Below are 72,089 nucleotides of genomic sequence, written 5' to 3'. Positions count from 1 at the left end.
CCCTAAAAATACTTAGGAAAATAAATTCATTCATAGAGATACAACCCACTCCTAATCTGTTATCATGCTTAAATATTACAATAAACTTCTTAGGCTTTCAAAAATTAAACTAGATACATTGGTTCATATCAACTATCTTAAAATAGCATTTATAATACTCCAATTACCCATAATTGGTCATTAGAAGGTCTAATTATACTGCAAAGTCCTTAATATTTGATACTTAAAATTATGTTTTTTGGCCTAATGCTAATTCAATGAAATTGAATCTTCTCATGGATCCTATGAATATCTAATTACACTATCCAACTTCAATTTTATCAAATTTTGTCAAATATTGTGTAACAAAGTCCAATTCTATCAGGTATTTAATTAGTCGATCCAAAAATGGAAAAATTATCAAACAGCATCCAAAATTCAAAAATTTTATATCAATGAAAAGCTTATGAAAGCCTAATAAGAATCTAAGCTCAACTTCATCCAAAACTTCGCTGGTAGTTGGAAAACACATCAAAAAATTTGGCTAAACTTGATGTTAATAGATCTATCAAACCATGAAGAATTTCAACAAATAGAGGCCAGATTGGAGCTCAGAGGTCCAAAATAGAGAGGAAGGGTATGCGGTCCCAAACAGTCGAAAAATGGCTAGATCATTGGAGAATTTAAAGTGTTTGGTGCTAGCTTCATTGGCCTAATTTGGGCACATTAGGTGACTATTGGTCATGATTTTTAACAGCTAAGGTCTTCGGAGCATAGGCTTTCCTTGAAGCTAGCATGTTTAGTGGATCGATAGCCGAAGAAGTGCTAATTGACAATGGCCCGATTAGGTGTTAAACAATTTGGCTGGTCTTCTAATAGGTATATAGGTCTTATGAGTTTTGGGGACAAATGGTATTCCCTTATTTGTTTTATTAACGCATGGCTCTCCATGTATATATACAAATCCTTGGGTCACTAACATATAAAAATCTGGGATCAATTCAGATATAAATAAAGATACTAATGCTCGAAACTTCTAAGAACCATAACTTTTTAACATAAATCAAAATTAAGCTTGCCATGAGTCTTTGAACTCATAAAAATTAGTTGTATACAAGAGTTGAATAGTCAAAGCTAGAATTCATCTTCAAAAAGAAGTCAAATTGGTCCCATTCAAAAGTCCAATTTGGTTAAACTTAGTCAATCTCAATCAAACCATCCAAAATTTCAAATTCTAGGTATTTTCTTGAGATGGGTCATTACATCTGCTATCAACTGAAAGTACAAAATTGGACCTAGAAAGGAGGGGTTGAATAGGTCGTTCGTAGTTTTAAGTTACTTTTGGGCAAAGTACCTACAATAGCCTACTTGACTTCATAGCAAATCTTTGACACTTTAAACTTCACTTTCACAAAATATCATAAAATTAAGGACTCAAACTTCCTAAACAATTGTAATTGAAAGCAGTAAGAGCAAAAATATAATCACCACTTCTAGTCAAATCGATAAATTAAAAAGTTGTACAAAAACACACACAGCATAGACTTAAAGTGTAGCGAATATAATGACATCACTATCCATTGTCATAATGGGTGATCGAACTCTTTAGCCCTTAGATGCCTCAAACTTTTAATAGCTTCACCATCATAACAATCTTCCTAATAATGGCATAATTCCACTACCTTCATAATGGTCATCATCATAATGTCACTTTGTGGATCAAATTTTGTTCTGGATCTTCATATAATTGAAATGAAATGCGATGACCTAACAAACTAAAAGATGAGATTAGAAACCTTGGCATCTTGTAGTATCAGTCAAACAACTTTCAATGCTTAAGCTAGTTTTAAATTTCATAAATCATTTTAGGAAAAAGTAAAAGGAAGTTTTCTAGGAATTTTGGCCCACCGAGTTTTGTGACATCATATGGTATCCATATTTGTTATGGTTTAGTCAAGTGTCAAAATCCTAAGTTAGGGTGGCGACCTACTTGGACATTTCTTTTTTTGTTGGCCTATAATGATGCAGTTTTATTTGATTTAGAATCTATTTAATTTAGGATCTTCCATTCGAATCATTTGTTATTACCTTTTTTAGTGGATCATATTCTAATTCAAACATCAACTTGGACGTACTTGGCCAAGTTAATTATAAGGTGATTTCAAAGGCATACTGAAATATTTCAATCATCATATTTTCCTTTTTGGTCGATGGCATTCCAACTCTCCTTGAGCAGCCCAAGGAACAAAGTTGAATTGAGTTTAGCCATGATGAGTACAAATATTGGAAATTCACCTAGTCTAGATTACATTTTCTTTCATACAACCCAAAGGGTCTAGTTTTAAGTTCGAGGATGGACATGCCTTTTATTTGGGAATGGATTTTCTTTAGCCAATCCTTGGTTTTCTGGAGTTGAGTCCATATAATCTATCCCCTAGTTTCATTTTCGTTTGATATAGGATGAAAGGGAAACTATATTGCCTTTTGCATGTCGTTTAATGAGATAATTCCTTGTTTAAAAATTATATGGCCTTTTCCATGTAGTTTGATGAGGAAATTCCTAGTTTAATAGGATAGTAGTTTATAGGATGTTTATCCCTAATCAAGGTGCATAAAGCACATTTCATCATTAGTAGGATTTTTGGAGTAATGAGCATTGAGGCTGCCAATGTATAGGATGGAAGATGTCTTTTTGATTTTTTTTATTCCTTGTTCGTCGAATCAACTTTTTATATTTACAATTTAAGCCATTCAGTCATGTGCATAAAATTGACATTTAGCTTTTCTCCTCTTCTTCACTCCAAATTGTTTTGCCTGAATTTTGACCACTTAAAAATAAGAGTGACTAGAGCTGCCCATGGAACCCTCCAAAGCCGAGTAATAAGAGTCCCACTATGCAGTATGCTCCTTAAGGAAAGCCAATATAACCTCACCCAAACCATGAATAGCCAAACACAAGCAATTGAAAATAACACTCCATTATAATTAGATAAAGCCGAAATAGCATGCAAGTCCCTAACTATACTTAATAACTACAATGTAACAACCCAAGTTCTTCCTAATTTGGCCACTACACTCGGTATGGCATTTTGTTTAGAGCTTCTCAGAAGCTCATTGATTATAGGATTGCTCTCGCATGAGTACACTTGAGTTTTAAGTTCTTTCAAACTCTAAAACCAACTGTTCTGAAAAGGTCTTGATGTTATTAAGAGTAACTCTTATTACATTTAAATCACGCCTGATCTATACCCAAGCAATGTGGCATTGGACACCAGGTAGCCTGCCAATACCTTGCATCCACCTACATTGGTCATCACAATCTACCCCCCTTAGGGTCCTATGTCCTCACTAACACATTTGCGGCTAGATAAAGGCTCTGATACCATTTGTAACCTGTCACTCTCTACCGATATTATCACCAATTTAGCCACTATATTCGGTATGAGATTTTTTTTTTTAGAGCTTTCCATAAAGTCACCCATCCTAAATTTGCTCTCGCACGAGCATGCTTATCTTTGGAGTTTTTTCCATCCCTAAAGCTAACCACTCAGAAAATGCCTCAACATTATGAGAGTAACTGTTATTAATCCTCTTATCTGCACCCAAGTAATGTGAGATTTGACACTAGGTAGCCTACTAGTGCCCTGCACCCGCCTATACTGGTCATCACAATCCACCTCTCTTAGGGCTCAGTATAATTGCTAGCACATTTTCAACTCGATAAAGGCTCTGATACCATTTATAACATTCTACCTACACTAACGGACCTGTCACTTTCTACCAATATTGTCCCCAATTTAGCCACCACACTCAGTATGGTATTTTTTATTCAAAGCTTCCCAAGAGATCACTCATCCTAGGATTTCAATCTACTACAGGCTTTGATACCATTTGTAACACCCTACCTCCACTTACGAACTTATCATTCTGCCCCGATATTGTCCCAAATTTAGCCATCCCACTCGGTATGGAGTTTTTTATTTAGAGCTTCCTAGAAGGCCATCCATCGTAGGATTGCTATTGCTTAAATACACTTAACTTCAAAGTTCTTTTGAACCCTAAAGTCAACTACTCTGAAAAGGTCTCGGTGTTATGAAAGTGACTATTATTATATTTGAATAATCTCCTAATCTATACCTGGCAATATGGAATTGGATATCAGGTAGTCTACTACGGCCCCGCACCATACCTTTATGACACCCCACATCCACTGGCGAACCTATCACTCTCTACCAATTTTGTCCCCAATTTCGCCACCCCACTCGATATAGTTTTTTTTTTTTTTTTTTTGGTTAAGAATTTCCAAGAAGGTCACGCATCATAGGATTGCTTTCGCTTAAGCATACTTAATTTCAAAATTCTTTTGAATCTTGAAGCCAATCGCTCTAAAAAGGCAATTATTACATTTAAATCATCCCCTGATCTATACCTAGATAATATGAAATTGGGTACCAAGTAGCCTACCAATGCCTTGTACTCACCTACATCAGTAGTCACAGTAGCCTATTGTACTATAAGCCATTACCAACATACACTGATGTCACTATTGTGTCCCTGATTTAGATCAAAGCATTCTTAGTAATTATAAAATTTTGGTAATTACAACTTTTATAAATAGGTCTATATTAGAATAACAATAAACAAGGAAAAAATAAATACTACTATTACTACTGTGAAAAATACATAATGACAAGTGATGCTTGAGGTAGACTATCCACTAACTGCCTAACCTAGGTAAATGAATAAAAAACAAATAAAACATCAGATAAAGATATCTCAGTTGGTGGTACTTTATTATAAGAAAATATTAATGTATTTTTTGTAAGTCGTTCTCTCACCATGTCGCATATTCACTCTTTTGAAAAGTTTCAATTTTAAACCATTTCACCAAACCTAAGTTTATAACCCCCAAAATCATTTAACATATACAATTTCATTGGAAAGATTTCTATATAAATACCATAAATGGAAGCAAGTAATTTAATCAAAATTTAGTTGTACACGACCAAAGGAATGATCAACACCATAGGAATAATTCAAATCAATTAATTAATAACTATAAATAACCATCATAATAAGATATGGACAATCTTATATAACTTGGATACCAAATTATTCAAGATCCAACAATTAATATTAATAAAAATATAGTACATTAAGAACAATAAATTTAATTCTAAAATCCATGTCAAAATTCGAATTCCAAAATCCATCCACACCCGCAATTAATCTCAAAAATCAATGAAATTTCTCCCAAATGAATGAGTATCCCATGTTCGCTACTTAAAACTCTTTTTTTTTTCTTTTAAATCCGGCCAACATTTTCCCTCAAAATTACCTTTCTTTTGATATATTATGCATCTAGATCCAATGGTCGAATCAAAAGTTATGCCCTTTCAATGTTTTCCAAGCATTTTACGCATTCTTTTGTCATCCTTCCCATTCATTGTGGTTCTCGTTTCTCACATTCCATCACTATGGCTTTTGTCTCTTGAAGAGACGATCGAATCGAATGGTCATAAGCCCAAAATAGCCCATCTAGGCCTAGCAATGTGTCATGTCAAATCATGTTCGTATCGTGTTGTGTCGTGTTCGTGTGGAATTAAGTTAACCCAAAAACAACCACTTATGCTTTCATGTGAAAATAGATAAACCCAAACCCATTTAATAAATTATCATGTAACCCGTCACCCAACCCGTTAACCCATTAATGATAAATACAAATTTGAAAATTTAAATTCCGCTTGGCTTTGAAATAATAAACTAATATTTTTTAAAAAAATTATAAAAATTCTTGTTTGTTTTTAGATTTTTTTATTAATTAAACTAAAAAAACAAATTAATACATGTTTAACAATAAATTAAGTAATTTTAATATCATAAAACTTATGCAATTACCAAAATACTCATTTTTAATGGGTTTATCGTGTTTATCATGTTCCACCTGTTAAAATTCATTAATTTATTGAGTCTTATTAGGTGACACTGATACAGACCTGACACGATATCATTAACCTAAACCCGTAAATTATCGTGTAGGTTCTTGTTGTGTGAGATTTTGCCAGGTCTAAGCCAATCCTACTTAAACTATGCCTTTCTAAGTGAAGTTTTTCACTTTTTGAGGTTACAAAAGGCTCATTTTCCCTCCTCTCCTACTCTTTCACATGTAATGTAACATTTTTAAATCATTTTATTCCTTATCCTTCCATGGTTCTCGTAAAGATAGGACATTAAAGTAACTTTTCCAAGTTGAAAAAGCAGGTGAGGTTGTAAAAGGTGTCAAAAGGTAGAATGATGGAAAATCTCACTCATTAACACATGGATATGCCAACCTTCACTCAATGAAAATCTAAATTTTTGCACAAAATATGGGTGCTGGGCATGGAGCATACACATTTGGGTGTGCACATCGTAAGGTTGCTGACTTGCATACGTTGTGAAAGTGTGGGCATGGTCTGGGCACACCTCTTATGGTGGTGGCTTCGTAGCAAGTATTTCACTCTACGTGTTGAAGCTTGATCATGGAAAATCTTGGTGGGCATAACAGGTGCCTTGAAGTTGTGTTATATAGCCTCGTGTGAGTGCCTTGGCTTCACATCATGGGCATTTTCTTACTCATCTTGATCTAACAAAGAATATACTTTAATGGTATACTTCATTATAATTAATTTGTTAACAATCTTTCTTCATTTGTTTAAGCTTTCCTACAAAAACATACAAAACCTATCAGACTGATTCAAAAGTTCCATAAATAATTAAGCTTTAAAAAGGGAAATAACGAGCACGATCCTCACTAACAAATATTACATATTACATAAAATAACATAATTTATACCACTATAAAATTACATAAATTGAACATTGAATAGTCCAATTATACTGCAAACCTTTAGGATTCAATATTCAAAATTAAAGTTTTTCACCCGAAGACCAATTTTATGAAATTAAACCTTTAAATTCGTCTTACTAACACCTAGGAATGCATTCTCAATATCACTTTGATCCTCGATTGTCCAAACACAGTCCAATTTTGTCTTGTATTAAACTAATTAATCCAAAAATAAAAAATTAATCAAACGACATCCAAAATTAGTAAGTAATATACTAATGAAAAACCCATGAGATGGCTAAAAACATTGGTACAGTCATATTGGACCAAAAGTGTCAAAGGCGATTAAAAAATGGGAAGAAAGTTTAAGCCAAACTTGGGGTTGATGGACCTATCAAACCATGAGGAATTTTGACAAATGGAGGCAAAAAATGAGTTCAAAGTTTCAAATTATAGGAGAGAGAGGCATCGATTGGATTGAAACAGCCAAAAAATGGCCAAACCATCAAAAAATCCATAGGTTACTATTGGTGGCACCAGATGCCCAATCTTGGCATGTCTGGTGGCAACTTGCTATGAATTTTTACTAATCGATTGGATTTTCAATGGGCAATCAAAAGGTTAGATGCATGTGAGTTGATTCAAGTGAGAAAATGGTCGATCCTTTAAAGATTCATTAGAGGTGATAGCTCACATGTTCTAGGTTACAAGGACACAATGAGAATTTTACGATTTATTTTTTTATGGGCACAATAATTAAGGTATATAGGCCCTTAGGTCATTAACAAACAGATTCTGATACTAATTTGGATACTAATGTAACATGGATTTCTAAAACTTTTAAAAACTTTTTAACTATAAGTCAAAATTTGGCATGCTACTGGTCCATGAACCCCTATCAACAAACTATACACCATGACATACCCATCAAATCAAAATCTTGATTAAAGAAAAAGTCAAACTTGGGATCCATATATGATTCACTTAGTCAAACTTGATTAAAATTTTCAAATTTCAAGCATTTACTGGTATGGGTTATTAGAATAGTAGGTTTGCCTTGGAAGCCTTTGAAGATTTTGGTGACTGCCCCTCGTTCTCTATTTATATACCTGATGTTTTTCCCTTCCTTTACAAGTTTTAGCCTTTTTCCCAATGATATTTAGGGTTCATCTTTTTTTTATTCTTTATCTATTTTTCATGAAATTTAACCTAGGTTTTTAGGTCCCTGTAAATGTGCTTCTTTAATTTCATGTTATCATAGTTTTTAAAGGAGAATGGTAAAGGAGCCAAGGAGTTAAGAATACAACACCAACAGGTGCTAAGACCCTCATCAATTTAGTTAAGAGTGACCTAGATTTCATGGCTGATTAGTTGGAGATAAGGAAAGAGGAAGAAGAAGAGAAAGGTCTATTGAGTCAGTTTTTGTGTATTTGCAATTTTCATGTTTCAAAATGCTAGATATAAGTGACTCAGTCTCAGTCTATACTAAAGGATTGAGAATAAATCGTAGTTAAGAAAGGTAAGTGACTTAGAGACCTTTTTTCTAATTATAAAGTGGTTAGCTTATTTATGATTGTCATAACTCAAATCCCAGCCAAATAAGCCCAAAACTTTATTGTTTTGATTCCTACAATTGCATTGATCATTCAAATAATCAAAAAAATAAGTTAGAAAGCATTCCCATGAAGATTAATTGTTTTAGAAAACATATGTATTCTAACTAAATATTAAATGTAACACCCCAACTCAAAAAAGTTCTAAATTTGAATTTTGATCAAGTTTGATTGGAGTTTATCGAATTGACCAAGTAGATTCCACAGTTGACTTTTTGTTATAAGGGAAATTTTGCTTTAACCAAGGCACTATCATGAAATATGCATTAACTCTAGTTCGTAAACTAGTAGCACACCAAAATCAGAACTAAAATTAGAAAGTTACAATTAGAACAAGATATGGTCCGAACTGATCAAGCAAGCTTAAATTTGACATTTTATTTGTATGGATTTTGGTTTTAATTGGTATACCATTGTATAACACTCATCGATATGAGTCCATTGACTAGTGACGCTCTTAATGTAGACTTATAATTGAAAAGTTACAGACCTGTAAAGTTTTAATTTTTTATTTTTTTTTTTTTGGACTAGCTCTACTAGGTAGTTTTTATCAAAAAGCATGTAAAGTGATTTTTGAGAAATGTCCCAAGGAGCACCACATGTCACCAACCTACAAGTGCCACATGGCATATTTCTTCTTCTTTTCTTTTTTCTTTTCTTTCCCTTTCTCTTTTCTCCCCCATGAAGCCTTTCTCTTCTCTTTCTCTCTCTCACCCCCACCTCTCGAGTTGGCTGGAATTGATCATTTTCCAGCCACACAATGTTGACATGCATTGGCCGCCAATAAAGCCCATTCACCAGCAAGCTCAACCGCCAAATTTGATGGGTGATCAACCTGCTAGCGATGCGCCCAAATCGAGCATCTAAAGCCGACAATGGCAGTTTACCAAACTCTAGTGGTTCCGTTATATTTCAGCAATTCCAGCCCAATCTGTACCTCCATCCCCACTATTATGAGATATGGCCTCCTTTCAAATTCCAAGATGTTTGAGAGTTATGTTGATTTGAAAGTTAACCAAAACTTTCCGACCACCAACGGTGAGTTGGGCTAATTTGATCTAGATATTCTTAATTCTTATCTCACAAGCTTTCATTTGGTATGTAGTTTGTTAATTAGGATTGAGCATTAAAAATTTTACTATTTTTTAGTTAATTTAGCAATTGTTGTAAAAAGCTAGCCTGTATTGGAAGTTCCCTCAAGAAAAAATATTCCCAATGGTTGATAAGGGTTAATGAAATGTTTAATTTCATAAAATTTGGTATAAATAAGAGAAACCCCAAATTTTGGGGTAATAGGCCATATGGGGTCACTGTATAACTGGACTCCTTTGAAGTCCAACTTTAGGAAGCAAATGTAGTGAAAGTGAGTTTTAAATTATTTATTGTATTATGGTGCCCTTTGAAAATGGATGTATTATCTAAATAATATTCCTAGTGTATGTTAGGCACCCGATGGGACTTGCAGCGAACCTTACAGTAGATCAAAGAGGACAAATGTCATTGTTGTGAGTGATATATTTTTGTAAGTTTTATTTTGGAGTAAAATAAAGATTTTGTATATGTTTATACATTTATTTATTTGTTTATTTATTATTAAAATTTGGATTTAAAGGTGTTATCTAACAAACTATTATTAATTCAATATTTTATAAAATTCCAAAAGGGTTTAGATAATTATGTTTAATTAAAATAATTTCATTGTTGACTTATTTTTTTAATTGCCGATCTATGATCCTCATAACTTTAAATTTTGGGGTTGGTTGTCGAATTAAAAAGATATTAGTTTATATGGTTTCTTTTTAAATGCATATGTGCTTAAATTTTGACTATAATCTATGTTCAAATCTCAAAATTATTTATCATTAATTTTAATTTTAGTAAAACAATTATATTAATAAAACATGTCTAAGTGTGTGCATGTGTACGTGTCTATGCATGTGCATGGGTGTACTTAAGTAGTAAATATATATGATTCTGTAAGATTATTTGTTTACTTTACTTATTTATTATACATTGATTTATGAGTTGAGCAAATGTATTTCTAATAATAATTATTATTCAGCTTTAAAAATAATTCTTTATTTATGATTTGTAAATGGAAATGGAGAAAATTAGTATTTTTTATATACCCATATATTTGTATATATTTATACATATGTGTGTATGTGTGAATGTTCAATACATGTGAATGATTTTGGTAAGGTTATTTATTTATTTATTTATTCATGCCTTTATTTATTAATTTAAATTTAATTTTTTTTAAAGAATCAAGGGTTATAAAAGTATTTAATATTAAGATGATTTTATTGTGGCCTGCTTTCTTAAAATATTATATTTGGATTTTCAAAATTTTTATTTTTGGTTAATTTTAGATAGTACTTAAATGTGTAGAATTACATTTGATTTTATGGAATTTATAAAATTGTTTGTTATTTTTAAATCTTGTCATTTTTCTTATTTTATTTGTTTGTTATTACTTATTTATTCATCTATTTATTTACTTATTTGTTCATTTATTTGCTTATTTGTTTAAACCATATATATAAGGTTTTAAAAAGTAATTGTGAAAAGTTAAGGTCTTTATTTTTTTCTTTTTTCATAATTGCATATTTATACATGATTAGTTGGTCTATAGATGCACCATAAATTACCTGCGTTCTCAGTATAAATGTGATTGATACCAGTGCCAGGTTATATTTAGTCGTCATTTGTGAGCCGTGGTAAGTAAAGGTAGGTAGGTACTTTGTAGTGATGTCATTAGCCACCCTTCCCATGGCCGAAGGATGACAAGTTTAGTCATTCCTATAAGCATTAAGGTGAGCAAAGGTAGGCATGTATTTTTACAGTGACGATATTAGCCACCCCCATTAGCTATAGGATGGCATGTTATTTAGCAACGGCACCTTTGGCATACTAAAAGGGGCCGCATGTAGGTTCTCTTTCTCTATCTCTCTTCTGTCAAGTGATGTTTGGAATCTCAAACATCACTTGGCAACATTGGTATATCATATAGTGTATTAGGTGTCTTTTCAATGTATATATATCTGTAGATATGTCATGTTATGTGTTAGATGTACCATACCATACCAGAGTAGCAACCTAGTTAGGCTCATAAAAAGGTTAGTATCGTATCTCTATCATCTATGAGATTAGCTGCTTGGACCATTATAAGCAGCCACTCCTGGCCATATTGGTAATAATATATCTACAATCGATAGTTATCATGGGACCATACCTTGGTATATCGTATGGTACATTTCGGGCAGGCGTACTTGATACGAACCTAAGACGACCTGCTCCTAAACCCGTATTATATTAGCCCGGATCTTTAATTAAGTTCAAGTTCTAATGGAATGGACCTCAACCCCTAACCAACTTGTGGTTAGAAACCTTGGTATAATGTAGACGCCACAATAGGGGATGGAAAACCTATTGATAAGTCATGCTAAAACAACCAATTCTCTAATGGTGTTTTAGGTGTTCTCAAAGAACAAAGAGATAATTAATCTCACAAGTATTTTCTTAATCAAATCAAAGTTGTTTTCTTATTGATAACTAAGCCTTTAAATAGGCTTTGAAAGAAACAAAGTAAACCCTAAAAACCCTAGGTAAAACAGGCCACACAATAAAGAGTTCTATGGTGGCCGAAATTCTCACTCCTTTCCTAATCTAATTTGGATTAATTAATTCCTTTATTTTGAATTAGGAATTAATTAATTTACAATGAAAATAATAAAATAATAACTTTCCTAAACTTATTTTTCCAGAAAATAAATAAATAAAAACTAAAAAGTAATGGTAATTTCCTAAAACAAAAAGTAGAATCAAATTAGGAAACTATAATACTAGCTTTTTGACTAAGTTGACTTTGACCAATCTTTGACCAAATTGAGCTCCAAATCAGCTTCTAGATGCTTTTTAGGATGCCAAATAAACTGAATATGAAGGCCCACACGTTGCCCATGCTTGGAAAAATAAGAAAAGGCTAATACAGTAAAATACAGTAAAGCCAACAAGCAATACAGCAAATTCGGCCAAATTCTTGATGCTGTCCGTACAAGCCCTTTTTGATTGCTTTTGAGGCTGCTTTAACTTGATTCCATGACCTCTTAGGCATATTTATTGAACCCATAAATCATTGGAACCATTTCATGCTTCCCGGACTCCAAAAAAGTACCAAAACCGTCACCCGGGTCCGTATCGGCTTTCACCACTTGGATGCTTAGAATAGGCTTTGTATCTTCAAGTATGGACAAGCTCTGTTGAGATTGATTACCCCCTGTATAAATACTTCCAGGTTGTCCTTAAATCTCTTAATTTGAGCTCTTGTGATTGGTCTAGTCTTCATCCGTGTCGAGTCAGCACCCCAGCGGGTTATCGGTTGAGCGGCCTCGGGCGGAATCACATCAGTACTTACCTTCATGTGGGTTTAATGGCCTATAGGAAGTTACAAATCTGTTGAGAAACTATATACATATTTATATTTATGTATATATATATATATATATATATATATATAGAGAGAGAGAGAGAGAGAATAAATTTACATTGGTTCTAGATAATGGTAATGTTATCAGTATCATCGTTAAAACCTCAACTGTTCAATTTAAAGTATTGTTTCTTTATGTGTATTCTAATATAATTTATTTTAGCTAACAATATTTTGCAATTTATAATTCCTTAACAAAATAAATTCATATTTGCATATTTCCTTGATGTGAAGATGTGGGTTGTATAGTTTACGATCTGAGATCCAGGTTGTTTTTATTTATCATCATCATTATTATTATCAACATGGTTATGGATGTATCTTATGGACCTGAGATGGTCTGTATTATTATTCTTATCCTTTTGTTTACATTTATTTGCTAGTATATTTAGGAAGTGTTGTAAAAGTATGGAACTGTAGCAAGTGGGAGGTATGGATGGCTATAAATTCATAAAATATGTAATTCCTATGTTGAGTATACATTTGGGGAGAGCTGAGGCGATTTTGAGGATTAGGAGGAAATTCCGAGAGGGATCTTGACACATAAAAAGGTATTTATGATTTGTTATTTATCATTTATAATTATATTTCTATCGTATTGTTATCAAAGTCCTATAAATTTGTTGCAATTTGTAGTAAAGTGGGGAGGAATAAGGCAGATATATTTTTTTGAAGTGAGTTTTCTATGCAAGAAAAATTTGGGAAGCCAATTTTACAAGAAAGATGCCGCTAGATTTTCTATAGCATTTTCGATGGGGTTTCCCCTTGTTGGAGTCATCCTAGGATTTCGATAGGTAACTTTGGGAGAATCTGACATTAAAGGCTTTCACTACTTAATTTTATATGGAAATATCAATTTAAGAGAAAATTTGATAATAACCACAAATTCAAATCAACCACAAATAAAATCAAATCAAAGGAAATTAAAAACCATCACCATCAATTATATTTGAAATTTAAGAAATTGGTATTTTAGGCGTTTGACTTCATTTAGCTTCTCATCAAATGCCTTAATAGGCAGTTTTAATTTCCTTCTTTTCAATTACTGACCAATGGGTTTCCAAATTCACCAACTCCTTCTTTCAAGATTAAACTAGTTTAGAGGCAATCCTCACAAAAATGGATTTTTTTTCTTAATTTTACCAATCACCTACTCAATTAAGCTACCCATTTTAACCCAAACAAAATTGACACTTTTAAATTCAATTTTAACCTAAATTAAAGTTACCCAAGATCTAATAGACTTTTTCAAGCTCAATTGGTTCTTAGACTATGTTTACTTAGTTCCCAATTCATCAATTATCTTTTCTCAAAGTAATAATATTTGAATCTAACACATACCTAATCAACTTCTCATCTAATTAAGTGTTTATTTTCCATAAAAATTAAGGCAACACAAATAATTAAAAAGAAACCCATTAAAACTAACCATTAAGCCATCTCATTAACAATCTAAGCAGTAAAGTCCTCAAACCAAAAGATTTAGTCACTTATGTCCAAAAGAAAATCAAATATAAAAACGACACAAAATTCCACCAAAAAAAAAAAATGTCATCTCATATATAAATCTAAGAATTCTATTACAGAAACAAGAAAATTAAGAGAAGAGGTATAGACTAATAGAAATCTCAAGAATGGTAGTTCTTTTTGGCAAACCCATAGCCTTGGACTTTTCGAGAACTCTAAAATTCCTGGAGCTTCTCTCTTTAGGAATGCTTTCTCTCTCTTAAAATTGTTGTTTTTTTTTTCTTCCTTAACAATCCTCAAAGATACCTAGTCTTGTACCTTTTTGGTAAATATAAAGACATTCTCCAAAGAGCTTCATTAAACTTTACCCTAGATAGTTTAATCTCTATACTTTGATCTTCATCACAAGGTCATTTATAAAATTAGGCACATGGAAGTCACATAACTCACTAATATCAAACCCTAAGCTTCAAAAATCAACATTTTAGCTTCCATAAATGGATCTCCATATTAAAATAGGTTGAAACAATGCATTTGGTAGAGCACTTATTCTAGGAAGTGGAGCCCTAACTAGATTGTTTCCCTTTGACAAACAAGCAAGTGGGTACCCACTTAAGCAAGTGTATACGCCCAAGCTTATTTTCTTCATTTTTCATGTCTTATGCTTAGCTCTTCAAGAAAAAGTTTCAAATATGCTCCGAAACTTAAATATTTAGCAAAAATTCTCCAAAATATTCAATTGAAGCTCTACCTACAAAAAGAGAATAAAACATATCAAAAACAACCAAAAGTTTAAGAAATCAAACAAATAATTAAGATTAGATAAGCTAAATTAGTGAGTAAAATCCTTACTAATCATTATCACACAAAATATCTTTCTTTTTTAATTCAAATATTGATTTTCATTGATTTCCAAGTTTTTACTTGTATTTATGCTTTTGTATTTTGAATTGATTTAAAATAATTTTTATAAAGTTTTTGGAAGTAAAAATATCGTGGTTGACCAAGCATTATGCCATTGTTCGAACAATGGTGGTTATTGTTTGAACAATCATCAGCCAGGAGTCATTTAGAAACTATGGATTTAATATGATTCAAACTATGATTATTATTGTTTGAACAATGATATCTTACCACATTTCATTTAGAAAATGACCTTTTGACACGTGTCATTCCAAGATTTGTTACTTATCATTGTTCGAACAACATAGCTTGGTTGTTCAAAAAATATCCTCATTTTTATAAACTAGTCTTTTCTTAGGATTAGGATAAGAGAGAGATGTCCTAAACTCCATTGATGGCTAAAGTTGTCCCAGGTTTTGTAGTGTTAGTGACCCTAAAATCAATTTTTAGACAATTTTCTTATGGTCTTTTCTTGATAATACATTGACCTCTCCATAGACTATATGTTTTCATTTGTTATTTGACTTAGGATTCTTGGCTCTTCATTTGTCCACTCAGCGAAAGAATTCTATAGCATTTTCTGACCAGTCAAACACCTTAAGCACTTTTTGTATTAGATTTGTCCATTACTCTTCAATATTTGTTACGATAAGGCTTTTAGGAATTGAGCCTTATGAGAAAGGCCTTGAAGATGGAGCTTCCTTAAAAGGAGTTATCACTACAAAGGTCTAGGTTTAAGGCCACTGCATATAAATAGAAGAGATCGAATGACCCCAATATAATGGTGGCTAGGAATGCTGGTGTCATTCCTTATCCTTAGGATAGAATTGTGTGATGTATGATTTTCCTTCTTGGTGGACTTTTAAGTTAGAACACCAAAGGTTTCCATGTAAAAATCTCTATATTGATTATTTTATTTTTCTCTCTTTTATATTTATGCATTTACTATTTCTGATACATCTACTATGGGAAGATAAAGTCCTCTTTTGTTAAATTTGTTGCTTTTAATTATTTATTTGTGGTAGGATTGAGTCTTGGAATGTTGCTACCATATTATGATCATGAATCTATAGTTAAGGGTCCAGTGATACATTATGAAGTAGACATAAGCCTTTGTAGGTCCCTTTTATTATAGTTCCAAAAAGAATATCCAAGTTGCTTGAAATACCTAGTCAACCTTTCTTTTAGTCATTTTCTGGGCTTCTAATTGGAATTAAAGTTGGGTCATTATAGTTTGGGTTTGACACCCATGACGAGATCTTTTAGGCTCTAGAAAATGGATATAGTTAACAAAGGTAGTTCAGTCGTGCAGACTTCTTTACTTGATGGTTCTAACTACAGCTTTTAAAAAGCTAGAATAAAAGCATTTAGATGTCATAGGACGAGAAAGCTTGGTATTCATTTGTTATTGGTTGGAAAGCTCTAATTATGTATTTATGTGGATTAGAGATCCCAAAGCCTATGGATTAGTGGACAATTGAAGAGTTTACTGCAAGTGATTGGAATTTTAACGGTGCATTTGTTTTACAAAATTAATATTCTTGATAAAATACGAATAGCTATTAATAAAGGAACAAAAAAATTAAAAAAAAAAAAAGAAGAAGAAAAGGATAGGGAAAAATGACGCATTGAATTAATTTACTTGCTAAGTGAAGAGGATTTGTTATTTAGCAGTGGTTGTTGCATGCACAAAGGAATTAAGAGAAGCAAGTGAGCCAGTGGAAGCTGTGCATAAATACTTTGTAAATTAGAGAAAGAAAATTAGAGATCTCTTATGTATTGGTATTTGTCAAAATATGTTTAGGTTTGGGAATTAAATTACAAGATTTATATATATATATATATAGGAAATTTTTTTAAATGTGGATATCCTAATTTTATAAAATCTAAATACATGTGAATCATGACTTTATTTAAGTCTAGATATCCACAGACATAAAGGACTATATATATATATATATATATATTTGTATATATATGTAGATAATATATAGCTTGGATGAAACAAGAGGAAAAGATGAATAAGAAAAGTGGGAACTGATAACAGATCTTGTTTACCTTCAATGCCCAAGGGAAGCCACAAGTTACTAAAAAAATTAAAGCAAAAAAAAAAAAAAAAAAAGTTGACTTACAATGTTGAATGAAGAAGCACTTGGTAAATATGCAAAGAAACCTATAGATTAAAGAGAAGGATTTGGAATGATTAGTAATTAATATGTATATAAAGGCCACAAGGGAGGCAAGAAAGAAGGTTTAAGGATTACATAGAATAGGAAAGAGAGTTTTGAACAAAAAAAAGTTCTATTGATTTTTAGAAGACTTATCTTTAATCTCGATAAGGAGTTTGTTCAAAGCATCTCATGAACTGGAAATAAATCTTTGGATTCTTTACCATCAGTGATATAATTTTTAAAAAAATATTTGGCAATTTGAAAGCTTGAGTTTTTGGTAAGGGTGTGTTGCCCAAGTTAAGTAGAAGAAGTCTTATGAAGTAAGATTTGGAAGATCAAAGCAACGACATTAAGGCAAAGGATAAAGATTAATTGTTGGACATGGATTTCATACTGGTGCTACATATGCTTGATTTTTATTAAGGAATGTATGATTTTGGATCATTCTATGAACAAAGGTAGTTTAGTGGATCCCTTTAGCTTTTGGATTGATACACACTTAAACCTAAAAGAATTAAGTATGTAAGAGAATGACATGGATCATCTAAAAATCATATTGTATGTGAAAAAGCTCAACTCACTATCTATAAAAAGATAGGAACTTTGGTATGTGAAGATGCCACAATTGATTATGGAAGAACCAATTGAGAAGTCTAAAAATGTCATAAGCAAAGCTTGATAAGTTCTCAAAAGCTTACAAAAAACAAAGAGAATAATTTTCTCACAATAAAAATCTTTTTTCTCAAAATCAATGTATGTTCCTTATTCATGTATAAAGCCATATATATAGGCTTTCAAAAATAGAAGTAAAAAATAAACTAGAAAAGAAGAAACTATATATGGAAAAATTTGACCTAGGATAATGAATCTAATCCTATGCGACGTTAAATACATTCCACCACTAACTTTTTTCTAATGAATTTAGTCCTATTTGACATCAAATAAATTTCACCAACTTTTTGACCAAAATGATAGGTGTCTTTCTCTTTCTCTCTCATCTATCATGATAGCATTATAAATGTCTCCCATGTGTATATCACATGTTCTAAGTTTATCATAGTTTGACCATCATCAGTAGTGATGTTAGGGTTTCCTGCAATTGAAAACACTTCTTGTACCAACTTCTTGAATGCCTCATTGAACCTCTTAGCTCGGGATCTTGTGATAGGTCCTTGAATAGCCTCTAATGGATCTTTGTTCCATTGAATAGCCCTAGTCATATCCTCATCAGCCTCGGTGATATGAGAGTACTATTATTACATTTAAATCATCCTCATCACAATCCACCCCTTTGGGTCCCAACATTATCATGGCATATTTCTTGCCGAGTATAGACTCTGATATCATTTGTAATACCCCATCTCCATTGGCAAATCTATCAATCTCTACCGATATTTTCCTCAATTTAGTCAAAAGCACTTCTACTCGATGAGGGACTTATACTTCTCCAGGGGCTATCTACTCCAACTAGATGGCCAATGGCTGGAAATGGGTAGGAAGGAACTACAACAAAAACCCCAGTAAGGTGACTTGTAATTTATGAAAGATAGGCTAGAAAAAAATAAGACAGATAGTCCTCTTAAGCCACCCACTCTTAGCTTTTTTGCTTTGGACCCTTACATTCGGTACACTCATTAGGAAGCAAAGGGCTATAAAAAGGACTACTTTCCAACTCATTAGCTTAAAAGTAAGGCTCTTCTAATGGCTTGTATTCACCTCTTCCTTCAGCTGGAACTGCCACTCAAACTAAATCACTGGCAGAAGGAAGGTAACTAGAAGGGTTTAAAACTGGCCCGCCCACCAGAGGTATTCTGCATGCTACAATTTGTGATCTAGAGGCTGCATCTCATTTAGTGGTAATATATATTGAATAATATATTGAAGAAAAGGAGAGTTTGGCATGGTTGAGTCAGGTTTAACACTTTGCCTCCTTCCTGCTCAGAATGCTTGGCCTCCTACGCCAAGTCAATCTTTTAGGCTCGGCTTCGTCTTGGAAGCGAAGCTTCTACGACGAGTCGCTTCCACCACCTTTTGCTACTTACTATCTTTCTGGGTCATACCCTATTAGATTCAAAGGCTTGATTCCTGAACTGATGCACTCCACTACTGAGCTCTACAGAACCTACTGAGACTGCTGAACCGACTTCCTAGGTATGGGATTTTTTATTCATAGCTTCTAAGAAGGTCACCCATCTTATGATTGCTCTTGGCTGAGCACGCTTAATTTTGAAATTCTTTTGAACCTTGAAGCCAACCAATTTAAAAGACCTCGGCAGAATGACTGTTATTATATTTGAATCATCCTCTGATCTACACCAGGGCAATATGGGATAGGGCACCAGGTAACCAACCAGTGCCCCATACTCGCCGATATTGGTCATCTAATAACAATAACTTGAAGAGTTTTGATTTGTTTGGTGAACTTTTCTCTTTCTTTGAAATGTTGTGCGTTTGAAATGATACTCCCGCATATCTAGAAGATAATAGATTATTAGAAATTTTCTAAATAGGCAGGCAAGTAAGGTCATAAGTGTAGAACATCTTATGTCAGGATGAGATTGAAGAAAGGAAGATCTATGCATCGGACATAGTTCAAAACTCTATTGACAAGATTTGTATGATTAAAGAAAGATTCAATATTGCTCAGAGTTGGCAAAAAGTTTATGCCAACAATAGAAGAATAAATCTAAAATTTATCGTAGGAGATTTAGTCTTCCTCTGTATTTCTCCATGGAAATGTGTGCTACACTTTGAGAAGCATGGGAAGTTAAGTCCACATTTTACTAGACCTTTCAAGATATGCAAATGAGTTGGAGTCATCACATATAGATTAATTATGCCTCAAATTTAGCAAGAATTCTAACATCTTCCATGTTTCGATGCTTCAAAAGTATGTAGCAAGTATGTAGCCGATATATCTCACTTCTTCGAAACCTCACTAGTAGAATTCCAGGAGGATTTATCATATGAAGAAAAATCAATGAGAATTTTAGATAGTAAAGATAATGTACTCCACACTAACACCATTCCGTTGGTTAAAGTATTGTGGAGGAATCATTCAGTTGAAGAGGTTACTGGGGAGAAAAAGAAAGATATGAAAGAGCTTTAGCTACATCTATTGAAGTGATTTTAAATATTTTGAAAACCAAATTTCTTTAGAGGGGAATAGAACTATGACACCTTGAAGATTTCAACTTTTTAAGTCAGCACCTTAAATAAATTCTTAGCGTTAAAAATTTAGTTTTTGGATAATTAGGAATTTCCAATAACTAAATATTACCCAATTATTAATTTTGGACCAGTATGAATTTAAATTGGACAATTTTTGGAATTTTGAGAGTGTACGACATTTTACCCCTGAACTTGCGAAGAGAGACCATAGTAGTAAATTTGTACTTAAGTTTTTATTTACCAAAATGCCATCTTCCTCTTCTTTGTGAACTCGACAGCACCAATACCTCCCACATTTTTCCCTTTCTCTCGGCCAATTGAAGGATGAGGAAAAGAAAAATTTTTAAAAGAAAAAAAAAAAAGGTACTTCAAATCTATATTCAATTTGAGCTTTGACATCTTCAAAACCTGCTAGAAACAAGTTTAAAGTACAAAATCACCAAAAAAACCTTTGAAATTGGATTTTAAAACATGGGGCAATCTTGCTGGAGTTATCTAATCTTCCAGTGAAGTTTTAGTCATATCCCAAGTTTTATCTACTCCTTAACACATTCTCTCTACTTTGGACTATTTGCATGCATTAGTGAAGTGGGGGAGGAGATACCATTGTTGAAGCTTCAAGCTTATTCTCAAGCTGCATACTGCATGTCATTTTTGGTTTGATTTTTAACGGGGAACGGTCAAGTAAACCACAAAGGCAACCACCACATGAACTTAGTTTGAGCACTACCAACATTGTGAGTGAGATGCATTTTTCATGAATTTTAGATATATAAATATATATATATATATATACAAGAATGCTATTATTGGGAAAGTCACCAACAACTTAGAGAGGAACAGCCATGCACAATCGTCAAATCTAGCAAATCATGCAGATCTAACAGTTATGGATGATTGTTGCCCACCATATGGTGCCCTGACTTTGCCCATACTAGCAGCCCTATATATATATAGTTTTGATTAATGGACTACCTAGCTCATCTTATAGTACCAGATACTAAAGTGTCACTAAACTAAAAAGGGTAAGAAAGAAATGCATAAAATTTTCAATTATTTTTAAAGAAATATCCAATGTTATTTAAATGTTGTTTGAAAATTTAATTGGCTTCTATTAAAGGATTCACTTCCCTTATTAGGTTTTTAATGTTATAAAACAAAAATAAAAAAGGTTTTAAATTAATACTACCATATATAATTTGTCGATCCTACCTCTAAGTAGTCAATGTTAAAAGTGAACAAGATAGCCCATTAGATCATTACTATATATAGTTTTGATATAAGAGACCTATGGAGAGGAACTCTAAGAAACAGTCATCCACAACTGTCAAACGATGAAAATCATATAAATGTTATCCCTCGCAATCCCTCTTCATAAGTCTCTTACTATATCATTTAGTCTATGTGTATATATATATATATTTTTTTTTTCTTTTTTTCTTTTTTTCTTTTTTTCCTTTTTTTTTTTTCTTTGGTGAATATGTATATATGGAATGTCTCTACCAAGTAATGGAGATGACAATTGAGATGATAATAATAGTGAGGTGATGATTATGATTATTTCGGCATGGAGCTGTTGAAGTGTGGCAATTTTGCCACTTGATGATGCATGTCATCGGCTAGCATGCACACCTTGGTATCAAATCATTTCCTTTTATGAGTTTATATTTTTTTGTATGTTTTTAATTGATGCAAGGTATATTTTGATAATGTTTTGTGCCTAAGTTATGTATGCAAAATTATAGGCAAGATTATGCACAAAAGAGTAGGAATGTTATGCTTGAAATGCCTATGGTGCTGGATTCATAATTTCCAGCAACATAGTTCCACTATTTATCTTATATCTCAGGTTTCAAATGGATTTTTGGGCTGAAATTTTGAGGGATGTCTACAGACATATATAGAAGACTATGGTTCAAATTTCAGGTCCAAATGACATGGGAAAGTCCATTTTCTATTCCAAACAGATTGCTGTATCTGATGGGCCCAGTATGCAGAGTATGGGTCAGCTTTGGAGCTGTTTGGCCCATGATCCGGTTCCAGAACTTTCCTAGCTGTTGGAACAATATTTATTGATGACCAAGGATGCTTCAAACCAAGTTTCATAAGCAGATACAAAGGGGAACTAAGTAGGTGAAGCTAGTTTGGTTGTTTACCCAAACTAGTTAAACAATAGGAACTTAGTTCAAACCATGTGCCACTTTTTACTATATTTGGAATAGACATGTTGCAGCTGGTTTTTGACTCTTTTGTATATGAAAAGTTAGGTGTTGACCATTTTACTTTTTAAATTTCAAATATTTTACTCATTTTGTAAGCTCACATGCTTGGCATGTGTGAACTAGTTGTAATTTCAAGCTTATATTGTAAAATGAATGAAATGGCTACACATCCAAGCCTCATTTTTCAAAAGCAACGTGGTCCCCTTCTTCTTATCTCTTCTTCAACACCTTAGAACACTCTAGGAACCCTAAAAACCAGAAAACACCATAACCAAAACCTAAAAACACAACTCACACACAACCATTCCCAAGAGCATCACCAAAAGCTTGCTTGTTGCTAACACTTCAAGCTAGCTTGCTCTTGGTCATAACCTTCTCACCCCAACAGGAGCTTGCTTGGCTTCCAAGTAGTGGAGGTAACGAGAATATGCTGATAGTTACATTTATTTACATACCTATTTACATCTCGTATTTTTTTAAAAATATATATATATATATATATATCAATTTTATTTACCTTATATTTAATTTCTTAAATTTTATTATTATTATTCTTTATGTAGTAATTGCTAATTTGTCTCAAGCGCTTAACTAACTCATTGAGTATTTTATACTCATACCTCTTCTTTCGTTTTTTCTACCAAACTGTTCTTGTATCCCTTTTGCTAGTCCTGTTGGTTCTCGCCTAGCAAGGAGTTGGCTCTCGTTGCTGTTTTGTATGGAGGGGCATGCGTTTAGTGTTTGTTTTACTGTTTCTATGTCTGGTTCAGGACTATTATATCCATTGGTACTTATTTTCTATATTCAGTTGTATTAGCAACTTGGATGTGAATTATACTTGTTCCTACTTCAGTGTTGGTTTGTATTAACAATTTTAATCTAATCTTATGCTATGTTTGATATGTTTGATGAGGCTTTGTGGCTCACTTGATCTCCAAGTTATGCAGAAAATACCCTGGTGAGTTGGGTCGTGTCATTGGTAACTTACAAGGTAGGATTGTTGTAACTTCAACTGTAAAAATGGACATGATTAGTTGAGAATTTAAAATAATAATAATAATAAAAATTACTAACTAAAGATGAATCTATAAAAATAGCTAAATATTTATCTAAATACATTATAGAAGTTGATTTGGGTTTGTTATATAGAAGAACTAGCATTTATCCATGTGCGATGCACGGCATGTATAGCTATAATAGATAAATTTTAAAAATAATCTATAATAATTAATTATATTTGAAAATTTATTTAAAAATTTTATTGGTAATAAGTACATTTGGATCATTTTTTTTTCAATCTATATTATAAAAATTTGTTAATAACTATAAATTTAATCTCTACATATAATACTATTCAATTATAATATTCAAATTCAAAAATATTTATCTATCTATTTTTATCCATCTATGGAATTTTCCTATTCAATTTTTTCTATCTGTGAAATTCAAATTTAAATGCATCTATATAATTTAATTTAAAGTCAAATGTTTTGCATTTATAGTATTAAAATTCAAATTCAAATATATTTTTTTATTCCTTACAAATAATTAATTCTATATATTAAATACTCATAATGTAATTTAATTATTTAATTATTTGTTTATTTATTTATTTATTATTATTATTATTATTATTATTATTATTATTTATCCTATAAACATATTTTTACCTTATAAGATAAATTATTTATTAAATTCAAATTATAAAATGTTTACCTATTTAATTTTTGTCATCTATAAAATTCAAATTAAAATTCAAATGAATTAATAATTTATTTTATATATAAATCTTTTTTTGCTATGTTTAACAACTATTATTTATGATATTATATTGTTATATCCAAATAAAAATATATCTTTATTAATTTCCATATAACTATATTTGTATATGAAAAAATATTTAAAATATACTTAATTAAGGAAACTATATATATGCAAATACATTTGACATATTTGACTTATTTGGTAAACGAAAATTGATTTTATATATAATTGGATACAACCATAAAAGGTAAAATATTAAATTAATTAAATTAAATTAAATTAAAAAATAATTTTGGAGGGAATTTGGAAGAAGAGTGTGTTGACATGTGGCACATCTCTTCTTCTTTTATATATTATATAGATATATAGATATAGATATATACATAAGAACATTTTGAATACTTTTTTAAAAAATAGAAAAATACATTATTCACTTTAAATTTCTGATAAAAAGATCAATTTTATTATTAATTATCATATATTAGTTTTATTATATACAATAAAATTACATTTATTGCATATCCATATATAAATATGTATTACTATATAGAGTGTTTTGTATAAAATATCTTTAATAATAAAAATACATAGATTTTCGTTTTAACAAAAAAAATGGTTATAAAATATAAAAATAATTAAAAAGTGTCCGATAAAATGTAGGGATATATTATTATGCAATATGAAATTGTTGGACATGATGCATAAAAAAGCTTAATATTTAATAATAAAAAAGTTTGGCTATTGATTTTTTTTTCTAGATATGGAATTTAAAAAAAAAAAGATAATGTTTTTTCAAACACGAAATAGTATTTTAGATAATATATAATTTGATTGAATATTATAAATAGAAAAATACATAGAATAGAAAGGATAGGCAGAAAGAAAAAATATTGGCTTACTTTTTGAGGGAAAAAATATAGATAATTAACCCCTTTTTTTTATATATATTTTCATTATTTATAAGTGTTATAGGTATTGAAGTTCAAAAGAATAATATTAGTGCTGCAATACATTCAAACACTTAAACCATATACTGCAGTTGAGTGTTTGAGAGCAAAGTTTCTAATCAAAAGAGCCAACTAACCATTTTTTTTTTTTCCCACCACAATTAAGCTGGTGAAATAATGGCGAGTTCAATGCAGAAAAAACACTAAGAGGAACTTCTTAAAATGTGAATTATGAAAAACAATGATAATAAATAAAATAAATATGCTCAAGAGAGAGATAGATGTCCTAGAGAACCTCATCATAGATCCTGGCATGCTTTGATACATAATACCTCAAGCTCACTATTGAACTCTATAAGCCTTCAATCATATTATTCCTTTCTTACTCATCATGCACATGTCCCTTAGAGGTTGACTGCACATTCTTGATATACTTAGGGAAAAGCAACCAAAAAAAAAAGTACATTTTTTAAATAAAGATGATTTAAAACATGGAAATCATAATTGATAAAACATATTTGTATGTACTTGGTACAGCATTCCACGGTTAGCCTTTAACATACTATAAATTTGATTTCTATATATAATATTATTCAATTATAGAATTCAAATTAAAAAATATTTACTTATCTATTTTTTCCATCTATGGAATTTTTCAATCCAATTTTTTTTCCATTTATGAAATTTAACTTCAAATTCAAATACATTTATATAATTTAATTGAAATTCAAATGTTTTCCATTTATAGAATTTCAATTCAAATTGAAATTCAAATTTATTTTTTGATTCTTTACAAATAATTAATTTTCATATATTAAATAGTTATAATGTAATTTATTTATTTATTTATTATTATTGTTATTATTATTAGTATTATAACTTAAGATAATTAAGTTTAATTGAACGGTTAAATATATAATACGATAACTATAATTTTTCATAGAATGATAACTAATCAATCTATATAATGACCTAAAGATTTATATTCAAAAATTGCTATTATAATAATGGTCTCTTTTAAAATTATATAATATAATAATATATTATATTATATTGTATTATATTATTATAATAATACTAATAATAATAAAAAATTATAATAATACTAATAATAAAAATATATATAATTTAAAAAGGATAAAAATATATATTTGGTAAATGAGATAAAATCAAATATTCTATTTATTTTAAATTTATTTCAAAATTATTACAATATGTAATTTTATCAATTGTTTGATAGTTATGAATAGTTATATCAAAAAATAATTTTATATATATTTGATTATATCCATAAAAGGTAATATCATGAATAATAAATAATAAATAAATAAAATGTGCTTTTGTAGGGAATTTTAAAAAAAGTATACTGACATGTGACGTATACGTTTTTTCTATTATATATTATATAGATATAGATATTTGTTAAATAAGATAAAATTAAATATTTTATTTATTTTAAATTTATTTTAAAATTATTACAATATCTTATTTTATCAATTGTTTGATAGTTATGGATATTTTTATTATAAATTAATTTTATATATATTTGGTATATTCTTAAAAGGTAATATAATGAATAATAAATAATAAATAAAATAAAAATAAAATATGTGCTTTTGAAGAGAATTTAAAAAAAAGATATGCTGACACGCAGCGTATACATTTATTCTTTTATACATTATATAAATATAGATTCTAATTTAATATAAAGTATTTTATAGCATAAAATATATATATATATATAGAGAGAGAGAGAGAGAGAGACAGGGAAATTATAATATTTAATGAAGGGTTTTATAAAGAATCCAAAATTGTTTGTCTCGTTGCAAGAAAAATAGATTTTTAAAAGAAAGTTTCCATGCGAACAAATGTTTATTTCTATTTAGGGTACTTTCTTTCTTGTTTTTTTTTTTTTGGGTAATTTTTTGTAACTGTTGCAAATAAATATTTGGTAAGTTATAGGGTTGGATTGGTGTAAATTCAATTACTAAAATATGCATTAAGATTTTTTTTTTAAAAAAAAATATATAATGTTTAATTGAAGAAGGATTTATAAAGGTAGCTAAATATTTATCTTTTTTTTTTTTTTTGGTAAATAAAATTTATCTTATTATATTATAGAAGTAGAGTGAAACCAAAAAAAAAAAAAAAATTGGATACTGAAGTTGTTGGTCATTCACATTTAAATTTTGATTTGGATTTTTAACATGATGATATATATACATTTTTAATAATATTTTAATATTCACATTTCATCTATTTGTAAAATGTCAATAGTATCCTTAATTAAATAGAAAAATTAAATAATACAATAGATTACATTGCAAAACCCTAATTTTGATAAAATGGGAAGTAAAAAGTTAAGATCAAAAGGTGAAAATTTTCAATGGCTACAAGAGAAAGAATTTGAAGGAAGAAAAATTTTTGAAACCAAGTCATTAAAGATGAAGAACCCGTTAAATCTTTCTTTTTCAAACTTTCTCCATATCCCTATCTTCCTCATCTCTCTTCCCCCTGAACATCTTTCACTCACCATATCTTACAACCACCATTACCACAACACCAAGAACCGCCCACTGTTGTGGTGACTTCTTCTTCTCACTTCCATCCCCTTGGGTACTCTCCATTGCATCAGCTCTCTCAAAGAAAGTTTTGGTTTGTTAGTCCAACTTCAAATTGTAGATGTATATTTTTAATCTACTCAAAAGTGCAAGTTTTTTTCCTTTTGGTGGGTTAATTAAATTTTTATATTTATGTGAAACCAATAATTTGTTTAAGAAAAATAATGAAAAAGGTTTGTTTTTCGTGTATACAAGTTTAATATTATTTGTTTTGAAGATAAAATAGATAAGTTTTATTAGTGTAGGCAAAAGAAAAATTAAATATAAATATGTATATAGATTGTGGTGTACTTGTCAAAAAATGCAATGTTAATAGAATTATTTGACAAGAAAATCAGACTTCTAAAAGCAATTCTATGAGAAATTATTTATTCTATTAGGAAAAGTGTTGTTTTCCTTTGAAAAAACAAAAAAAAATGGAGAAATGCGGAGAGAAATGATGATAGGATATTGGAACATCAATTTGGAAGAGATGACAAAAATGGGAGTTCATTTTGGTCAAACTAGTGAAACAATAAACATATCATCTCAAAAATTTAACCGAGATAAAAATAAATAAAAAATGCCTTATTTACATAATGGAAGACTGGTTAGTCTTTGTCCTATTAGGACGGATATGCCTTATTTACAAAATGAAATATAATCTTCAACTCGTTAGGAATTTTGAAACTGCCTAAGGTCTTTGAGAATCATGATGAAATTAGTTTTACCAGAACATCTATACTTTCTAAATTATGATAAAATTAACTTTGAGTCCTAAAATCAATACCAAATTGGTTTAAATCTAAACTCCTAAAGCCTTTTTTTTTTTTTATAATTATTTTTTTACAATAGTCTTTAAAGTAAATCAAATCACGTGGTGTCCATGTGAGGAATCGAAAGCAAGGCATGGATTTACCAAAAAAAAAAGAATGAGATAGTTCTTTATCGTACATGGTCAGGATTATCTTTCACCTAAAAAAACAAAAACTTAACGAGATTGTCTTCCGTTATTGATTTTTAAAAAACTTTTGGGAGCTTGAACAAGTCCCCAGAGTGTTGTGTGTACAAGTAACCTTCTTCGGCTATTCAAAAACGACGTCTGTATTTACAACGTGTGCACGCAACAAAATTAAAAAGTTAAAATGGGAAAAAAAACAAAAAAGACCTGATTTCTAAAACAATTTTATCGAAAAAGTGAAAATAAAAAAGAAAAAAAGAGGAAGCATCGGAGACCAAACTAAAAAACTAAAAAAAAGGCCAACTCCGAAAAGCCTTAACATGGTCAACCAACGCAACCCACATGACTTTATAAACACCCAAATGAACCAACATCTATAGACTTGCATCAATTTTCACTTTGAATCTCATCTTTGCCGATACTGCTTGCTATTTTTCAGGTAATTCTGATTCTCTATGCTCTTTTCCAATCCCACTTGCTACTTTTTGTTATGGAAAATTCAAGTGTGTATATTTCATCTCTTCTGCTCTGTTTTTGTCTTGTTGATTTTTTTTTTTTTTTTTTTTTCATCTTGATATGTTGTCTCTGGTTATTGAGCATAGAGCTTAAAAGTTTTATTGTTCTGATGCAAATTTACTTATTAGTTTTTTTGGGTTGGATCGTTTTTGGATTATGATTATCTTGAAATCAATGTCAAAAAAAGTAAAAAAAAAAAAAAAAAAAAAAAAAAAAAAAAAAAAAAATACACAAGAAAATATATTTGGGACTTTGAGGGCCCATTTTGTTATTATTATTATTATCTAAATATTTACAGCCTGGAGTAGTTGCTTGTAGAAAATATGAAAATGGACTACTCAATAAGAAGAAAATAATAATTAATCAAGAAAAAAAGAAAAGAATGTTTAGACTTAGAGAATTAAGAAAACAAAACAAACCAAGCAGCTTTTAACCTGTTGGAAAAACTTCAATGATCTATAACACATTCAAATAGGTAGTGAAGTTGAACTCAAACTTTGCTTCGAGTAGAATGCATGGATTTGAGGGATATAGGCTGGTTTATCTGGGTTGGGAAGACCCATTTCAATTTTCTATAACTTCTGCACTCTGAACTGAAAACTAATTGCTCAATAAGGTTGGAGATGTATACTAGAAATGTAAAACCATATAAATACAAAACAAGAAGATAGTTTATAAGAACATATTTTTTCTCATTATGCGGTTGAACTTCGTGGAAAATGCTCCTTGTTGCATTTTGTGAAGTGTGTTATCTGTTGGAAGTATTTTGAGGATGAACTTTTCTGATCTACATGTTTTGTGTTTCTTTTGGTATAGAGAAAGTTACTTCTAGATATGGGGAATACAGAATCTAATGAAAATCCTAATGATGACTTTCTTCATGAACCCCACCATCAAACCCATCAAAACTTCCATGAACCCCCCCACCAAACCCATCAAAACTTCCATGAACCCGATAACCAAACTTATCAAACCTTTCATGAAGCTCTCCACCATACCCCTTCACATGCAGGCAGTTCAATGGAGCACAACCATCGACATAAGCATCACTCAACAGCTCGCATAGCTGATAACTTTGACTCTCTGGATGAGGTTTGCACCAGCATTTTTTTTTTTTTATTTACTTTTTGGATTTTATAAATGATACTGTCATGATGAGGTTGTTTTTCATACTTATTATCATAGGTTTTTTAGATCTAAGGTTAGGGCAATATAAATTCATAGCAAAATGACTAAACTAGTTTTGAAACTAGGAAATCATGAAGATATAAGTAGGAATTATTCTTAATTATCTTGTACCCAGAATTATTACGTGAAAATGCAAATATTGGCTCTTATTTTAACTAGGCTGATCATGAATGAGGCTTTAGAATCATGGTTCTTACTAAAGCCTCAGAATTTAAGTGATCCCTATATGTTCTCATTTAGTCAACAAATTTGATTGTTTTCTCATATATGTTGGAGGGTATCTAAGCCAACTAGTATTGTCTTTGACTAACTCATTTCAAACTTGCTGCAATAATTCCAGCACTTTTTGAATCTGGTAAGAGGTAGCATCTTTCATGGCTTATTTTTATCTCCTGGATTTCAGAAACATTACAGATGAAATCCTAGGTAGTAGTCCACATAAACATATCCTAAATGCATTCAAAAAATTTGTTGCTCTTTCCATTTACACTGCTTTTCCCCAATCATTAAAAAGATAGATCTGATTAGGTAGTAGAATTGTTGATTGGACCACTTCATTGATGAAATAATGTATTCAAACTTTCAATGTGACAGTTTTGTTGACCATTGGTAAAGTGTTACCCTGACATTATTTTGAGTGGATAAAGTTTTTGTGAAATTCCTTTCTCACAACTTGACCAGTTGAATAGATCAGAACTCAATATTTGCTTGTACCTCTGTGTTTTACCTTTGTTTCTTTAAGATTCCAATATTGTAGGCTAAATAGCACAAAAGGTCATTCTAAAAGTCCTACCAGAATTAATCTATCAAACCTGGTTGTCATTAGTAAAATCATAATGTGATTGATTTAGGAGAGAAATCATGACACAAAATAATCATGTGAAACACAATAGGGGGAGGATTCATAAGTAGGAGTAGAAGTAGTAGAGGAAAAAGAAGAAAACAAGTTAGAAACTATAGAATTCTCTCTCTCTCTCTCTCTCTCTCTCTCTCTCTCTCTCTCGTTATTTTCTGGTTGTTGGAAAGATACTAAAACTGTACAATTAAAACAGTCTATTTCAACCACAAACTCCAAATTGCCCCTAATTTTGCTATATGCTTATAAAAGAAGGCTTAAAACTAAGATCTTATTTCCTAAAAATTTCCATAGGAAAAAATTATACGACAAACATCATCTGACACTTGTGAAGCTTTTGAATCCAGAGGCCATAACTACCAAAATGAAACCCCTATGTATAAATTTATGTCTTCAGCAGCAGTAGCAACTGTCATTAGCAGCATGATTTTCTCTATGTAAATGGAAAACTTGTTAGAATTGCTCTTTGCTGTCACATAAGGAAGCATGTATGCTATTGAAAACTGGTTTATGTTTAATGTTGAGTATTTATGGAATCGCTGAAAATAATGATGAAAACTTGCATTAAAAATGACATTCATTTCTAGACAAAAAATAAACAGGAAAGTAAACCAACAGAAGATATGTAAATGGACATTTATTAAGCTAAATATAAAGTTGTTACAAGTGTCATGTAGCGCTTATCCTATTTATATGCATCCTTCATATTGAGGGCGTGATGAGTGTGTTTAAACTATGTTATACCAAGCATTCCTATTTTTTGATCTTCTAAGCATTCCTTATTTTGTTCAAATACTGATAGGTTATTTCTGCGCTAAGAGAAGCTGGCCTTGAATCATCAAACTTAATCCTTGGTATAGACTTCACAAAAAGCAATGAGTGGACAGGTGATTATTATTAATGTTATTATATTTTTTGGATAAAGTTTTTAGTAGCAAAATGGAATCCTATAAATGGAGGTAAAAGGTTCTTAAGCAGAAAGGGTAATTAAGGCACTTAATATTAGAGGCTGTAACCTATACTTATGTGTATGCCTAAATCTTTATCTTTTCCATTCCAAATGCTAAAACAAGTCTGTATCCCATTACAACTAATACCATATATGTGCTGCTTACCTCTCTTTTCTATGATGGTGTAATGAATTTACACCACTGCTGCTGCTGCTGGTCACTTTATCTTCTAATCCAAGGTTACTAATAATGATCAGAAACCTTGTCAATTTCAATTTCTTGTAATATTCAGATGCAACTTACCTCATTCAAATTCAATGAGTCTTGTTAAAGAAAGGGATATTTTAGATACATACTGAAGCTGTTACTAAAAGTTATTCGTATCATTCTATTCTATTTGAGTTTGCAAATATATAGAAACCTTCTTAAGGGGAAGAGTTAAATAGCAAGGATACTTTAGGTATTTTACTTTCAAGGCTTATGCCTATACATGCATATAGGTGTGTGAATATTTATATATATGTAGGTATGCTGAGGTTATAAATTTTAATGAAAAGTATGATTTTATCTGCTCTCTCTTCTTCTTTTTTTTTTATTTCTGAAAAAAAAAATATTTTTCCAATAATTGCAGGCAAACGTTCATTCAATAGGAAAAGCCTTCACTCTATTGGTAGCAGACCTAACCCTTATGAACAAGCAATTGCTATAATTGGTCGTACATTGTCCCCTTTCGATGAAGATAACCTAATACCTTGTCTTGGATTTGGAGATGGTTAGTTTCTAATCTATTTCTATTCATAACTCTACTCTGGTTGGAAACTATGTGATAATTAGGTCATTGCTCCATCATCTGATTATGTCTTCTTTTGTAGCATCAACACATGATCAACATGTTTTCAGTTTTTTCCCTGATCATCGACCTTGTCATGGTTTTGAAGAAGCTCTCAGGCGATATAGAGAGATAGTTCCACACTTAAAGTTATCAGGTTCTGGGAATTTTGTCTTAATGTTATAATATTTTATGCAATCTTCTTCCACAAACCATCTACCTAAAGTGCAGCTTGCATCAACACATAAAACAGCAGTAATAGATGATTAATTTGTGTCATGATATTGCTTTATTTGTCAATTATCACAATTCAGGAGAATAAAAATGAAGAACTTTTAGCAGTTTGTTTTGGAAATACAATATAAAACTACAAGGATGAATGCTTAAAACACAAACGATTTTAAACTCTACATTCTTGTCTTAAAATTTTTAGTAGTTTTATTCTTGAAACATAATTTAACCCACATATTAGAGGTTAATGGAGACATTTTTTGGGATTATTTTATGAAGTCTTACTTGCATATGCATGCAATGCAGACACTTACATTCACCATACAAATTTTGTCTACATGCTCCTGTGTTCAAGTGTACAGATAATCTTTAAACGTATCTCATGCATAATATGCACGTAAGCATAATAATTTACCATAGAAGATTGTGTTGCATTAAACTTATATATTACATTTATAAAACATGTTTACTGTGTTTCCAGAGTGATAATCTATATCTGCTTACTACTTGCCCAGTGCAGTGGCATAATAAAACTTGATTCATTGACTAGAGCACCACCAAATTATAGAAAAAATGGTTTTTAAAACTGAAAGCCCTAAAACTACTTTTAAGAAAATAAAACTGCTTTTTAAGCATTTGACTTGAAATATAAAAGCGCTTTTTAAAGTGTTCATAAACTTGATTGTGCTAATATGCCATTCCTTATTTTCATAGGGCCAACATCATTTGCCCCGATAATTGATGCAGCAATTAATATCGTTGAAGGAAGCAACGGGCAATATCATGTTCTTGTCATCATTGCAGATGGGCAGGTTGGTGAATGTCTCTTATTATAGATATGGCCGTTTTTTCTTTATATTTTCTTTTGCTTGTTATTCTATTATCGCCTCAAAAGTATTTGTATATCAGGTTACCAGAAATCCTGATACACCACCTGGAAGGTTCAGTCCTCAAGAACAAGCAACTGTAAACTCCATAGTTGCTGCTAGGTAAAACTTACACCCTCTGGAATGTTCTCTGTACTTGTGTTGTCTTTTCCTTAGTGTCTGATCATTAAGATTTTTTTAAACAGCCAATATCCTCTTTCAATTATTTTGGTTGGAGTTGGTGATGGACCATGGGATTCCATGCAGCAGTTTGATGATAACATTCCTCAGCGTGCATTTGACAATTTTCAGGTGTTGAGTATATTCAGTACCAGAATTAGATTTTCAGTTTACTTTTTTAGCAATTTCTATCCTATTCCATCTCAGACTTTTTCAGTACGTTGAAATGTGATATGTGATATGTTGGGCAGTTGATACTTAGTGCCCATTTGGAAGTGATTTAAAATGCCCCAAATCTCTTTAAAAATGATAGAATCACTTCCTGTTGTGTTTGGCAAAAAAATGTGAAATCACTTTTTGATGATTTTGTTCTTGGAAAATTATCTATTTGGTGTCTAGAATAAGCACCACTTAGGTGATTTTGAGAAATCACTTCTAAAGGAAAGGTGATTCCTAAGTATCACTCCAAAACAGGGTAATTATGATGATTTTATTATTCTAATTGAAAAGAATTTGTCAATGTGAATGAAAATTTCCAATTTCTAACCTTTTCTTTCTACTTCCTTTTGTTTTGTGTTTTTTTTTTTTTTTTTTTTTTTTTTTTGGTGCCCCCATATAATTGGTGTGTTGGAGGAAACTTGGATATTGACATGGAGTTTGGCTATGAAATTACAACTTTAGATTACTTTATCGAAATTTGTGTGTTAACATGCTCCTTAATCTGACATGAGGTTGAAGGTATAGTGCAAGGCTGCCTGGAGACTAAAGTATCTCAAGGAAGGTTAAAGTTAATCTTTTTAGAAATCTAGATTGTCATCCTTCTAATGAAATTCATGTGTGTGATGGGAAAAACTAATGGCTTGGGAAGAACTACAATGTATTATAATCCCATATATTGGGGGTTCTTCTAGCACAGATCATTGTTATCCAGAGCACGGAATATTTTGGGGTTCATTTGATGCTCCTGTAGTGTTATCTTTTGTGGATAAATATATTTCTTTCATAATGTTTCCTACTATTTTCAAAACCCAGCTATTTTTAGCTATAAGGCTTATATACCAGCTTTAAAAATAGGTAGGAAAATGGTTCCTACAAAGTCCTATTTAGTTCATTGACCTCTTGGTAGAAATCTGAATTTCCATAGATATGTTAAATTCCTAACTATTTGAACAATTTATTCCCTAAAGGAAATGGCGGGCCTGTGTGAAAAATATCTCTCCTAACGAGGGAATATTCATAGGAAATTAGGTCCCTCGAAATAGATGGTGATATTGGATTCCATGGAGAAGTGAGTTGGTGTGCTCCCTCTTTTACAAGAAAAATATACGTATTACATCTTAATGCTATATGCCTGGTAACGTCTTCAGTTTCTACAAAACACTGTTCATGGAGACAGTCTCAAGAAAATGATTCCCATATAGTAGTTGCATATCAAAACTGTGCCACAAATCAAATGGGGCACAAGGAGTGGTCATATCATAAGCATTTTGATTGAATATATATCTATAAATATATATATATATATATATATATTAATATTTTATGTCCTGAATTCCTATTTCTGTTTTCCACGATCAGTTTGTCGACTTCACAAAGGTCATGTCTGAGAACTCAGAAACATCAAAAAAGGAAGCAGCATTTGCACTTGCTGCTCTCATGGAAATTCCATTTCAGTACAGGGCCACCCAAAGCTTACATTTTAAGTAAGGATGAGAGTTGCGATTTCTCCTAGTTTTCTAGTATTCAGCTTAGAGATTATTGAGTATTTATGTTTCCAACTTTTGCAGTAGAGAACATATAGGTGGTCCAGGTCATCGTACAAGGCCACTTCCACCTCCACAACAAGTGATTGATTATGATAATTCTGTCAAATCAGTGCTACATGACTTGAATACATCTGAGCCAACTGCACCACCGGAACAGGTATTTCTCTTTCTCTTTGTCTTCTCCCCTTTTTCCCCAACCTACTTGAACATTTCATTTAAATGTGCTCCAACTTTTTTAAAAATGTCTTTTGATATGCAGTTCTGTCCGATATGCCTGACAAATCCAAAGGATATGGCTTTTGGATGTGGCCATACAGTAAGTTCACTACAGACTTTGCTTTTTCTTTTTTCTTATTTTGCTTTCAAGTTATAGCCATGGTATGTGTTTCGACACAACATTAAGAGCTTTTTAATTCCCTTTTCATAATATGTGCTTTTGAGTTTAAACAATCCTAGAAGGAAATAGTGCCTTATAATGTGACCTTAAAAAATGGTTCACTTTCAGTTGCATTTTCGTAAGCGGTGCAAATAAAATTTTTTTTTTTTTTCATTATAAATTGGGTTATTTAATATTGTTGTCATCATTGGTTTTATTGTTCTTTGCTAATGGCTGGTAGGTTCAATTTGATATTATGTGATTGCTCTTAAACAGCTAACAGTATGCAGATGTATTTAAAAACAATATTGAAATATTGATAAAATAATTGGATGTTTCATACTCTTTTTTCTTGGAAAATCCAGATACTCTTTTAGGGGACCGTGGAAGATTTCTGCTTCCTCGTTTTCTTTTTCTTTTATAGTTTTCCCCCTTTTTTTTTTTTAGTTCTTGTTGTTGTTGAGAGGGAAAAAAAAGCAGAGAGAAATAAAAAGGTTATAAGTAAATTTTGTAAAGATTCTTCCTTGGGTTTAACAACATGGAAGATGATTTTCTTAAACTATAGGATGGTGGCAATGTTAAACCTAGGAAGATTCAGATCCTTGATTACATGTTTGAGTACACATGGAATGATATTTGCTAAGTTTGACTACATGTGTCAACTGGGTCAAGGCGTGGTCCCAGAACCTATTTAATAGTTGACTTCATCTGTACTTGTTGTGTAATACTGTGTTGAATATTTTTCATGATGTACCATGTTGTTTTCGCATTGTAGAAGGGAAGCTTTTACTTGCATAACCAAAAACCCCTGTTGACTAAAGTTTTGGTTAGCATGTTCAGTACTTCATGACCAAACATTCTTTGTAACCGAACATGTTTAAGTGGTTAGGTAATATGTCTCCAAGCAATTTAAGATTGTTTGGCTGATGCAAAACAGATCTGTAGTTCTGTAAAGAGATATTCTGGTCATGAAAAAAGAACTCATACACTGATAAAATGTTCAGAGGTCTACGTCATGCATGAAGTTTTTAGGCTCGTATGTCATGATGAGCATATTGGACCTGGTCCACCATATACTTTGTGCTTAACATAACCATTATCATGCCATGACAAATTTTAAGTTTAATTTTTCATTTTCATGCTGATTTAATCCCCTTTTACACTTTAATTATGACAACTATTCATAAGTACGCAATAATATTTAACTTGATTCACATGGATCTCCATAGTTGAATTTTTATGAAAATGGTGTTTCATTCTGTAACATATACTCTTTTTCTTTGCTGTAGACCTGCAAGGACTGTAGCGTCACAATTTCAACATGCCCAATTTGTCGAGAGCCAATAACAACACGCCTGAGACTTTATACTTAAAGAGAGTAGCATGTCGCTTACCAGAGATGAAAAATGAGAGCGGTGTAGCATGTCGCTTACCAGAGATGAAAAATGAGAGCGGTGTGAAATGTACATTTTTGTAACATTCACAAGTTGACGTGCCAATGAAATTATCATTTCAGATGAAAAGAAATAGGGGAATTATGCCATAAGCTGCTATGACAATTTCTTGTCTGTAAAATTATTTCCTAGTGGCTTCCTATGGTTGCAATTTCATTCATTGTATTGTTTTGTATTGTGATTTTGTGCTGAAAAAATTTGAGCCAGAAATCGTTGAGTTTCAAGTCTTTTCTGATGAAAATTTCTCAAGTATTTCCTTGTCAATGGATTATCTTTGTATTAGATATAGACCATAGATTTCTTCTATATGGCTTTCATACCAATATGTCAATTTAGTATTCTATCACAAGTGATAGGGTTGCTATGAATATTAAAGTTGATCAATTTCTTTGGCTTTCGGCAAATGTCTTAGCCTCCATTGAGGGACTAAATTTTTATTAATATATTTATAATTGTAATTGAAATGAAAATTCGCATTATATAAACTTTAAAATACTTTCAATTATTTCATAATTTTTCCTTTGAAAAACTTAGACATATTAACTTAATTTAAGGGTAATATGCATAATTGGCTCCTCAACTATGTCATTGATTACAACTTGGTTCCTGAAGTAGTGTTTTTTTTTTTTTTTTTTTTTTGAAAACCATACTTATAGAAACATATTTCTGATAGTCCCATCCATTTTTTACCATTAAAGTCACATGAAAATATAAAATAATTTATATAATCGCTTCTAAATTATATTGCAAGTTACAAATTGATTCCTAAACTATGCTACAAGTTACAAATTGGTCTCTAAATTTTTTTTATTTTTTATTTTTTTGTTATTTTAGTTCCTCCTCAACTATGTCGTTAATTACAATTTGGTCCCTAAAGTTTTTTTTTTTTTTTTTTTTTATGTTTTTTCAACCATACTTATAGAAAGATAATACTATTAGTTCCAGCCATTTTTCCATCCATTTTTTACCATTAAAGTCACATGAAAATATAAAATAATTTATATAATTATTTCTAAATTATGTCGTAAGTTGCAAATTACAAATTGATCCCTAAACTGTGTTACCAGTTACGAGTTGGTCTCTAAATCTTTATTTTATTTTTTTTATTTTTTTGTTATTTTAGTTCCTGAACATAAAATTAGTTCGTGTTACATTAATAATTTAGAGTAGATGGAAAAATAGTGGAGATCAATGATATTGCATTTCTACAAGTTTTGAGGATTAAAATGCCCAAAAAAAAAAAAAAAAAAAAACTTTAGTTATTAACTTGTAATTAGCGATATAGTTTGGAGACCAACTATATAAATTATACATAATTTTAATTACTTATGTGAATAATCATGTCAAATAAATTATTTATGGATCACAATGACGTTGAAGGAATTGCAAGTACGGGGTAACCATCCCACATGTTTGTTTTAAGTGAGCATTAAAAAATGAAAAGAAAAATTAAAAATGAGGACAAATATTGTAAAGCTTTGTTTTTGGTTTTACTTCTAGTGAAATACAAGGGTTATAAAAAAATAAAAATAAAAATAAAAAGGTGGACAATATGAATCAGTTTTTTGAGTTATGATTCTCTTTCCGTTTTTTCCCCAAACGTACTTATCATATTGATGGTCCATCCTTTTATCCTGCCGTAGCCAAACACCATTTCAGATTGTGGCAACTCAAACCGGTGGCCATCCCATAAGTTTCCTTTGCATCGGCCCGAAGGTTGGCAGTCAACAGGCAAAGGAAGCCAATGGGAGACAGGAGATATGAGATTACGAGTACGAAAAACATAAATAAATTAATCAATCAACATTAAAAATTGTGCAATGAAAGAGCAGAGGAATTTTTATCAAGTTGTTTTGCCCAACTTAATTTTCAGTTCAGTTAATATTTTCCAACGTGGAAATTTGAGGAGTCAGAATTATCAATCCATTTTTATCATTTTTCCTATCCTTTTTGTGTTCTTTTTTTTTTTTCCCCTAGTCATTTTTCTACTTTTTCATTGGAAACCAAACATTACCCAAAAAATAATAATAGTAGTAGTCGTAGTAAGCCTTTACTTGTAAGAGGCTGGCAGCTTAAATCCAGCCCTTCCATATCGTTTTCACAATAAACTTATTACAAAAATGCTAATCTGTTTAGCAGACTGCACAGAAATCCTATAATTTTTCCATTAATTAATTACAAAACGCTAATTTGATTAGCAGACCGCACAGAAATATAATTGTGTACATAGCAGTGCATCCATATGTGGGTAAACAATCTCAAAAAAGGGCTACTCTACAAAAGCCTGTAAAAAAGTACCTACGATAAGATGAAAATACAATTTGATCAATATGAAGCTCATTCTAGTTATATCATAATATTCTTTCAGGCAGACTAGGAATGAAAATACCATCCCACAATCATTACAATCATTCAAATAATAATATTATAATAAATAATAAATAAATAAAGAGCAATTCATCTTTTGGAATTCATATATATATATATATATATATATTTTTTTATTTCCACTGAAATAATAGAGCTCAATTAAGTGTATTATTTTATGCCATATCAATACAATAAATTACAACTATGTGCAAAGTTATGATATTTGGTCTGAACCCACACTGATACCTTACCTAATAGAGAGGAATGAAGAAAAATTAAAATTGTTTTAATATTTATCAATGATATATTATTTAGTTGAGACGACTTCGCTAACTTCAGTTCTCGGAAGTCTATAAGAAATCCGTATTCAATTTTGTTGTTGTTGTTGTTGTTGTTTGGTTTAAACAGCCATATTTGATTGACGTGGCCATGAAAATGTTAAAAAGTGAGACAATAAATTCACAGATGTTAAAGATTCATAGATTTTCTGCACCAAACAATCAATAGATAATTGAAAACCATGCCACATTTATGAAAGAGTTAGCAAAACTGAATTTAAGAGATTAATCAAGGCAAAAAGATTGGAGCACCAACCAATTAAAAACTTCAAAAACTCCAGCGGTCTAGTTGCGTTCTTGCTTCAGCCATGTCCTTCTGTGCCTTCTTCCTCCGATAAAATATTGGACAATCCCGACTGGAACAAACCATTTAATTATGAATATGAAAAATCATACAATGATGGAAAAAAAAAACTAAAATGTGTATGCATCATTAAGAACCATTCTACGGGGATATTCGATATCATATGCCAAGGTGCACAAATACAGAAAATTAGGACTGTCATATTTCTCAATAAAATATACTCCTATATTGGAAAGAATTTCTTCAAATAACATTATTGCAACCCATTTTCAAGCAAATAATGATCAAATCGAAATACCTTGTGCAAAGAACATCCTGATGAAGAGAGCCTTGGCACTCCTGGCACTGTGTCCAGAGCTTTGCAAAAAGCATTTCTAGCTCAGACACTACAAGATTACATGATCCATATATTTTAGTCGCTTGTGCTTTCATTTAATACACAATAATCTAATCATTACATTAGAAACAATATGAGTGCGAAAAGACAAGCATACCACTAGCCACAGTTTTGCAGTAGAGTTCAGCCTCCCTCCCCTTACAGTGTGAGCAGAGAGTTCGGTCTGTATTGCTGGTAAAATAAAAGTGTTACTATTAGGTTATTTTCAACAATCTGCTTGAGTTTAAAAAATTAATAAATATATACCAAAAAATAAAAATTCCAAGGGAGGTCCCCATTGATAAATTGTAGGACAGTCAAGTGGAAGGGTAGAATTAGACGATAGGGAGAGAATTTGACAAAAATTAGAAAGGGAAGAGTAGGGAAAGCCCTAGAAGGAAATTTACTTTATTCAATAATTTGTAATATTAGTAATCTGTCCATTACTAAGCCCTATTTATGATAAAATGTGCAATTGAAAATGGGACCTAACGTAGACCCGATAAAATTAGGAAAATAATTCAACAAATCAATACTAATTCAACTTAATGCAGACCTAATAAAATAAGGAGACTAATTCAACAAATCAATGCTAATTCTAATAATATTCCTTTCCCATTCTCCATCTTATCTTCTAGTAATACAACTGAAAATCAGACATCCTAAACAGTTAACCTGAGAACCAAATGATTGTGTCATGGAAGAGTATGCTTTGTCCTGAGTCAAACTATGCTTAGTGTTTTTGTCCATAATTTATCACTTTCAATGCCGCACCACCCATATGAATAATCTCCTCTTAGAAATGCTCTCTCTAAATTTCACATATATACATTGTAGATTATTAGTCAAAATTATGCCAAATCATATCCACCATATCTTATATTAAATATAAATCTCCATAAAACCTGTGGCAAGAAATAAAATTTATAGAAAAGCAATAAAACCACCCATTAAGAGGGAGAAAAACACTCACCAATAAAAAAGACAGGTAAGGTGCTACCGATGAAACATCTAGCAAGACAACCAGAGATGCAATCAAATTGTACCTTAATAGAGCTTTGCAACCGATGCAACTAAGTTGTTTCTTTGCAAATTTCATTATGCCACTGTTTGAGGGTGTTGAGATGGAGATGGATCTGGTATGACTTCCATGGAGAAGCTCCTTGCTTGCATTTGGCAAAATGGGATCGAAAATTCTTAAGAGCGGCTGTAACATGAATTATTAGTTTTGGCAGGTGAGCATATGAAAGAATGAAATTAAACAGCTAGATACATACATGTTAATAACTAATTACTAAATGAATTAAGTAACCATGCTAATTTATTCAAGATAGGAAATGCATACTAACCTTGCTAATTTGATTTTCAAGATAGTATTGAGTGTCAATTGGAATGTTATTCTCAAGCACATAGATGGGATCCTCTGACCTCTCATATGCCTGATAATTGTTTAGAGTTAATTTTGACAAACTATGATATATATACATATAAAAAGCTAACAAAAATTTAAGAAAAAACTGGAAAAAAATAATAATAATAAATTCTGAAAGATTCACCTTGGCACCTTTTGCGGCTTTGACAATGACATAAGGTACCCTATCCCCAACATTAGGAGCAGTGGCAGCATCTCTCTGCTCAGATGGGAAATAGAGTAAGAATCTTTGTGTTCCAGAGACAAAATTCAGTGTCTAACGATTACCACATGGTTCAATTCAGATAAATAAAGGAATTAAAGAAGAATAAGGCAATCACTAACTTTAAATGCTTAAATCATAATTTACATGCAGTAACATATTATTAAATGATGCCTAGTAAAAGAACCGTAAGAAATGAAAACAACCTGAATTGGGTTGGGATCTAGGAGAGAATTTCTGAAGGACATACTCCTAAAGAGCTATAAAGTATCAACTTTTGAAACTGGCAACAAATTTTTAACATTACCAGTGTATTAAATATTTTTCAATGGAACTAAAACATCCTTTGTGTTTTGCACTTGTTTAGATTCATTATTATATTTTCAGAATTAAATCAGTTTAGCTATTAAACATTTTCTACTTTCTGTTAGTCAACACATTTAATAAAACAACAAGTTTACCCTTCTACTAATTTTAGTGAAACTATAGCACCCCTAGTGTTTTGCACTTTTTAAGATTTATCATTTTATTTTCAGAAATTGCATTTCAGAATTTACATTTAAATTACTTTAGATATTAAACACTTTCTACTTTTGTCAATCAGCACGAAACTTTATGAAACACAAATTTACCCTTCTAACGTGTAACCAAAACAACCTAACCTTTATGTTAAAATATTACTTGTGATTTATTGGTTACCAAAAATATTTTACCTGTGAAAAACATCACTCACATAAAATATAAAACAATGTTTTAATGTAAAATTTCTTTTCATAAAACAAAAGGTTGAGTTCCATTTGAAAAGAAATTTAAATATGCCAAAATTCATCTGAAAAAAATCAGAAATTCAAACAATTAAAAATAATTTGAATAATGTTGACAACTCATTGGATATCAAATGTGATACAAATTGTACAAGAAAAGATACTTGAACCCATATGGAAATATTTATGAATGCATTGATACTTGGCAATGTCGAATTGATCTTTAACAAATATCACAAACGAATGCACACATATTTGCATAATTTCTCTGGTTTACATTATCTGTTATTTTCAGAAATCATGAATGTCTACAATTGGGTTTTCATGAATTATGATTCAAGCATGTAGGATACAGTTGCAACATGGTACCACTTGGAATTCAAACATGAAAATATTTAATGAAAAGGAAGGAAATGTAGTAAATAGAGAAACACCAACCTTACGCATGCGCTCAGCAAGCTCCACATGAGCTGCCTTCACTTCATAATCATCTCCAGTCTTCGTCAGACCCTGCTCAATTAATGCAACGGAAGATTTTATCACAAGATGCTGTGATGGCTATGAAAACCATATTGATGCCATAATAAAACATTAAGATAATAAAAAATTGCAGTACACAAAAGAAACAAAAAATACAAAGACCATCTAAAACACCATTTTAAAAGAACCATTTTCTTACCTTAGTGATAACCAATAGCGACAAATCCATGCGGTTCATAAGAAGATCTGAAATTGTGTTCTTGACATATTGTTTTGCACCAGGGATATCCCTGTCAATTAGTATCTTGTGCAGACACTCAGTTATCAGATTTTTTACCAATAAACAATTGTCCCTTCGAACAGTTTCAATACCTGTTAATAATAATGGACAAATTAAATTTAATATGGGGATACAAGAAGACTAAGGAATTTGGATACAAGAAGACTAAGGAATTTGGATGTCTACCTTTGGTGTCCATTTTGTCAAACTTGTTCGGTTTTGTCCACAACAGACCAGCATATCTCTTCTTGCTTATCAGAAGGTATGGATAGTAAACCTTCTCAAACTCTAGTTTGATAGGCTTCACGTCACAAATACCCCATATTACCAAACAAATCAGAAATTGAAAAGACTCTGTAAAACCAGGTTATACAATAAAAAACTTTTACAAACTTACCTTTATGAAAGTTCCTGTGATATGCTCAGCTGCTTCTCTACCTAAGCTCATTGCTTCTTCCACAGTAGACACACCAAATTGCACCATAACCGAGTCTGTGTCTCCATATATGACCTTATACCATAATATTATTTATTCCTTAGAATATATTGATATTTAAGAGAAGTTATTTAGGAAAGCTACAACATTCAGCATAACATTTTAAAAAAAAAAAATTTAATTTTAAAAAAAAGAAAATCTAAATATTAAATGTGAAAGACCATGTTTTCAAAAACAAAAACCAAAATGTAAGTCATATAAGTTAATGATAACACACAAAAATAAAAGAAAATAATGTCAATATTGGCGGCAGACTTCAAATCTCAAGATGAAAAAGAACTAAATGCTTTTGGGAAGATATTCCAACAAGTAGTGAAAATTTTACAAAATGAATGCCATAAAAGCTGAATAGAAATCAAGTACCAAGCAACGACAGAAACCAAGAAAGGTAAATTGCAAAGCTAAGGTTGGCACCTCAGCATATCTATCATCATGTTCCTCACCACCCTTTTCTTCTTCATCTTCTTCTTCTACGTTTGATTTTTTATTTTTTAATAAGAAAATTTTCTACTCAAAAAAAATTAATAAAAAGTTTTTGGAGCAGCCACCCAAAGAAGCAAACAAAACAAAGCTGAAAAATAAGTCTACTTAGAATTCTAACGACACCATACACCTCCAATTCATAGAAATCCTATAGTGATGCCCAAATTCAAATTCTACAACAGAATCCCTCATACTTTAGTTTTCTTCAAAACCCAGCAACTTCCAGAGGCCCAAAAACAAGTACAAATGAGAACCAAGATGAAAAGAAAGATTAGCCTATTGGTTGAAGTATAAAGTACCATCATAAGCTACTAAAAAATGATGAGAAATAAATATTACAGTAGCCTTTACATAATTTTTATATCCAGCAATAGGAAAAAAAATTCTAGATAACAAACCTCAGCATTGTGATCATATCCCCCGCACTTGTTGAATTTATCTTCGACAAGTTTTTTTGTGTGCTCAATCATTTGTCGACCTTCACAAGAAAGCAAATTCATGAGACCAAGAACTGAACGAAATCTTAGTTTTAGTAATCCAGAGCAAGTTTATAAAAAGCAATCTAATTTTACAGAGGCTTATTAACTATACCATAGCTTGTGACACTAGAAGATATCTCTAAACATGGTAATTGGCCAATAGTTGCTCCAGTAAATCCATACACAGAATTTGCACTTATCTGGGGAAAAGAAAACATAGACCAAACAACAGTTTGGATAAAGAGCACACTTAATTATATCCTTGAATCATCATAAGTAGCCATGTTACGCAACTCTTAAAGTGCAAAGCATACCTTTAAGGCGAGCTGTCGACCATCTAACACTGCCTTCTCCAAGGGATCCTTTGCTTCCTGCAATATTAGAAATAAAAAATTAAAAACAAAAAAATAAATAAATAAATAAATATTAATTATAATTAAAAAAGGCCTAGGAATAACACAGTTAGCTATAATGAACTAAAAATAGCATCCCAGGAGAACAAAAAATAGAAACATAAAGAAAATAACTTGCATGGGATTCTGGAACAGCAGTTACCTTCAAGTCTGCTTTTGCTCTCTTACGAGCAGCTAAAAGTTCTTCAAGAATTTCAGGAAGTACTCCCTGGAAGTGTATCATAATACTTCCTGATTAAACATCTTTTAGATGGCATATTATAAAACTCAACATACTTTGAGAATTCAATCTTGTTCCAATACAAAGAAAAAGGGGGGAAAAAAAAAAAGAAAAAAAAAAAGGACATTTTTAATCACTCTACAGAGAGGCTAACCTTCTGCAAATTTGGTTTAACAAATGTTTCGCCGGATGGAGTTCTGTTAAGACATTCTGGAGGCAGATTCAATTCACGAAGATCTTTAGGTTTCACCTTCAAACAGAGATCACAGCAAATAAAAAATTTTGGCCAAAAGCTACTTTTAGATGAAGAAGTTACTTCCAAAAGTATGTAAATGGCGTATGGTAGATAGAAACTAGGGATGGGTAAAAACTGAACCAGACCAAAGAAATCATCCAATATAAACAAACCAAACAAATGCTTTTGGAAAAACTACTTTATGTTAGATGACATGCTCTTGGAAAAACTACTTTATGTTAGATGCTCTTGGAAGAACTACTTTATGTTAGACAACATACTTCCAAACCCGACCAATTTACATGCTTTTTATCTATTGTTATTTGGTTTGGGGTTGGGCAGTTTCCAAAAGCTATGGTAAGTAAATAATATATATATATATATGGCCAAAATTAACTTTATGTTAGATGATGATGGTTACCTCCAAAAGTATGTAAATGACATATAACAAAACCTCAGTTCACATCGGTTTAGGTAGAACAGTTTGGATTGGTATGAAATTATGCAAAAAACTGAACATATGCCCACCCCTGATAGATGATGATGGTTACCTCCAAAATTAACTTTATGTTAGATGATGATGGTTACCTCCAAAAGTATGTAAATGACATATAACAAAACCTCAGTTCACATCGGTTTAGGTAGAACAGTTTGGATTGGTATGAAATTATGCAAAAAACTGAACATATGCCCACCCCTGATAGAAACTATATGGTCAGAAAAACTACCAATGTGCAGTAACATAGATTATATGCCATCATAATTGATGGATACAAAGATGCAAAATCCAATGTTGCAATCGGCTTTTCATAAAATCCCGCCTTGGCCTCCAAAACCTGCATTCTTAAACATTCATATTGTTAGAAACTATATAAATAGTATGACAAGAAACACAAGTATACATGAAAAAATCATATGCACAAAAACGGTAAAGAGAAGTCGCTTATCAAGCAATGATGCATATTCATATAATGATGTTCGTATTAAATCCAAGTGTCAATCATTAATACAATGCATTCTTGAAATTTTACCTACATTTTTTAAAGAGAAGTTTTGAATTGCACTAGATCTGGCTAATCAGCAATGTGTTACAATTACATGCCAGACCTAACATAGACAATCTAGAGCCAACGAACTTGCACCTAAATCTGTTGATTGCTCACAATCTTCAAGCTAAGAATCACATTAAACTTTAGCTCACATCACCGTGTGAGTCAAGTTAATAAAGAACAAGTCCAAAAGAAATACATAAACAACCACTGATTACTACCGCAGAAATTATAATGCCACAGAGAGGTAATAGTACATTAAAATGATTAACTTACAGTGGCTCCTTCATATGTTCCTTGTTCAGATCCTGCCTGTTTGACATTAGGAAGAACAAGATTCTTTTGTTTTGCCTTCCTAAGAAGTTGAGAAAGTACCTGAAAGCAACATATTAACAATTCTAAATTTCACCATGTTTATCATTCTGCAAATTTATAGTTCTCATTCGCAGAAAATTATTATACTAACCTTAATACTTTGCCCTCTGGAAAGAAGAAAAGAGATGGGAACACCCGTGACTCGAGCCATCTCCACATAATTGTACATGAACATCAATTTGTCTAAAAGGCGCTGTGGGAGATAAGCATCCTGCAATGGGAAAGGATAATATGTTTCTTTTTCTTTTTCCTTTTTTTTTTTCTGTATTATGAATTGGAATTACTGTTTCTCTAGCAAGAAACAATACAATGTGCAAATATAAGATACAAACTTGACGGACCCAAAACAATAAAACAAAAAATTAAGATAGAAAATTCTTTAAAAGAAAAGTGTTGCTCCATCTATTCTTTATTAAAGATTGGTGTGTTTGAGATTCTTATGCTTTTAACCTTGGGTTATAAAAACAATTTATGTACATATGTTACTAAAGAAATATTATGTGCCATAGTGTCACATATGGTCCCTACTCATTGAGCTTTTTTGTTTTTAGCACTTTCAAAGGTTCTTTGATAAGATATTTACCTTTTCGAAAAAAATGGAGAATCAGCACCTTTCTTATGTAAAGTTACCATCATTCATATGTAAAGACCCAACTGAAATAACAATCTATAGAATGACAAACTTGAAGAGGTCCAAGTTCAAATTGGACCCCTTCAGGTTCAACTTGTTAAGGTCCAAGTTGAACTCAATAATTCCTACACATCATCAGCATTTGATTTTTAACTTTGATTTAATTCCTACACATCATCAGCATTTGATTTTTAACTTTGATTGCTGATATGCTTAATTTGAGACCTCACAAGTTCAATTCGACCCTCTGACAAGATAAACTTGATCCCCAATGAGGCAGAACTTGAAAGTTGAAAGGATTTAATTTCATCCCAAACCTCCTTAAGTTTGTTATCTAATTCTAATATATTATTATTTCAGCGAGGCTTTCTCATAAAAGCAAGGTATAGATTACTTTAAAACACTTCCAAAGGTGCCAAACCGCCTTATGGCTTTTAAAAAGTGAAAGATAACAAAGTGGGATGCTAGATGAAAAGGATTTAACTAGTCTATGTTGCTCCCCAGATAAGAATGGCTTTTTCACTATCACTTTTACTCAATTTACATATCACTAGCTCCCGAAAATCACAAATGACATTACTGAAAACAAGTAGACTAGACCATGTTAAACTTGGAAAAAGGAGAACAATCTAATAATGTAATGAAATCAGATTATTCACCTTCAGACAATACACAGCAAGCCGTCTCCTAGTTTCTGCATTCCCATTCTGGAGATCAGATATTATAGAATGGTGGACATCCTCTTTCTGCACATAATGATAATGTCAGCAACATCAATTTTTGAACATTAAACGTTATATCCAACGAAAGGAAAAAGAAAAAACAAAAAGATACTTGTAGGTGGGAGTATATATTTGTTATTTTCATGGCATATATTGTCATTGGGCAAAACCAAACACCAAGAGTAATATAGGTAAATTAGCGCATACACATGCACTCAAAACTAAAAAGTTGTATCCCACTAAAGCTATGCTTTTACCACAATCCCTAATGCAAACACAAACAGCAGAATTATTACTAGCATGCAATAAGGAATATTTAAAGAAATCAAATTATAAAACTACACCAAACTGCAGGAAAGAAGCATCGACGATGCCACTCAGAGTGAGTCTAGCCTAGGAACAATGCCATTGAGCTGAGGCATACCCGACTAAAACTTCAAACATGTCACAATTCTTATAGATCTGGCTATTTTGTGCAAGCAATTATCCAGTTAACTCAGCCAAATAAAAATAATTTCAAAAGCCAGGGAAAAAACCCACAGTGAAGCATTGTGATTTTCCAATTTTTTGATAAATGAGATTTTGAAAAAACAGCATCATCAAACAAAGTCTAGTTCCTAAATGTTGCACTCTATACCGTGTGAAACCTTTAGCCAAAAAAAAAAAAAAAAAAAAAAAAAAAAAAAAAACAAACTACAAGAACTCCAACTAATCATGTATCACGCTCCATTCAAAAAAATGCATGATTTTATTTAAGCAAGTGTATAGCATGGTATGAATTCTAGGAAACCATTCACACGTTAGTTTTCATAAATTTCACATACATCAATCAAGAGGAAATAAGAAGAAATAATGCATGTAAAACAGAGTGTCAGGAGAATGCTTATGATGATAATTCACTCATTCAAGAATTCATACTAATACCATTGCAGCATAAAATAAAACATCTATGAAAGCCAGACTACTCTGGGTTCAATACCAAATTAAGAAAGTCCACAAATTTGACATTTTCATTGGTCAAACCTCATTGATTTAAATTAAACTTTGCATCACAAAAAAGGATTTTTTTTTTTTTTCATAGTGAAATAAGCTAAACCAAGTTAATAAAAATAAATAAATAAAAAATGCAGCAACTTAAGCACCATCCTGAAACACAAGAAACATGGCTATAAATAATGCAATAATAAAAAATAAAAAAGAATAAGCTAGCATCTCAGTTTCAACATGGCATAAAAAATTTGACCATAAATAACAACCAGAACTTTTGGAAATAAATTCTGCAAAGTTTTTTTTTTTTTCTTTAGAAGAATATGCAGTGTTCCATTGTTGAAAATAATACTCAAAACAATTCATAAAAAACATACACATAATGAAATATCAAGGAAATAATCAATACAGAAAAATACTTGATAATTGTTATGGAGCAACTTTACCTGCTCTGAAAGAAAGTGTGATGAAACAGAATTTAATGAATAAGAACTTAATTTATAATCACGTTGCATAACCTACAATGAAAAAGGAAGACAACAGAAGAACATAAGTCCCAGAAGATCAAGTAAAGCTGCATTCAGATGAAGCTATGGAAAAATTAAGAACCTGGAGCAAATCAAATTGGACTCTCCCTTCAATTGATACTTCTTTACTTTCCCTCGTTCCGTACTGCCTGAAGAACGACACGAATCAGTAGCAAGCATTTCTACAAGATACTGAGTAACTAAAAACATAAAGCATTCAAATGAGTTATACAGACTGTAACATAAGAAAATCTAGATCAGTTAGGTATATTTCAGTTTAGTTTTTAATTTTAATTTTAATCTTTCATTTTTAAAAAATAAGTCAACCAAAAACAGTAACTTCATTTTGCAACTACCAAAAAGGTATTACGGCCAATCTGAGAATACATATTCAAAATACAAAATGTTAGTTTTGATTTTAATCCAATCTAACAAATACCAGTTTACAAAATTCTAACAATCTGCCCATGATTTTGATATACCACAAGGAAGTATGGATCACGGATTATAATTTGTTCTAACAATACTTTAGCAATTCAGTATTTCACCTTGAAGAAAAAGTTGTATCTTTGACCCTAACCCTACTGTTTCTGATACGACCCAGTATTGGAAATTCAGCTATTCCCAAGGCCTCAGCTCTCTGTAACAGAAAAACAGGAAACTGTATTAACTCATCCATTAGTCTTTAACTATGGTCAGATATGCTTGAATGCAAAACCTTAGCACTTCAACAACGTGCGCACACACACACACACACACACACACACAAAAAAAAAAAAAAAAAAAAAAAAGGACCAAAAAACAAAGATGTTAAAATTTTGATGACACGTTAAAACAACAAAATATACAGATATTTCATTGTTCAGTTACCTCAATGAGATATGGCAGATCAAACTTGCAGATGTTATATCCAATTATGATATCAGGGTCCACTTCACGAATAAAATCCTGTAAGCAAGATTTCTTATTAAACAACAATCATTTGTAAAAGAAATAAGTCTGACTTGCCAGACTGATTAGATTCAATTTACTGAATAACAATTGAATAGTCTCCATTAGCTGCTAGTATGTTACAGATATTCTGCATAAACAAAAAGTGAAAGATAAACATAAAAGCATTCTAGACATTCAACTAAGTACCTCTTGGACCGTTTATGTGTTATGAATTTAAGCCATTTGTACATCTTTGTTGTTTAAGGAACTTTAACGAACTAAGTGTACTTTGTGGCAAATACTATATCATAAAGAAATCGTGGAACACTATGCTAATGTATGGTCTCATATTTTCTGAAGTATTCTCTCTCTTTCAAAAAGAATGATGTTATGCTAATAAGTTGTTTCCATAGTTTTGGAGCTTCAATTTGACAAACGATTATTAAGATTTGTTAAGTCAGAAGTCTATTTTCTACAGACCTTAAGGAGTAATCGTGTAATTTTTATACCCTTGATGTAATGACCTTAAGGAGTAAAAACGTAATTTTTATACCCTTGATGTAACATGACTAGGGAACACTATGCTAATGTATGGTCTCATATTTTCTGAAGTATTCTCTCTCTTTCAAAAAGAATGATGCTATGCTAATAGAGTAGGAATTCATTTCAAAACCATAAAAATGTTTTAAAATGAAAAAATAGAATGAGATGAACATAGGAAAATGGACACATAAATTCAAGTGTTAACCTCAGCTAGTTGAATACAAGGCTTTGTTGAATTACCATCAATCCTACCTCTAACAAAGCTAACAGAATAGACAGGTAACAATCCCCCACTAATGAAATGACATAAGGTGGACTTTACACATACAGAACAATAAATTAATAACAATGTGGGATAGTAGGATTTAAACACATGACCCCACAGATAACTAAGATCTAATTATTTGCCATCAAGCCAAAACCTTAATCTGTTAGAAAATGAGCCTAACTACAAATATAAAAGTTAATGATACACATTAAACAGTTAACATAAATTTATATCTCTTTCATATATCCTAAATTTTTCTTAAACATCAATTTTGTGCATTATATGCCCAAACTGTTGGTATACTGCATGGAAATCAAATAAAGAAAGGAACTGCAAAAATTTAACAAAATAAATGGTAATGTATCATTGACAGACTGGTCTAATTTTTGCAATTTAAAATGTCAGAAGTGCCAAAAGAAATTTCTTAGAAAGTTTTACATTCCATGAAAGCTCAGCAACACCTATAAATGACACAAATAAGTTTAATATGTTTATAAGACAAATCAGTACACAACTATAGCAAAAATAATAATAATAATAATAAGAGATAAAAATTTTCTTTGTGAGTAAAAAGGAATAAGCAGTGCAGATACAATACCCTCCAAGCTAGCAAGACTTCTTTTTCTGAATCAAATGACATCACATCAACACCAACTATAGGAGAGCATGACTTGAGGGTCATAACATTACGGATTAATGGCTGGTTCTCTCCCTGCAAGGTCACTAAGTTGGCCATCTATAAAGAATTGAAAAATATCAGTTTATATTCAAGCAACAATAGTGACCAATATCAAATAGGTAATGGCAGAATCATTTATCCTGCAAATCAGATAGACAAGAGTTGAACCTGGATGACAGGATCATGATTGGGCTCAGGAAAGTGACCTTTACGGCCAGCACACTCAATATCAAAACTTAAAATACGAAATGGAGCCATCTTTGAAAATTCTCCTTCTGGGGGGTGGCTCATAATATCTGAATATCTAAGAAAAGTTGTTAAGGAAAAATTCATTCAACAATAAAACATCTTCCTATGCATTTTAAAAAAACCAAAGCCTCATATCTTTGACTCTCATCAAGGATACAGGCAATCAAACTCTAATTGGCAGTAAGACAAATTCTTGGCTGCCTTTGAATATTTTCCAGCAGAAACTTCAATCCAGTTGCCACCAACAATGTTGCAATCGATCATGAAACGGAGAGCAAAAAGAACATTGCTTTCATATGTCATGAATTGCTGCATACCCAAGCCATCAATTTGAATACCTCTGTCGAGTATACCTGAAAAGTCATCAAGAGTGATAGCGATTCAATATTACATAGACTAGTGCTCAATATTCTGGATAAAATAGATACAAAACCATTTTTCTGAAATTTAACTATAAAAGAAGTTTAAAAAAACAAAAAAAAAAAAAAAAAAAAGGGCAATTACAATATATCTGCACATGAATGATTCTGAAATTTTACCACGACAGCTGGCCACCATTGTTGGCAAAGCAACGACAATTTTGAGAAAGGGATGAGAATCCTGCTGGTCGTAGTACATAATACTCCCCTTCCGCACCAATTCAATACGACGGACAAATCTGGGTACTCTACTGTTCCTATTGGCCTCTCTCATCCTCCCCTACACCATCAAAAAAAGAAAAATGTATAACCAAATGCATAAAGGCAAGTAACTAAACAAAGTCATCTGCTCCAGCAACGAGGTATAACCAAATACCTCTAGAATTTGAAGAAAGTGGGATATATCATCAGGCCCCATTCCTGGAGGGCACATGATGTAGAAATATGGCTCAAACCCATGAACATGGCAGCAAACACTATGTCCTGACAAATAGAAGAAGTTTAAAAATGGAAACTTTTAGACTAATATCGTCCTTAAATTTCAAAATATGTATATCAAAAATTAAAAAAATTAAAACATCAGGCACCAAAATAGCATTCACAGATATCGGTAACAATTTGCAATAAAAATTGTACACTCTATCTATCTAAGACTTTCCATAGTTTTTCCACAAAACAAACATCACTCTAACAAAGAAAAAAAAAAAAAATATATATATATATATATATGTTTAAGGAAAAGGGCGAGCTTGCCTTCCCTAGTAACGCCAAAGATTCTGATGATAGCAGCAGGTCCAGATGAATTCGGCAGCAATTGTCTATGGCTCTCTCCGATCACATAATCAATTTCCAATTGCTGAAAAACTAAAATCCACAAAAAAAAAACAATAAAAATTCAACAACAAGCAAACAAAAAGAAAACCCTACACGCTACCTCAAAAGCCCTTCTAGCTCTTTCAGCCAAAAAAAAAAAAAAAAAGTCCTTCTAGCTCACCAACGCTCTGGGACTGAGAGAGGTAAGAATCGGAGAGAGGAGGTCGGACCCACTTGGAGAGGCGTGAGGCGAGGGCCTGGCGGTCCTGGAGATGGCGGAGAATGAGGGATTCTTGGTCCTCGGAGATGAGGGTTTCGTCGAGGAAAACGTCCTCGTCGAGAAATTCGTCTTCCAGGGAAGCCCCCGCATGGTGCTTTGGAGGAGGGTTCGCCGGAGAAGCATTCTGCTGAGTAGAAGGTGGCGGGCGTTTTCTTCCGGAGCCTTTATTCATGGCGTTTTCCGGAGGGTTTCGCCTTGGCTTCGCTTGAGAATGATACTGACACAGTGTCCAGGAGGGAAAAAGTGAGCGATTCCAAGTTCGACAATCAGGATTCCCGCCAGTTTTGAGATTGGGGGTTTTTTGTCACGTGCATCGCACCTGACCTGTCTTCTTTTGGGGAAAAAAAAAAAAAATTGCAAATCATCTTTATTATTCTGTTATAATTACGTATCATCCACTTAAATTTTTATTTTATTTATGAATTTCATTGTTTTCTTAGAATTACGTGTTATAGCCCAACCATTATATTATTATGAACCATATAATATCAAATCAATTTGCAGAGTTCAAAGGTTTGACAAGGTTTCACCATTTTCTTCTCAAAATTTGAAGATTTAGAAAAATTTATGGAAAATGAAAATTCATGAAATGTTGAAATTCTTTTTAAAGAGAATTGTCTCTAATTCTCTTCCTTGTTTTTCAAGAACTTAAAAAGATTTTTGAATTTGGCAAATATTGATTGTCCTTTTTTGAATCTAATTCTCAAAATATATATTACATATTTTTGTTCATTGTGATTATGCTAAAGCTTTTTGGTTAGATAAATGGTCTATCATAAACAGCTCCTTTCAATTTTTAATTCTTTGGATTAGATTTGTCTAATTGCTAATCCTCCTGCTTCTTTAAATATGCTTCCTATAGATCATTTTGTTTTATTTGGGACATTGTTTTTGGATTTTATTTGGAGGAAAAGAAACTTGATCCTTTAAAACACGTTGTCTCTAGGAGATTTTATATTTGTGGTGAAGAATTTAAAGCTTTTAGAGAAAAGATTTGAGAAATTTAAGAGTGGTTCCTACCAGATAACCTGATTCCTAACACTGATAAGCAAATGTTGCTACTTATTGGACACCTTCTATAAAAGATTTGATGCTTTTTTTTTGTTTTTTTTTCTCAAAATTCTTGTTGTATTTCTGTTGTTACTAGATATTCATCTTGTAAATTGGTGGGAGGTCAAGAGTATGTCATGCCTCTTCTATGGAGATAACTGAATCTCTTGCTGCTTTTTGGGCTTTAGAATATGCTAAGCAAGAAGGATGGACTCGTATTATATGTGAGAGAGATGGTCTAGTTATTATTAATGATTGCAATGAAGATTGTTTAAAGCTTTGTTGGGAAAGTTCTTTGATCATAAATTAGGTTTAGTTCTGTTTGATTCGCTGATCATAAATAACACAAAATTTTAGACATTTCAAAAAAAGTTATCTGATAGAAGTTTTTAAAAAAAGTTATTTGATAGAATATATATATATATATATATATATTTTTTTTGGTTTTATGTATTGTTTAGGGTGGAATGTCAAGCCTCAACAAATAGTAATTGAGTTGGGACTCAGATAAAGACGTGTATGCATGAGATAAAAACCTAAAGTGATTGAATGATGGTAGGCCCTTAGATTTACCGCAATTGTGAATAGAAACCCATGGCAACAGTCAAAATATGATGATAGAAATTTCATATTGAGTTGATGCAGCAATTGGGACATCCATGCTAGTGGGCACATGGAGGAGGCCATACCAAGTGCTGCAATGAGCCAAGTGAGGCACTGTGATGAAGACGTGACAACATCTCGATTGAATAAGAATGAAATAGTAATTGTTAGTTTGAGAGAATACCTGCCAAGAAAATACATAAATAAATAAACAAATAAAGAAGGCAGGTGGTCCTTAGTTTAATGAGGTGCCAGCCAGGAAAAGAAGTGGTGCTACTTAGTTTGAGGGGGTGATCGTAGAGTATGCAAACATAAATCCTATATTGGTCAGACATAGGTATTATAAAGAATGTATAAGAGGTTTAACTTACTCCTATAATCTTTTAAGGTGAAACCCAAGATGTTGGTTTTTGGTTTTACAGTTGCTCTTTCAATTGGTTAGGTGTTAAGAATTTGCAATCAAGTTGCTCATGAAGCACATAAACTCGAACCATTTTATTCATTTAATTTATTGTTTTCCCAATATATTTGGTCGGCAAGCTTGAAAGTTGCCTTGTCATTGAATAGATATATTCCTTCTTGAGGCTAATGGCTTTATTAGAGATACTTTGTGCCTTTTCTAGGCAGATGTTCTGTTTTGTTTTTCGTATTGTAGCAAAATATATATATTTATATCTAAGGATATTCTACGGTGTAAACCGTCCGAACTGTAAAATTATTTTATATATATATAATTATTGGTTAAAAAATACAATGCTTGTTGAGCTAATTAATTTGAGTACCAACGATAATCCCCACCTCCAATGTATATGATTAGGACTGGCGCGTTAAAAAAAGTTAAATTTTATGATTTCAATTTTTAGTTTAAAATAATATATTTATTGCTTTGTTTATTGTATTTTATGTAGTCAAATTGGTTAGTAATTAAAAATATTTTATTGAGTAAAGTAATAATTAGATTAATATTGCTATTTTTTAGCCAATATAACTATATAGCTAATGGTAATGGGTAGTTAATGTCTAATATTTAGATATTCTCAGTGTCAAATTTCTCTATTTAAGAGAAAATAAGTAAAAGTTGTATAATACTCTAATCAAGGTTCAAAAAATAGATATCGATGTAAATATCGAGAATTTAAAATACAAAAATTTCCATAGAAATATTGGAAAGGATCGAATATCGATAAAAAAATTTAAAAAATAATGGAAATTTATTTTTAAAAATGAAAAATTTTATTAAAACTTTAGAATTAACTTATTTAATAAAAAAAAATATGTCAAAAATATATATTTGATAAAATTATTTGTTAACTAAAATATATAAAAAGATTATTATAATTACATTGTATTTCATAAATATCATTTAGTACCATATAAAACTTCTGGGTGATTGAAAACCATCAGTCTATTCCTCATTTTGATTTTGAGATGTAAAATATAAGAAGTCGTTATGAAAATATGTATTTCCAGGATAATTTTTTCATATAATTATTAATATGCCAACCATATGGATCTTGCATTATTGGTTGACTATGTGCATAACTACTACTCTCTGATGGTTGAGTTTAAAATGGTACCCATGAGTTACTACTTGATGATATTCCATAAATATCTATTGAATAAGGGTTATGAAAATAACTTTCAACCTTCATTGGTCCAAAATTTATAGAAATCGAATCATTTTTTTATTGTGACATCTCCATTATAGATTTCTTTTTACGTATATAGTCTTTTCCAACAGTATCGATTCCTTGACCTGCATCTCTACTTCCATGATCTTCATCTTGTATTCTATGTGTGTAATATTGTTCACCAGTAAATGGGTTTAATCCAACTTCTCAACTTGGTAATTCCCTTTGGCCACTACCTCTTCTAACTTCTAATTCAGATAATTTATTGAAGTTCCCTTAGGTCACAATATTTTTATTTTTGTTTTATCAAAATTCAATAGATAGAACTTATAAATATTATTCAATTCAATTTATTCTATTTTGCTTATATTACTACTAAATGTTTAAAAGGCAATTAAAGAGTAAAAAAAAAACTATCAATGAAATTAATTTGATAAAAAAAATTACTAAATATCAATAATATTTTTGAATTTTTTTAAAAAATTCAACAAAAAAATTCCATAGACATTTTTGAAATTTCAGTGGAAATTTCCATAGAAATTTTGGTAAAATTTCTGAAATTTCAATGGATATTATGGAAATTTTAGCCATATAAATTTGAACCCTAAATATTATTTCAACTCCTTAAAAAATGAAAATTTTGAAGAAATATCAAGGAATTTTCGGATACTTTAAACCATGACTCTAATTAAAATGTTTAAGTCATTGGTTTTATCTTAAGAGGTCAAGTTTCTTTGAAAAATCTAATGGGAAGTTGGATTCCCTCCCTTGAAAAATCTATTTTATTTTTCCATCTTATTTATATTTTCAATAGTTTTTAATTACAAATAAAAATGGGTTTGTAATACTAATCAAATTGATCTAAATTTAGAATGAATTAATGGCAACAATCTGTTTATAAATTTATATATTAACACAATCATTTACTGATAACACTAGAAACAAATAAATACCATCATTTTCCTATATAAAAGCACATCAGATTGGTGACTTTCTTTTACCTAAAAGACCCATTTGAGATAATTATTTCTTTTCTACTCCTTCGTCCCACCCCTCCGTGCATATTGATGGTCTATGGCTGCTTTTATTTTATTTTATTTTTTTTTTGCTAGATGAACAATTGGCCTCCTGATGTATCCTCAACCTAGGCTTTGGGGAAGTGTGGATCATTAGCAATTGTGTCTTTATAACTATGCAGAAGTCCACAGACTGCCCAGCCCATCACAGCCCGGTTGTCCTTATCGCCCTATCCCATAAAGCTTAGCACTTGAAATCCACACTAAGGCTCAGATGGGACTTGCCAGGAATCGAACCCACAACTCATGCAAGCAGTTGTGATGGGTTCGTTAGCTTCCTACCACCTGATCCACCCCCTTGGGTGTTACTAGCTTTGGCATCTTGATGGTTTATGCACTAATTGGAGAAGGTTTGGCAGTTAGCAAGGCAAGAAAACAAATTTAGATAGGAGATGAGAGGAGTTCACTTGAAATTTTGCCCTACTTAATTCTTATTTTCCTTCTTTTCAAAATTTAAGGAAAGTCAAAATTCTCAATGCTTTTTTTTTTTTTTTCTTTTTTGGTTCCTCTAACCTTTTATGTTGTACTTTTTTCCCCTGAAATTATATATATTTTTTTTGGAACCAAACATCAATTTTTTTATTTTTTATTTTTCCTCTTCCTAACCAAAATCCAAGTTCCAAACATAGTGTTAAGGGTGACTCCATTTTTTATGGATGAAATTAGTAACCAAATTTCACAAAAAAAAAAAAATTAAAAAAAAAATTGAAGCCTTTATTTTATAAGAAGTAAACAATTTCATTGATATTGTTGTATCAATAACTAATTACAAAGATTAAATAAAACAAAAATCTTGTTTTTGATTAGCATCACTATATATACTTGTGTAAATAATCTCAAAAAAGGGCTACTTCTCAAAAACCTGTAAAAAGCAAGTGACTACCATGAGAAGCCTTAGAGGAAAGTAACTAATCATGTCAAAAACTTATAATTCTATTTATGCTATATCTATACTCATTCATCTTCCATACAATTATTTTGCAAAATTCAAATAGAATTTGAATTTTTTATATCCATAGACGAAAATAGAGTTCAATTTGGCTCTAGTATATTATGTCATATCAATAGGATAAACTACAATGGTCAAGGTAGATCCAAATTTATCATCTTTCGCAAAGCCTAAACTAAGATTATGATTTTACTTGACAAAGAGGAATAGAAAAAAAAAATGAATTGCTTTAATATTTATCAAGAATATTATTTAGTTAGGACATAATTGGTAAATTCGGTTCCTCAAAGAGTTTAGAAAAATACTTCCATATTTAATTTTTTTGGCCATGAAAATGTAAAAAATTATGTGAGATAGATTTATATATTTTTTTCTACAACAAACAGTCAATAGATACTTGAGAAGTATATCAGGACCCGTCCAAGATCCTTCACCGGAACCCTAGACAAGTCTTGATCCCAGGAAAGCCCTACCAGACCCTCCAATGGAAAATTCGGTAGAACCTCCCCTAAGGGTTGGACTTACCATAATTCCCTGCACTGAAAACATACTTCTATATATATACCACCTTATTCCTCCACCTTATTACAATTTAATTCCACAATAATCAGCACTTCCATAAATTAAACAGGGAATTAATGCAGTATTTAATAAAATATATCCAATACAGTATACAGAGCATCATAGGGTACAATTAAGTATGAAAGTTATATAACAAAGGATGGAAAGAAATATTACAATAGAAATAAATGAAAGAACGAGAACTTCTCGAAATATGACAGCAACAAAAGTCAAGCTCGCTCCGGACGAACGTCTAACAATCCTTGTACCTAGGGGAACGGATTTAAAAATATGAGATGTTAATCATCTCAGTAAATGACCCTATCTACTATACAATTATAATAACAATGATAGTCATAGTACACTTGAATAATTAATAATAAATAAGTAAATAAATAATAATTAATTAAAAATAATATTTTTTCTCAAAACCCTCACCATTCACTCCGTTGGAAAAGTTTCCCATTTAAAATATTTTCGCAAAACCCAATCTTTTATGCCTCAAAAATCAAAGAATAATTAATTAAATAATCCAAATACGAATAAAATATAATAAAATAAATTTAGAATACTTGCATTAAAAAAATATAACATAAAAGTGAAATTCAATAGATAATTCATAACATTTGATTTAACAAATTAAAATAAATAGTGTCAAAAATATAATTTAAATAATTACAAAAAATCATGTAAAATAAATGGTAGAAATATTATAAAATTCATTTTGAAATATTCAACCAATCTATATAATAAAAATATGGCAAGATGTATTTTAAAAATATTGTTTTAAAATAAGTGACATAAAATATGAATAAATACATTTTAGAAAATATTAGTTTGAAATAAGCAATAAAACAAAATTAAATACGTTTAATTTTAAACACAATTTTAAAACTTTAGAATTTGAAATTTATATCTAAAAATAATACTTGACGCACCACATTATATACCAGTGATGCCCTACGATACCCAGCGTCCTGAGCACCATTCGGCCAGAGGTTAAAAAGAGAAACTTGCATATGGTCGCTTCGGCGTCCCGACAGCGCCATTGCTTAAACCGTCATCCTGGCCATGGAGGGGGGCGGCTATGGCCAATATCAAACTTGCCTGCCTTCGGTTCGATGGCAACTCACGGGAGACATTACAACTTGCACGCTTATCCACATATATAGTATAGAATACCAGTACTGTATGAGTGCGTCTAAAACAAATAACCAAATTTATTATTAAAATATCTAGTTTTTCCAAAATTCACCGTGGGATTTATACCATTTTTCAAACCCACATTCTCTTAAATCCTTATCATAAATCCATCGCATAAATTCCATCACTTTCACCATAAATAAATCAATCCCATAATATTTAAATGCATAAAAATATTTTTGAAGCATAATACTTTTAGAACAAATATTTTTTGTCAAATCCTTAAAATCAAGCTGTACCAAAAAAAAATGATATTAAAAACTATATCAAATTCGTATGCAATTAAATTCATATAAAACACCATCATAACACCAACATTAAACTTAACAATAATTTAAATAAAACTTTAAACCATGAATCTTTAAGTCCCAAAATATATTTTTGCACCAAAACACATATGAAAAATTATCATAAATTGGCAATATAATTCTAGATAGAAATTCTCTTAATATCAAATACATAAAACATATTTCTCAAATATTCAATTATGAAATATTCCAACAATGAAATTTGATAATAATTACCAAAATCTCAAATTTATAAAATCCTTAAAACCAAAATATTTTATAATGCACAAATATTTAATTCCATTCAATTTTGGCACCAAAATTTCAAATATAAATTTAATAAGTATTTTACACATGAAATATAATTTCCAAATATATAATCAACACAAAATATATACAATTTACTAACCCAAAATAATTTTGAAGGTGGTCACTCACCTCAAGCACGTGTATCAATCGAAATCCTCTACAGTATCAACTCCACTACCCATATGTGCACCTAAAATATCCACAATACACAAAACTAATTATTTTAATATTTTAATCGGATAACTCCCAAATGGGTACCCAAGGAGTAAACACAAACGACAACCAAAATTTACTAGTGATATAAGGAATCGAAGCTTGTGAAACGAGGATTACGGATATGGTCTTACTTTCCGGATATCGGACCCGAGGTGGCCGGAATCTCGTCGGAAAGGTGTCGGGTTTTGGATCCTTGGATCTCACAAACCGCTGCGAGTTGGAGGAAATCGACCTCAGATCTGGGTTCAAGGGGTCGAAACTAGTGGAAAAAGATGGGCGGTGCAACTAGGAACTCGCCAAAAAATTTATTTTTCGATGAGCCGCCGTAGTCACTGGAACCCATCACTGCCGGCGACGCGTCCGGTGGCTACTGGTCGTGATTTTTGGAGGAAATGTAGATCAGAGGATGAGCGAACGGATGGGACCGGTGGTGAGGCAAACAGAGGGCCGGATCAGGGAGAAATCTAGGTGGGAAGTTTTCGACGCCGCTGCCGGAAAATACCCCGATCTGGGCTCGTCAGTGGTCGGGTGGCCGTGAGATTTGGCGGGCTGGATAGAAATGGAAGGGGCAAGGTGGTGTCGGGCGTGTGTATGGGTGAAAGGGGCGGAGGTTGATGAACGGAGGGTGGCCGTGGGTGGTGGCTTCTCTCTCTCACTCCTCCCCGCTCTCTCTCTCTTGTCACACGGTTCACACACGGGTTTGAGCCAATAAGAAGCCATCCTGTGGGTGCCACTGTGCACTCACGGGACAGGCTAAGGGCTTGACACGTGGACAGCTTGGACCTCAACTTGCCTTACGCATAACTTTCAAACGGTAGCTTCGATTTCAACGTGCTACTAGTCTATGAACTCGGGATAATACGTACTTTGAAATGATGCCTCGATCAATGCAAAATTGCATCAATAACAAAAAGTCAAAATTTTGACTCTCTCGATCAACGGTTAACCCCGATCAACGTGCAAAAATTTCGACGTACTTTGGGATAGGGTGTTACAAGTATGCCACAATAATGAAAGAGTTAGCACAACTAAATTTATGAGATTTGATCAAAGGAAAAAAAGGATGATGCACTGACCTATAAAAAATTTCAAGAATTACAATGGTCTAGTTCCATGTATGCTTCAACCAAGTCCTTCTATGCCTTCATCCTCCAATAAAGTATTGGATGGCCCCGACTAGAAAAGTGCATTTAACAATGAATATGCAAATTCATACAATGAGAGAAGAAAACAAAAATTCTAAGATGTGTGGGCATCATCAAGAAACATTCTACTACTAGAATGTTCAAATATCATATGCCAAAGTACAAATACACAAAAGATAGTAGGATTGTCGTATTTCTCAATACTAGGAATTGGCCACATGTGTTGCATGTGGACCAATGTTTAATAGTGTTAAATATTATTTTATTAATTTTTGCTATATATAAAATTAAACAATTTGATATATCTAATAAAAATTTATTGGATTAATTTATAGTTATGGGATTGCAATCCTTCTTGTACCTATCACCATAATCAAAGCTTGCAAGTACTCCAGTTTTAATCTCTGTAATTCCGCTGCCACTCCATCGGCTGTGTATATTCTCACCTATAGATTGAAAGACTTAGCCTTTTTCCTTGTAGAGCCTTTTTTTTTTCTTTAATAAAGAAAATGGCTTCGAAAGAAGAAGAATGGAAATGGGTTTTTGAGACTTCTTACGGGGGGAGAAGAACGAGTTCCATAACATAAAGCAAATGTGACATTTGGGTCCATTGATTCTAGCCTATAGAGTTCCGAACAATAGATTCTTTATCATCTTTTTTTCCTTTCCCATAAGAATAAAGATGATAATGGAGTAATTGCCTTCTATCCATGCGTAATTCACCAATAGCCTCTTGGCAAACTTAGTAGGTAACAACAACAAATGCAAGGCTCTTTCCCTTTTAAGAAATAAAATATGATATAAGATTAATAACGGTTTACATGGATAATTACAAGTTCATATTATTATCTCTCCCATAAAAAGAATTGTTATTTCCATAAACAAAACTAAAAGACTCTCAAAATTATATCGATACGGGAGTTTTCAAAAATAGTTGAACTATTTCTTTTAAATCTACTAGAAATAGAAATGGTTCTCATCAAAAAATTAGTTCTATACAAATTAATGTTGAAAATCATGGATTTCAACCAAGAAGAAAGAAACGCAAAGTAGGGGAAAATCAATAACTTCAACAAAACTAATATAACCTTTTTGGTACCTTTAATTGAAGAAGTTGCAAAGATTCTTCTTGGTTGATTTTTAGAGCACTATGATTGATGCAAAAAGCAATGCCCATCATCTTTTTCTTAGCATTTGAAAGTGATTTTCGGTCGTCCTATTTCACCAACTCAAACCCCATTAACACCTACCTGTTAATGGTTAGTGCCCTTCCCTTCTATATTCATCTTCTTCTGCTGTGCCGAATTTTGGTTGTTGGACAGAAGTAATTTCAATTATCACAGAATCAAAATGCTCAAAAAAAAAAAAATGCATCATTCTATCAAACAAATGAATAAATAAAATTGCACTTTAGGAATGCGGCTATCATCACTACATTCTTCACATATGAAGTTCACAAAATCAATCCAATTTATATATATGTATTTTTATTTTATTTTCAATAAAAAAAAGCTTATCATATTTTACAGGGCAATATCAATATCATAATAGTCTTTCCCAAAAAAAAAAATAAATAAAATAAAATAAAAATCAAAAGGGCAAATACCTATACATATGTGGTGATGCCATGCCCATTACACTCCTTTTATTAGAACTATTCTTGAAATCAACCAAATATGGTTAAGCACAACAATTAATTTCAATATATATGTGTGTCTAGAAGATGAAACAAAGAGTAGTTACCAAAAACTAAAAAAAGGACCTTGAAAAAAAAAATCAGACTAAACTATTGAGATGATAGAAAAATCCCCAAATATTAGCCCATGTATGGCCTTTTATGACATGCCTACTTGTCTAGTAGCCATAGACAATTCTTGAAGAGGATTGAATGAAAATAGGGTTCTGTCTTATTCATTGATACAAAAGCATGATTATATACAATTGTACAATAAGTATATATGGTAATACAGCTGCTAATATACCAAAGAAGGATACAAACCAATATGGAAAAATACAACAATGAAGATATGAAATAAGTAATATTAGGTAGGTAAAATATTATCCTTAATATGCCCCCGCAAGATGTTGCTTCCAGGGGAAACACCAATCTTAGATCGGAAGAGAAGAAATGGAATCTTGGGCAAAGGTTTTGTGAGGATATCAGCAAGTTGATACCGAGAAAAAATATGAGAGATATGTAAAGAAACATTTTGTACATGATCACGAACGAAGTGAAAGTCAATGGAGATGTGTTTAATTCTGGAGTGAAAAACAGAATTGGCACATAAATATGTTGTCTCAACATTATCACAATAAAGCATAGGTTGAGCCGTAAGTGAAATAAAGAGTTCTTGAAGTAGAGATTTAATCCATTAGATTTCAACAGTAGTGGAAGCCACAGACCGGTATTTAGCTTTCGTTAATGAACGAGCACCAGAGCATTGTTTCTTGGAACTCCACGAAATGGGATTGCAACCAAGAAATTGAATGAAAGCACCCATGGATATCCAATCATCTTTGTCACCTACCCAGTTCGCATCTGAAAAGGCACGAAGAGTGAGTGGAGAGTTCTGCTGAAGCAATATGCCATGAGATATGGTACCATTCAAATAACATAGAACCCATTTGAGAGCTTCCCAATGTAGAGTTATTGGTTTGTGCATAAATTGAGATAATTTATTCACAGCAAATGAAGATCAGGTCTTGTAAAGGAAAGATATTGGAGGCTGCCAACAATTTTTCTGTAAGAAGTGGGATCATCAAGATTGGTCCCATTAGTCATAGACAAGTTGGCGCCTGAGGATAAGGGAGTGTGAATAGCTTTGGTACCTAACATATTAATTGAGTTCAATAGGTCTTTTATATATTTTTGTGGAGACAATACGAGACCAGAAGAGGTAGTAGTGACTTCCACACCCAAGAAATAAGTAAGAGATCCTAAATCCTTAAGAGAGAAATGATCACCAAGGCATCGGATGAAATCATCAATTATAGCACAAGAATTCCTAGTAATGATAATATCATCAACATAGATAAGCATAAAAATAATAGACTTATCATTGTTATAAATAAAAGAGAACTATCGGAGTAAGAGTTGTGAAAACCATAGGAGAGTAGAAATTGGCGAAGCTCCTGATACCAAGCCTTTGGTGCTTGTTTCAAGCCATAGATAGCTTTCCAAAGTTTACAAACATATTGAGGATGTTCGTTGTTAACAAATCCAGGTGGTTGCCTCATATACACATCCTTATGAAGATGACCCTAAAGAAAGGCATTATTGACTTCCAATTGACGCAATGGCCAATTGTATGTTACAGCAAGACAGAGAATAATACGTACCATTGTAGGTTTAACCACTGGACTGAAGGTGTTCAAGACTGAGATGCAGATGAAATCCTTTGGCAACTAATTGTGCCATGTACCTGTTGATAAATTGATCGACCTTCCTTTTAATTTTAAAAATCCATTTGCATCCAACCAGATTGTAGTAAGAAGAAGGTGGCACTAGTTCCCATGTCCCATTTTTAGAAGGGCATTATGTTCGACTGACATGGAATCTCACCAAATGGGTTCTGCTAAGGCTTAGGAGATAGAGGTGGGTTCAGTGCTAGTGAGATGCACAATTTTGAAAGCTGAGAAAAATTTGGGGTTGGATTTATGGATATTATTTTTGGATCATGTTATGATAGTAAAGGTAGGTAGGGAAGGATGAGAAGAAGGAGGTACAGCAGTTGAAGGAGGCAGAGGTTCACATGAAGGAGCTGCCATTGTAGGATGACCAGAACTTGAAGATGTAGTAGCAGAAGTGGACGCCGATAGATGCTCAGTCATTTCTGTGGAAGGAGACATGGATAAGGAAGAAGAGGACACAGGAGAGGAAGAGGAAGATACAAATGGGGATGAAAGAGCCATGCTTGGATCGGTGGAGGGAGACGTAGATAGAGAGTGAGAATCAATAGGTGAATCACGTAAAGTGGTTGACGAGTTTGAAAGATTGAGCATAGTCCGAAAAGAAGGAATATTGGGTGGTGAAAAATAAGGAGCAGATTGAGAAATTGTATTGGGATGAAGAGAGATATTGGGCCGGTTTTGAAAGCCATGATGATGAGAAGACTATTGGGCCCGTTTAGAGTGAAGGAGTATAGACTTAAAAGGAAATTGAGTTTCAACAAAGTAGACATGTCTGAAGGTATATAACTTATTAGTAGCAGGCTCAAAACAGAAATAGGCACTCTATGAAGTGGAGTAGCCAAGAAAAACACAGGGAGTAGAATGAGGTTCTAGTTTATTGGAGACATATGGCTTCAGTAAAGGATAACATAAACATCCAAAAACCTTCAATTTGCCATAATTTGGAGGAGTTTGAAAAAGTGAAGAAAAAGGTGAATCCATGTTAAGTATGGGAGTGGGTAATTTATTAATGAGATCAACAGCAATAGAGAAAGCATAAGACCAAAATTGAAGGGGTAAGGATGCTTGATGTAAAAGGGTAAGACCAGTTTGAACAATATAACAATGGCGACGTTCAGATGTGCCATTACGTTGAGGAGTATGAGGTGGGGTCCTATAGTGAGAGATACCATGGTGAGATAGAAAATCTTTTAATTTCAAATATTCTCCACCATTATCAATGTAGAGAGAGATAATTGATTTCTTAAAATAAATTTCTACCAAAAGTTTTAAATTTTGGAAAAATGGAGGAAATATCATATTTCTGTTTTAGAGGAAAGAACCAAACGTATTTGGTATAATGATCAATAAATATTAAGTAATATTTAAAACCGTCAATAGAAGGAATCGGAGCAGGACCCCATACATCAGAGTAAATAGGTTCAAGTGGATAATGACTTTGCAATGAATAAATAGAAAATGGTCACTTGTGCATTTTATTTGAGTGACAGGAATTACATGACTCGAAACTCATAGAAGACATAGGTAATTTGAAGGCACGTTGAACATGACTCAAAATTTTAAAAGAGGGATGCTAAGTCTATTATGCCATTCTTGACACGGAGTTTTTATTGCAGTGAAACTAAGAGGAGTAGAAGTAGACTGAGATCCAATCGTCAGCCATTCATACACGCCATTTTTATTCTGGCCTTCCACTAGCTTTGCCCCCATAGTGAGATCCTTCACCACAAAAGAGAAGATAAAATTCAATAGAAACATTATTAGTGGAGCAAAGTTTAGAAACAAACAATAGATTTTGCTTCATGCTAGGAACATAAAGAACATTAGACAAATGAATATGACGTGAAAAGGAGAGAAAGGATGTAGAACCAAGACAAGAAATCATTGGTGATATGATGGGAAGCACTAGAATCAACCAACCAATTTGATTGAGAAGACTTGGAATGAGATGCAAAATGTGCTTTGGGATAGTGAGGACATGGTGGACGATGAAGCAGAGATGGCGAAGAAATGCCAAATTGGTCTTGTTTCCATTTTGGAGTAGATAACCAGGGGACAGCAACAAGTAGTTTGCGGTAAGTACAAGCAGTATGACCAAGCAAATCATAAAATTGACAGATAATTCTGGGTGGTAAGTGCTGTGCACCTTTGTTGAAAGAGGAAGATAGATTATTAGAGCTTCTTGGTGTGGAATGGCACTGTTGCCGTATGTGAGAGGAAGAGGAGCCACCATGGGAAGCAAAGTTAGCTGTGACTGAAGAGATATATCCGCTGGTAGAATGATTTCTATTGAGGAAAGCTTCATAATCAACAAGTTTATCATGCAATTCGGCAAAAGTAACTGAGGAATCACTAGCTCAAATTGCAGCATAAATTTCTTTGTATTCTAGCCCTAAACCATTAAGTATATGGAATGATTTCATCTTGGCCGAGTGGGTCACCAGTAAGAGTAAAAGAATCAGCCAAACTTTGAACAGTTTGCATGTAATCAGAGATGGATTTTTCATCCTTGGTGAGTTTGCTTAAGGTTTCACGCATGCTCATGAGGCGTCCACAAGAAGGTTTGGCATACATGATTGCCAAATTCTGCCATGCTTCATGAGAGGATGCAGTTAATGCAATAAAGTTGACAATTGTAGGATCAAGTGAGGTGAGGAGAACACTTCGAGTAAGGACATAAGGATCAGAGGTAGGACATAAGGATACGCCAGTCACAAAGCTCATGAGATCATACCTTATCAACAAGTAGTACCATTAGGCATGCCAAGTTGTATAGTTATTAGCAGTGAGTTTTAAAGGAGCTTGTGCAGAAACATTGATATAAACTAAAAAACCTAAAGGATTGGTGCTGCTTGGTAGGTGGTGAGTATTTGTAGAGTTTGTCTCGGACATGTCGATAAGGAAGAAAGGAGTGAAACAAAGGGTGTACGAAAAAGGAACATAAAGGGAGAGGAGTCTCTGATGTGAAGGAAGGAATGAGAAGGGTGCAATGAAAGGATAGTGAAGGAGAGAAAAAAAGAGAAAAGGTTTTATTAGAAATACTGTTCATGTAGACACTATTTACATTGGAACTATTCACACGGTGACATTGTTCACGCTACAGCACTGTTCATATAGCAAGGTAGGAACCAGGCTCTGATATCATGAAGAGGATTGAATGAAAATAGGGTTCTATTTTATTCATTGATACAAAAGCATGATTATATACAATTGTACAATAAGTATATATTGTAATACAGCTACCAATATACCAAAGGAGGATACAAACCAATATGGAAAAATACAACAGTGAAATATGAAATAAGTAATATTAGATAAGTAAAATATTATCCTTAATAATTCTAACCATACCACGAGTACAAGTCCAATTCAGAAAACTCATCATGGTGGCAGGTGGACCAATCTTAGTAGAAGCCTAATCTTATCTCTTTGCCTATGGCTTAAATTACCAATTGTATCCTTCCCTAAACGAAATAATATTTGGGCAAAAATGTAATTGCGCTTTTATAATTCAAATACCCATTCTAACCTTCTATTTCCCTTTAAAACAAAGAGTATTATGTGGAAGGTATAGTAGAAACAAAGCATAACGGAGAGTGGTATAAAGGTATTTTCTTGAGGGGCCCGAAATTGTAATGTGTTGGGCATTGCGACTTTTATATATATAGCTATAGAAAATGTTTCAATGTTTGGAAAGAAATAAGCAATTATGATTAACCAATTAAGTACTAAATTAAGCACTCAATGTGTACTTGATAAGAATTTCTAGCTCATCCTCTATGTAAAAATAATCGTTACTTTGATAGGAATACACAGGCATTTATAGGCTAGGCTAGGACCCTTATCAAGAATCAATCATTTTGAAAGAAGGACCGTTATTAAAAACCAATCATTTTCAATCTTGACCATCAACAAAGAATGGATAGTCACAAACACTCAATTATCAAAGTTCTAATAAAATATTGACAGTTAC

General features: G+C 31.8%; 2 protein-coding genes across 6 annotated transcripts; one reads left to right on the top strand and one right to left on the bottom strand.

Moving 5' to 3' along the window:
• Positions 1–29,358: 29,358 nt before the first annotated feature.
• On the top strand, positions 29,359–38,569 carry LOC107409112 (E3 ubiquitin-protein ligase RGLG3). Of its 2 annotated transcripts, none has more exons than XM_048479293.2 (12): positions 29,359–29,555; positions 30,449–30,724; positions 32,479–32,563; positions 33,258–33,398; positions 33,499–33,612; positions 34,401–34,498; positions 34,596–34,675; positions 34,759–34,864; positions 36,311–36,435; positions 36,523–36,655; positions 36,758–36,814; positions 38,164–38,569. In XM_048479293.2, exons 2-12 carry the CDS (start codon positions 30,467–30,469, stop codon positions 38,245–38,247), a joined length of 1,281 nt encoding a protein of 426 aa, XP_048335250.2. In that variant the 5' UTR covers positions 29,359–29,555; positions 30,449–30,466; the 3' UTR covers positions 38,248–38,569. The 2 variants fall into 2 exon arrangements, with proteins under 2 accessions (XP_048335250.2, XP_048335249.2); XM_048479292.2 differs by having other exon boundaries at positions 29,361–29,555; positions 36,520–36,655.
• A 1,769-nt stretch (positions 38,570–40,338) lies between these two features.
• On the bottom strand, positions 40,339–56,471 carry LOC107409097 (DNA polymerase delta catalytic subunit). 4 transcript variants are annotated; one of them, XM_048479133.2, is made up of 31 exons: positions 55,577–56,470; positions 55,336–55,446; positions 54,959–55,065; positions 54,703–54,862; positions 54,321–54,516; positions 54,083–54,218; positions 53,834–53,971; positions 52,362–52,439; positions 52,040–52,131; positions 51,574–51,640; positions 51,411–51,482; positions 49,915–50,001; positions 48,716–48,835; positions 48,526–48,624; positions 47,929–48,036; positions 47,120–47,215; positions 46,888–46,953; positions 46,647–46,703; positions 46,445–46,532; positions 46,252–46,331; positions 45,272–45,385; positions 45,061–45,175; positions 44,794–44,966; positions 44,553–44,624; positions 43,273–43,404; positions 43,066–43,155; positions 42,763–42,923; positions 41,835–41,908; positions 41,639–41,726; positions 41,293–41,392; positions 40,339–40,626 (listed from the first exon to the last, which is right to left on the bottom strand). In XM_048479133.2, the coding sequence occupies exons 1-30, from the start codon at positions 55,845–55,847 to the stop codon at positions 41,305–41,307; spliced, it is 3,336 nt and encodes a 1,111-aa protein (XP_048335090.2). In that variant the 5' UTR covers positions 55,848–56,470; the 3' UTR covers positions 40,339–40,626; positions 41,293–41,304. The 4 variants fall into 4 exon arrangements, with proteins under 4 accessions (XP_048335090.2, XP_048335093.2, XP_048335092.2 ...); XM_048479136.2 differs by having other exon boundaries at positions 43,273–43,347; positions 55,577–56,468; XM_048479135.2 differs by lacking the exon at positions 40,339–40,626 and adding an exon at positions 40,791–41,048 and having other exon boundaries at positions 55,577–56,471.
• Positions 56,472–72,089: the final 15,618 nt, after the last annotated feature.

The sequence above is a fragment of the Ziziphus jujuba genome, chromosome 7 (genome assembly GCF_031755915.1).
Source record: "Ziziphus jujuba cultivar Dongzao chromosome 7, ASM3175591v1".
In the NCBI taxonomy this organism is placed as follows: Eukaryota; Viridiplantae; Streptophyta; class Magnoliopsida; order Rosales; family Rhamnaceae; genus Ziziphus; species Ziziphus jujuba.
This window is presented reverse-complemented; position numbering and strand designations above follow the sequence as displayed.

Excerpts from the sequence above, each read along its gene's own strand:
- LOC107409112 (XM_048479292.2), top strand. The coding sequence starts at position 30,467 with ATGGGGAATACAGAATCTAATGAAAATCCTAATGATGACTTTCTTCAT. Across the intron at positions 34,865-36,310 it reads GTGCATTTGACAATTTTCAG|TTTGTCGACTTCACAAAGGT; the intron begins GTGTTGAGTATA and ends TTCCACGATCAG. Across the intron at positions 36,436-36,519 it reads ACCCAAAGCTTACATTTTAA|TAGAGAACATATAGGTGGTC; the intron begins GTAAGGATGAGA and ends CAACTTTTGCAG.
- LOC107409097 (XM_048479135.2), bottom strand. The coding sequence starts at position 55,847 with ATGAATAAAGGCTCCGGAAGAAAACGCCCGCCACCTTCTACTCAGCAG. Across the intron at positions 44,625-44,793 it reads CGCTATTGGTTATCACTAAG|GGTCTGACGAAGACTGGAGA; the intron begins GTAAGAAAATGG and ends TTAATTGAGCAG. Across the intron at positions 41,727-41,834 it reads CTGCAAAACTGTGGCTAGTG|TGTCTGAGCTAGAAATGCTT; the intron begins GTATGCTTGTCT and ends GTAATCTTGTAG.